Source organism: Balearica regulorum, chromosome Z (genome assembly GCF_011004875.1).
Source record: "Balearica regulorum gibbericeps isolate bBalReg1 chromosome Z, bBalReg1.pri, whole genome shotgun sequence".
Taxonomy (NCBI): Eukaryota; Metazoa; Chordata; class Aves; order Gruiformes; family Gruidae; genus Balearica; species Balearica regulorum.
The window spans coordinates 52,305,595-52,377,683 of record NC_046220.1 but is presented as its reverse complement, the minus strand read 5'-3'; positions in this window follow the sequence as shown (position 1 = coordinate 52,377,683).

The following is a 72,089-nucleotide window of genomic DNA, read 5'->3' as shown; positions in this document are numbered from 1 at the left end:
AATGCAGAAGTTTTTCACCTGTTATAATTGTTTTATAAAGCCCTGTACAATGAATTCTTTGTCATCTTCCAAGAATGGGTCATTTGTGAATGGTAATGCTTACACAAGTGTGTTTTATGAATAGAAAGACCTGTGTAATTGGTGTGGTATTGCAAGTGAAACCCCATGGAGGTTGCACAAGATGTATTTAACTTTCTAATTCACCACTTGCAAGATTTTCAGATATCAGACGTTTAATTTATCCTTCATTGACATACTCCCTTCTAAATAGAAAGGGGTCCAAATTAGTACCATCCCACTGTAATTACTGAGAAATGAAAGCCAGTGTAAAGTATGGATTTTTCTTCCTTCCTCTTTTCATGCCTCATTTCTCACATTTCTCCCCACTCCCACTTCCTACCACCCCCACAAATTTCCCACTTTCAAAGTGCTCTATTTTAATACTCTTCCTCTCCGTCTTTCTCACAAATCTGACATTACCTTTTGTAAGCTCCCTTGGCTCTTGACTTTTTCTAACCCTGGCCAATCCCTCATACACAATGCACCTCTCCTAGAACTTTTTCTGCTGTCTTCAGTTGTTTCTTTCAAAGCCTCTCCTCTCTTTTTTTTTTCCTGTTCATTCTGCTCTGTCCTCATCCAACCAGCAGACCACATTTTCCAGTGCCTTTTCCTCTCTCTCTAACTTTCCTTTCAACTGAACCCTGGATTTGCTTTGATAATCCAGCCCTTCTTGATGACCTGTCCCCACCTCTCCTCCTCCAGCTGGCAGAAAGATACTTCTTTTGCATTCCTATGCTTGAATTTCCAGCTTTAGCTTCTCTAGAGCTATTGAGCCAATAACCGTCACAGAAGTAGCTGCTTAGTAGAACCACAAATGTGTCCAATAACAGATGTCTGTCCCTTGACTCTTGGAAAAACGAAAACCCTAAGGTCAGCAGACTCACAAACAATCTCTTAAGATCCTGTAAGGAAGACATCATAGAAGACTGAGGTTTGTAATTCTTCCAGTTAGGTAAGGAGGTTAGGTAGGACCTGAAGAAAGGAGAATTTGGGATATCCTTTGCCCTACCTAAATGCTAGGAACTATCCTTCTTCCAACCTGTGCTCCAAAGTTTACAACCTCTCTCTGGGGTTTGGATCAATCCTAACAATGTCCTAGCTAAAGGCATGTGCTTTGCCTCTTCTTAGGGAAGTATTTGTTGTCTCCTAGCCCAGCAGAGAGGGAAGAGTTACTAACTTACAGATTTGAGTTCACAGCCCCACCAAAACATGAGAGACTGTATCACAGTTTTCTTCCCCCAAGGCAGAACAACTCTCAAAGGTCTTTCCCTCTTAAGTGGAGAAGGTGTTGGGGAGTGGGAACAGATGGGGTGGTATTATTTTTCCACAGCAAGTAGGCAGTTCCTGTTCTTTTCTTTCCCCAAATACAACCTAGCTGGCTGGCAACTGGTCTGCTTGTGAACAAGCGTTTCTACCTAAGACATTTGCTTCCTGTACTGTGTCCCATCAGACAAGACAAAGTGATTTCACTTCACTCCATCATAAAATATCAACACTCGTGCTGCTAGGTAACCCCAGAAAGGACAAGTTCTCACTCTTATTTTGATCCCTTTTCCTCGCAGATTAAGTTAATACCTAGCACCCCACCCAGGCCCGGGAGAAAATACAATGCTCATGTGATTCTGTTAGCAATACTACTCATCGCAGTGTCTTTGTGATGGAAATTAATCCCTTTAAGAAAGTTCTTGACATTTTAAACATGATTTTACAGTTTTAGCACATAGCAATGAGTGTTCTAAATAGCAAATCTGATTAAAAATACTATCGTGAGAGACAAAAAGAGGTGAAGATGGAAAAATGCAAGGAAGTGTGTGTTAGCTGCTGAAAAGCAACAGGGCATGAAGCAGAGAGTGACAGAGGGGGCATTAAGCAGAGATTGGTTTTAGAAATTACATTACTTTTTGTATTTTAATAACATTCTTTGTTTAGTTTGAGAAGGAAACAATTTTATTCTTGTTTTTAAACCGTTCCAAAAGCAAAATGAAGTAGAAAGATCTGCCAATAAAAGTGTATGTAATGTAATCAGAGGGAAATTCCTCTGAAGCTGTATAATCCATCATGTAAAGAGATATTCTCCATCATTCTTGGGATGAAGAGACATCCCAAACACACAACTAGGTTTTAATTTGCTGATAAGCAGAGATAGCAGATGACTCTGGCAGCTGTATAGCAAGTAAATAAATATTTCAAGAGTTCTGTAAAGCAAGGAATTTTGCTTAATCAACTGGCAAGACTATTTTAGAAATGAATATAACCAGACAAAGCAGAACATGAGTTCTTTGGCACATGAACTATCTGATGTGACAGCAAAGAAGTCCTCATCAGGATTCAGCAACACATCACAGAAGATGTGTGAGGACAAAACAGTGGCCATGCTGAGAACTAAATATGACACTGCTGCATTCCATTTAGGGGGCGGGCAAGTCATGCAGGCATTAAACCCCAGGATGATAGAATCTGCTGTCTACTTTGAGCCTGACTCAGTGCTCCAGGAATTCTGGGCATCTTTCCTTCATGTCATTTTGCTTCAGGGCCAAGCCTTAATCCCTTTAGCATATGACCAACTATTCCTCTTTCATCTGATAAAGTATTCCTGATGATCAGCATTTTCCCAAATCCCTTGTACCTAAGATACTGCAGAAAGTTCACCGGCAATTTGTCTTTCAGGACTTGAGCTGGCTTGGCTTGATTTTCCCTTTTCCCTTGGCCCCTTCAGTGTGCCTCCACAGCCACTGGGACGTTTTTTATTGAATCATCAGTTATTGCTTCTTCTAAAAATAGAAGCTATTTGCTATATGTGGAGATCAAAATTATATTATGACCCTTCCTTTTGTAATATAAAAATCCTGGTGATATGGTTTAGGGCATAGTAAATCAAAACTACAAATGCTACAGTAAGTAGAATTTAGGCAGAGATATTCTGGCTATAATTAAGTGCTACTAGCACTAACACTTGAGTCTGGTTACATTAAAATTTGAAAATAGAAATTACTATTTCTCTAAATGCTAATGTTGCTGAGGCAGGAATACTTTTTTAATTTTTGACAAAACCATTTTTAATAGGAAGAGCTAATTCAAAAAAGCAAAAAACTTTTCCACAAGAATTTGCTTGTCTCAGTGAAACTACAAACATGGGGTGGTATTTGTTCTTCAAATTACAGGAAGGGTAACTCAAATACACCTAATGAGAAATTAGTTAGATTAGATTGGCTAGTAATTTACCTGACAAAGGGAGATGTGGGAATTCAAATCATGTCCACCTCTTAAACAACCCAGGTGCATGTCTGGATCACAAGTAGTGGACAATTTCCAAACCATTTCTACTAGGATGTGAAGTCTGGAAAATAGTGAGAGAATCAGCAGATAAATTTAGTTGCTGGGAAAGAGGCAAGGGAGTTGGTTTGTTGTTTTTTAATGATCATATTTCAAAGATATTGCTGACTGAGTTATCAAAATAAGGTGTCATTTTATCAGTCTAAACATATAAATATATTAATATGGAAAAATTACAAACCACCAACATGCTGATATTTGTTCCTATTGAAATATTGGACAGAACTCCAATACGCAAAAACTATTCTAACATTTTGCCAAGCAATTCTTCATCAAAATTAATATGAAAAGCACATTCTATTGCATTAGTATAAACTGTAACCACAAATTGGAAGTACTGATACATTCTTAAGGCCATGACCTAACAGCTTTATTTAGGTGCGATATTTTATTAAGCATTATATACATTACCCAGTCTTGTAAGCTCTATAATAACTTCAAAAAACTTTGCAGACAATGGTTTCCAAGCCCTAGCTGAATCACTCTTTGCATTACAAAAGTCACCATGATACTTCTAAGGGTTTATAGTGGAGTAAAATCTTTGCAGACACTTCAGCTGAGGAGAAAAGCTGACCTTCCTACAGAATGTCATCCTGCAAGTCCTTGGTGTCCAGAGTCAACAGCTGCTGCTTTCTTCCATGGGCTTGCCTTCGCCCAGGACTTCATGGTTCCCATCCCAGACAACACATGCAACATGAAAATCAGTTACCAAGAAAGAATCAAGCAAACTTTTGAAGCTATACATAGGCATATACACACTGACATATACATACTGACATATCTATATATCTGTATCTACATCTATAACCACACACGTATATGTCACACACACGCACACACACACACGTGCACACAGAGAAGTACAGCTTGTGCTTTGGAAAATGTCCTAGGGCTTTTAGGTTTTGCATATGATTCCACAACAATAGTAGGTTCTGGAATTGCAAGGAGTAACAGGTTACAGTCTACTGAAGGTAAGAATCACACTGTTAAGTCATACTTGTAAAACTTCCCATGCAAACAGTTATGAAATCATCTTTAATCACCTTTTCTATACTTTACAATGGATTGCAATGAAAAGGTATTTTATACCACATTATTTATATGCTACTTCTCATGCGAATCTGCAAAAATCTTTGAGCTTTATAAATGTTGACCAAACAGGGAGTAGAAAACTTAGGAGACTAGTAATAGAAAAATTAGCACTGGTAGCCTTAATTGTTGAAATTATTCCCCCTGCGGTGATTTGCAAGTAGTAACTCCTAGTACTATAAAAAGCAAAATGTGAAACTAATTTTACTGCTATGTTTGAATAATTAGATAAGTGTGAAACACTATGAGTGCAAGAGTGTGTGGCAAATAAGTGTTCAGATAAGTTAACCTAAAATTCCTGTTTCAAGATATACTGTGCATTACCTTACGCCCCTGCTGGTGCAAGGTGATTTGATTTCCCCTCATCTGCTCCAACACCAACTTAATCACTGCAACAACAACAAAAAGGCACAAACAGGAATCCTAAATATCCACAAGTGCATCTCAATGAACTTTTATAAAGATGTCAGATGTCTTTGAGGAAATTGTGGGTTTAGACCTGAACACAAAAGAGCAGGATACACATCAGCCACACTACTGTGGAGTCACAAAATGAATCTCTATACTTACAAGTGTTGAAATGAGACCAAACATGAAGCATAAAAACTATTATTTCGCAGTAAGCATGATGTGTCCTTCATTAACAGCAAAATAGTTAGGCTAATATAATATTCTATGTAAGTTCAGTCAGAAACTGGTGGAAAACAGAGTAGATGATAATCCAGTTTGCTCCATATTCCTGAACCAGTTCCCTACAGAGTACTTCCTTTAGCTGAGAACATTTTAAAATTATATCTTCAAGACAAGATTATATCTGCCAGACTTTTGTAAGCACCACACACTACATCTTCTTTAAATTGTACTACAGATGAGGGATAGAACCATATGGATACATGAGAGCAGGTCTGTAGTAAAAAAAAAAAAAAAAAAAAAAGCCCACAGCTTAGTCTACAGCTCGTAGATTAAGGACTAACAACAGAAGGGGTCTACAGGCAAAGATGATGATTTCAGCCCAGAGTGAAGTTTCAGCTGAGCATAAAGTTTCAGCCAGTGATCTGGAATAAGAGCTGGATCCAGGCTGGAGCACCAAGCTTAGAATAGGCTAAGTCACAACAGGAACTAGATCAGACAGAGGATGGCAGGCTACAGTTAACAGGGAGACCTCAGAAACAGGTGTGATTCAGGTGTGGGTTTATTAGATATGGATTCGTGGTTAAGTTTGAGACCAGATGGACCGACAAGAGGGGATTTTTGGATGTGAAGCTAAGAGTCAATACTGGATTTGCCTTATCACAAAGGAGTTAGTATCTGGAGTTCACTTGCTCTGGTAGTGCAAGAATTGAAATTGAAACTGCTATGGTCCACCTGTTACTGATCTGGCAGGAGCTAGGCTTGCATTAGTCTGGTACTAGCTGGATCCCTGGCCAGATTTTACAGGCTTCATCAAAAGGGCTATTGCTATACCTTCAGCATTCACGATGTTTTTGACGGCGTGCAGAAAGTGTGAAACAACTGCAGATCAGTCTCTGTGCATCAGAGGATTCTGATCACTGGTGTTAAACTGATACATAGGCCATGCTTACCTTAACCCTGTAAAGATTTATTCCAATTTCTAACTTTTTTGGTTTTTTTTGTAAATGGAAGGAAGTTGACATGAAAAATTAGATATGTTAGCTATGTGAGGCAACCAAATAGCCAAAATAACAAAATTCACAACTACTGCTGGTTTTATTATTGTTTTTTTGTCCTTGTCTGTCTGGGTGCATTAGCTATCCTACTTGGCTAACAGTAGACATGTAATATGTAGCTTGGGGAACAGCCATCTAAGTGTCACTTATGAACACTCTGCAAATAGGAAAAACACAGAAGTGGAAGGTCCTTTGAGTCTTTCTCCATGAGTTCCTGGCAGTTCTCTTTCTCATCCCTTACCTTTCATGATGTACCTTGGAGACCTTGCCATCTCTGTGTCTCCTGGAGGACACATTTTTGCACGGCTTCAATTTTTTCTCCTCTCCTGCCCTGCATTTCATTGTTTTAAAAAATAGCAAAATATTTGTGATGTGCCATGAAGCTCTGCTTGCATCCAATTCCCATTTCTCCAAAGCAGAACTCCCTTTTCATAGGAAAATAAACATACCATTTAAATTAGGGCACCATTTTGTTGAGGGCATGGAAAGGGAAGGTGGGGTCAAAAGGAAAAAGTGCCAAAAGCTGTTTTTCTGTGTTGAGCAAACATGTGGGAAATCAGCATTTGCTTCAGGGCAGAATTTGTTTCAAAAGAAGAGCACTGAGTTTGTCATGAAAGACTGGGGGATTTGCAACCCTAACCACATCTTCGAAGTCTTATGGAGCCTGACAATAATAAAAAGAAGTGTGGACAGCTAGAGACAGAGAAAGTCCTTATAGACATACAGTTAGTAAGTGTGAGTGAAACGCAGGAAACACAAAGCAGGCAGAAAGTGACAGAACAGATTTCACTGAGGAGCACACAGCTCTACTCTCTCTACAGAGCTGCAGCCATGTGGGTTGGGAGGGAGAATGATAACATACTAATGAGGCTGATCTAGGGTGATGCCAATTCAACAGGACAGGTATTTTTATTTCTGAAGTAGTTGTAAGCTACTAGTTTACTTATTTGGGCAGTAAGAGCTGTGGAGAAGCTTCACGAAGGGCACCATCAGGTAGATTAATGCAAAATCTTAGGTCGTCCTGAAATTACTAGAAGTTTTCTTTATTCTTTTCCACAAGACCAAAATTTCATTCTTGTGTAATGAAGGAGTCCTCTTCCAGTCTAACATCTATGATTTTTTTCTATTCCAGTTGTGGGTTTAGTACAATTCTTCCTTTGTGTTTTGGCTGGAAATGACTTTTCATTCACCAGCTGCACTGCAGCTATTGCTACTGTAGCTATACACCTTTGCTGCTGCTCTGGTGTGATGATCTTTTTTCTATCAAAACTTTTCACTGGACTCACCTATTGACTGTCTCTCATCCAGGCATCTAGAACCATGTTTTCCTAGTGGATTGTTTTCTTAATAACTTGGATCTCATTGTCAAGAACTCTGTGTGTTTATCTTGCCTCTGGTGGGAAGGTGAATAGAAGATAAGTCTACACCCATCCCAGCCTTCTCAGATGGAGCTGGCTCCAGGCTATATAACTTCACTATGTAATTTAGCTTTTAGCAATAATTTCAATTTGGATGAAGTTCATATTTTTCATGGGTTATTAGCTAACTTCAAAAGCAATAGCTCACAGTCCCATCAAGACACAAGGACTGCTACACAATTACAGAAGCTATCACAGAGGAGACAAGGTATTTAACAACTGGCATCTCCTAAGTTTTTGTTTGGGTTTTTTTTTACACCATTTTTCTTCAGTGAGGATAGATCTTGACACTGAGTGAGTAGTTCACAGTCAATATGTCCTTAGGAACAAATAGTCATCATTTTCTATAAGCAGGGTAGCCTATGGAAGGGGTTAACAATAAACAGCACAGAATTGTTCCATTAGGGAATGACTATAAACATTGAGGAGTTCTTCCATTTCTTTCCCTCCTATAGTTACTGTATTTTTCAAGTGAGCAGTTTGGCAACCCTGAAACTTTAGCCTTTATTTCTAGATATAAATCAAGGAACCGTCCCCTTATGTTGACAGTTGCTATATAAAATCTGATTCTTTCAAGTTTTTAAGTGGTCCAGTGTATGAAATTTAAGAAATTGCAGAACGTATAAATCTAAGGTTTTTATATTCAAGTCAATGACTTGCTTTTAACATAATGCAGACAGGATACTGAGGTGCCAAGGTTGAGGGTGAAGGTAACAGAGCTATAGTAAAAATTATTGCCATTTTTCCCTTCAGCTTCTTCGGCCTAAGACAGTAATGCAGAGACTATACAGCTAGTGTGATAGAAACACCTTTAGAAACCTAATTAACGGATCAGAAATCATTCAGACATAAATAATATTTGTGCATGGATTTGCAAATGGAATATCAGTGATCTGATGCAGTTTTATTAAAGAAGCTACAGAGTTTGCCTGTTGCAAATAAACAGTTTACTTCCAACAGTGATGGTGGAGTTTGAGGGGATGTAATTCCTCATAGGCAGTGAGCATTTTATCACTAATATCTCACTTTTCATTGCTCCTGAACTTCTGACTATCTATTAACAGTTGGATATTCATTACATAAATATGAATGGTGGCTCTGTTCTCTTTATTTCCCTTTGTTCTAACTGATTGAAATCTGGCAACACAGTCTTGGATCAATCTAACAACACTTCGGTGGCTTTTGGATTTTTTTGGTTTTCTAAGGTAAGAAAAAAGTGATTTCACAACCACCTCACATGCTGTAATAATATCCAAACAAAAAAAATCTCATCGCCTGAGGATAATGCGGAAACATGGAAACCTTGCTGGAATAATCCACCCATGCAAATAAACAGGATTTTTTTCTCTGTGTGTCCTTTCCTCAATGTCTGCTGGATTTCATCCATACATGTCAATATGGCTGCCAGCCTGGGCCTGGAGCTGCCGGGGTCCATTCAAGCCCCTCCCTACCTCCTGTTGATGGTTCTGGGCCAAACCCTGACAGGACCTGCGCTGCAGGTAGGGGATGGGTTCCACGGCTGTGTCAAGGGCTGCCCCCACAGCCAGGTACCATGGGTCCTGGCCCCACAGCCACGCCAGGGCCTGCACCCACAGCTGTGCCCCAATGGAGCTCGTCTGCCAGGGGCTTTGCCCAAAATGGGACCAGAACACAGCAGCAGGTCACAGCCCTAACGGCTTCCCTAACCCACTGCACCCAGGGCAACCCCGGCCTCCCATTTGCCCAAGCACTTTAATGAGGATAGGGTGAAAGGTACAGGACTTTATTAGTCAGGTGAGTCTAATCTTCAATGTTGTGTAACGTCCGGCCTGCAGGACAGGGATTAGCCCATCCTCACCAGTGATTTCATGCCCCCAGGATGGCCTAGCTGGATGTCCCCCCAGCTAGAGGCCACGGGCTCCAGTTCCCTGATCTGGAGCAGAATTTTGGAAACAGCAATCCCACAGCCATGGCAGAAGCTACCTTGTTGGATGGAACTCCAGCAGAGCAGCCACTCAGCTACTGATGGCACCATCCATTTCATGGAGCTGGCTGTTGGAACTGGCTAGAAGGGAGTAAGTCCTTCTAGCCCACTATACTTTAGTGCTGACTGAGGTCCTCAATGATGAGATGTCCAGGGTGGAGCCATGTAGATCCTAGGACAGCTCTTGGACCTGGCTATCACTTTGGAGAGGTGCCTGATGGAAATGCAAGAGAGAGCACCAGAGCCCTTGGGGGAGCTCAGCCACACTTTATTTACCACCCACAGAGAGGAAAGCCATGGAGGTGGGCACCACCCAAGAGTGAGGATGCAGGTGTGAGAAAGGATCATGCTTTTGCTGTGGTGAGAAAGGCCACTGGCTTAAACAACCTCCATGCCCAGACCATTGCAAAGGGAGTGCAGTCAGGAGGCATCTGCATGAGCACCCTGCCACACAATACTCCTTGTCATCATGCTCTTGGAATGGGTGCACTGTTCAATCCACTCATAGTTTTGTGGCCTCCGAGGTCGTCCAGAATGCCCAGATGCCTACCTGGCCCCAACCCACCTCAGCCATGTTCATTGCTATGGATGGGAGCTGTGGAGTTGTTCACCTTAAGGCAAACCATGGCACCTGGACAGTCAGACTCCTGTGTACCCCCCTCAATCCTGTCATGCACAGGCTCTCTTGGATGCAGAAACACAACCCTGTCACTGACTGCTGGTTGGGATCGTTGTGCCGATGTGTTGTGACTCTCGGCTCCCAGTTCGTTTTCCCTTATGGTGCCACCCCAGTCTTGCTGCTTCCTGGCTCAGAAGGGTTTCTTTGTCTTCTGAGCTTTGGATTTAAAATTCATTCAGTGGAAAGAGCAACTAAAATTAGATTATTGTCCCCTCAATATCATTTATTAAATAAGCTAGTGGTTTCTGTCCTCTTCCCAAAAGATAACTGTCTTGTCACAAAAATCACAACTTCAAATGTCAGTCGTCTTAAACAGTTTTCTCATTAAGAGACCTTAGAGAGTGAAATGCCATTTCACTGTAAGTAGTCCATAAAAACTGAGATCCATAAAAGACATGACAATATTCTGGCATTGTAGTACCCCTGCTATACCCAGTCTTTGAGTATGTGAGACATTGACAGTGCTTCATTTTCTGACTTCTTCAAAGAATGAGAGATATTTTTAAACTTGTGGTGGTGTAAACTTACATCTATTTCTCTCCACCCAGTAGCTTTGTGGGTTATCATTGACATCACAGAGCTTATGTACCTTTTATCTCCCTCCATGCAAAGGTCAATGGATAGTACTGCATGATGACCACAGCACAGCCCAGCCTTTGCCCAGTATCTGTGTACTATCTGGATTTAGCACTTCATTGCCTTGGCACGCCACTCCTACAGACTGGACCAGTTTTATGAACCCTAGATAGAGGACGTTTACAGAACTGTTGCCTCTGAAGTTTCCAAAATTTAAGGGGCCTGTAGGAGGAAGAAACAGAAAATTCCTAGAGTAGTTTGCAAAAGAATGAAAATGCAGAATATTTGAGTTGAGTATTAATATGAACCTGTATGTACTTTTAACCTGATAGAAGCATCTCAGCATGTTTCAGTGTTTTTTCCACCTAGCACTAATATTCATTCAAATGAGAACTTAGTGGTCATCCTGCCTGAATTTCACCAGTTCAATGAGGTAAGTCTTCAGATGATATGAGACGGATTTGTTCACCTGTTCCCATGAATTTATATATTTCCTCGCTTTCTGTTATTAACATATCCTCTCTGGAAGTAATATTCCTTTCAAAACTACTAGCACCATTTCTATATGATGCATCCTTCATGGCATGCCCAGAACTGCAAGATGTTATACTGCACTCACCTAGAAGGAAACTTGCACATGATATACACATAGCTGGCATTGCTTGCTATGTAAACACTAGACCGCAGATAGTAAGGATGGCCAACTGTCTGTGACATACAAAATAGGTAGGAAAATGATAGCACAGATCTTCAGCTGTCATATATGTCTATGGAAACTCCAGCTGAAAATCTGACCCAGCTTATGTAATTAATAGTACCTAGAATATTATGATTAATATTCCTATACATATACATACACAGAAATTATTCTATTTTTTCTATTATTAAATCCTGAGTGAAAGAGCTTAATAATTGGGCTCTAGTCTCACTGCTATTTAAATTGTGGTCAAATAGAATTTATTTTCAGTTACTTGTGTGCTATTTGGTTTCTGTTAAATAAAATGTGATTGAAATTTATTTTGACCGCTTTCTTGGCTACAGAAAAGCCAAAAACATTTTATTCTGGACAGATTTTTGATATGGTGCTATTATTTCTTCCGTCTGGCTAGAAAAAAGCTTCATTAAGAAGTGAGAATTGTTACAGGATCTTAACAAAGAGCACAGTCAATTCCTTTATAGCTGAAGTTAAATGATTGAAGTATCTATTATAAAGAATAGATTCATATAATGACCATGCAAATTAACTTTTTTTTTTTTTCTTTTCACATTTTTGTTTTATACTCAGCTGGTGTATCAAGCAGAGCAAGTCCAAATACTTCCATTTCTTTGATGATTGCTATTTTCTAGTTGCCTTGGTGGTAACAGTTATAAACAACTCTTCAGCTGGAAATATGATTACACTGTAAGCTAAGAATCAATGCTAAGAATTTTTGCCTTACAAAATGCTACAGTTCATGCTCTCATAATAAAGAAATTTATGGTACTGTCCATTTACATTACATTTTGAGAGCCTGATCCAACTCCTGTGTAACCCTACAAGAATGTCTCCATTGACTGCACTGAAGTACAAAACTACCACAATATCAGATCCAAACACCCTTTAGCTTTGAAAAAGGTTGGAACTTTATCCAAACTTTTGACTCAAATCCATCTGCAGTTAAACTACAAAGTACAGTCTTGGTTTCATCTTAGACCACAATGTGTAATCTAATTATGCAAAATTTTAGCAAAGAAAATTAGGGTCATAATGACATATAAGGAGCTGTTAGTATGCCAATGAAAATACTGCATTATTTTCTTTGGCAACTTGTTTTAAAAAGTGTATTGTTATGTTTTGACATCAGTGGATGTTTCATTCCAAATTTATTTTATTATTTATACTGCTATTAAAATACATATTGGCCATTTTAGGGGGGTTTATTGGAAAAAAAACCCACCTCAAAAAACTAATGGCGGTATACTAGTACTATGAAAAATAACTGTGAAATCTGTGATTTTTTTTCTCAATAATTAGGTTCCTTTGGCACATTCAGGTTCACATTTGCCTACATTAGTGACAACAAACAATGTTTCTATGTTTTTTGTCTTCCACCAGCCATGTAGAATCGTGAAACTTTGATCTGGATTCTCTCCTTTCCTATTCTGAAGAGCAGAAAAAGATATATCTGGTTTAATTCCTCTGGGTCTCATATCCACGCTGTACACAAAGGCTGCCAGCCTGTAGTGCCTGGCACTCCCTATTGCCTTTCCTCCCACCTTAACTCAGAACAGACCATGAATGCATATCATTGCTTTTGGTGCTCCATCCAGTTCTCAGACTACAGACAACATTGTCTAGCGTACTTCCTGAAAGCTTGCTCAAGGAGAAGCAGAGTACTTCTTGCTGCAATTATGTGTCAGCCTGGCCTATGTTGTACATGAAAAGACAGAGGACAGCTTCTCTTTGGTTCCCAATGAGATCTGTTGACTTCTCAAAACTACTCATGCGTATCTAAAACAAGGCCATAAGGCTTGAGAAAGTCCTATGTGTAAAGAAAGCAGATAGATACACATGACTGCAAATTTCCTGTGGAAGCACTTTCAAAGGTAGAAATCATAACAGAATTTGTTTTGCAGACCGTTAATGACAGGTGAGAAACTGATCAGCTTATTTCTCAGATCACTGTTTGGGGAGAGAATTGCCATTGCTGTTGTTTCAGTTTCTATCTTTTTTTTCTTGAAAACTCAGAACACATTTAAGATGAAGTCCCCACCTTGCCATTAGTTTTCTGAGCAGAATCACTTCTTAATTGCTCTGAGTTTGAACTAATTGTATTTACATAACGAAGATACATTAGATCTATCTTTATTCACACAAAAATTCTACTGCATGGAATTTCATACTCTGGACTAAACTAATATTTTATATGAGAAGGTAAAACCTCTTTGAAATGTCATATTCCTTGACCAGTTTGATACTTTCTTCTGAAAGTATGAATTCATTGAAACAACCAGACATTAAATGAATATTTACAAGACAAACTGAGTGTAGATGTCATGTTTTTTAAAATCCTTACTTTTGCCAACAAACACAAATCTTGTACATAGATAATAAACATGTGGAGTGAGTAGGAGTATTTTTCAGCCTGTTTTTGTTCTCATTTTTTCTTTAAGCACTTGCAAATGACCATCAGTTTTGTTTCCAAAATGAACCTGTGGTTCATGCTAAAATAGCCCTTTATGACCATAATTTCACCCATGCATATGGTTTATATGTCTGAAAATAAAGGAGTTCCAGTGATTTATGATACTGTACTTATTTAAAAAAAAATCAATCCTGCACAATTCCTTATTAAAGAGCCTTCTTTTATTTTCTCCCCCGCCCCCGCCCAGTCATTCTTTGCAGTGCATATTATCACCCTAAGTAGAGGCTTGTCTTTCATTTTCATCACCCATCAAGAGTCTCACCTGGATAGCCATTTTAGTCATACTGAAATGAAAAATGTCTGTTTGGCATGGAGTTATTGAATAAAAATTAAAAGCATTACCCTTGTCCTATCAACTTGCTGTTAGCATAAGTCTGTGCTCTTGCAGGTATGGCACGTAAAGTAAATTATCTGTGACTGTTCTCATTTTCATTTAAGGATTACTGTATCCACACAAAAATAACTCCTCTTTAGTTTAAGAGAGTGTCATTGCAATCCCCAAAATGTTTAACGTGGTAGTTGATTTGAAACCATTACCAGTTTGAATTACTATACTTTTACTATACAACCCAAACGCAGTTTAAATGCTGTGAAAACTCATTTGCAAAACAGCATTTCTTAGAAATGCATGCAATAATATAGAATACATGGAGTAATATTGTTGGATGCCTCAAGAGAAGTGTTTTCTGAAGGAAAGAAATGCTTGTTTGCTTTCATTGCAATGGTAAATTTAGAACGGTCAGGAAAAATTGGAGGAATGTTGCTGAGAAATGAAAATATTCAGGTTAGAAACACACCAGTAGAAATGGAGAAATTCTTTGCCTCAGGAAAATTTTTATTTTAGGCAAAATTTCAATGTGCAGAATATGTATCAAGCAAAACCTGATTAAATACATGAATTTTACAATGCCTCTGTTTTACCTTACGACTCAATGTTCCACTTTCCCTCAGACGACAGGCGAGTTTTTTCAATGTTTTAGCATCAAAAGATTAGGTTTATTCAGATTAGTCTTCAAAGTTTGAGGGTTTTATTCAAACAAGACAGCTGAACTCATGGAGTTTTACATATCAATAATGATAGTTGGTTTGTCCTGATACTCAGGTAATCAGAATTGTTCTCCCAGAACTGACACTGAGTGTCTTTCAGACCTCAGACCTGACATTGTATCCCTGTTTCTTATTTTCCTACCCATAAAATTAGGATAATGACTCCTTTATAAAAACATTTGACTTACTGATGAAATGTGCTTTATACGAATTATTCATTTAAAGAATAAACAGAACCAAAATCAAACACCTCCTGGACTCTGAGGGAAGACTAGAACCATATCTGAAATTGTGGTTTCTGACTCAGCTGTAATTTATCAATTATAATTAGCACTGAGTAAAAAAATTACGCAGTACAATGATATATTCCACATTCCATCCAAAGTTGAAATATAAATGTTTTTCTTTCCTTTGAGTTGGACAACTCTTCTACCTAAAATAGAAAAAAATAATGGGTTTAGATAGTCTTTTGTTTTCCTCAGATAAATTAAAAGACAATGACCTGTTGAAATAACAAAGTGTGCAATCATATATGTTCTCTCTGTGGGCCAGTGCCCCTCTGAAATTTCAAAATAATTTGAAAAACTTGAGAAACAGTGGTTCAAATTATAACTACTGAACAGAATAACTAAGCAGGAGTTTTCTAGTGAATGACAAAAGGGATCCAGGCAGTCAACTTACTAACTGTTGTGGAAGCCAGTGTTTAAAACCTCCCGCAGCTTTAAAAATCTCTCCATAAGTGTATCCATATTTTATTCTATGCCAGTTTTAATCCTACTAATGACAGTTGTTTGACCCACAGGTCATGAGAACTATGAAGCAGATTTGCAACTGCTGAGTGCCCTCACTTCCAATTGACTTGTGTAAATTGCACAGTCCACATTAGATGGTGCTCTGACAAGTCAGAGTGACCAGAGAAGCTTTAAAGAACACCAGTAATGCTCAGAAACAGATCCCCAGTGATGCTAGGAAACAAACTTGTCATTTGCCTGTTTCTACGGAAGGCAAAAGTAGTCTTTGCCAAACTCCCACTGAAATAATTCATTGTTGCTGATGGTTGATCAGTTTTATTGGAAAGCAATTATTGTTGACAAGTAACAAAGGTGTGTAATTTCTTCATGTTTGCCTTTGGCTGACCTTTGTTTCTAGTGAGTGTGAGACCCCAGCTAGCCTCCATTTCAAGAAAGTCCTGGTGAGCACTCATTTCCATCTCAAAAAAAAAAAAAAAAGTGCTAGAAGTTAGGGGCTAGACATCTTTTTGCTATGAAAATCCATGAAAATAATAAATCCATAGCCTTAATATAATATGTAAGGCAATAAGATATATTAGCTATTTTTTCTGGTTCAGTCAGGAAAAAAGGATTTAAGTCTATAAAGTGGTTGGACACAAAACCTACAAATAGTTTTAAGTCTCATTTGGCAGCAAGAGGGAGTTCAATAGTATCTTCATTTTCAGGATCTTTCTGCAGATGCCATCTTCACTCTGCAATGTGTCCACTTCTCTGCTATAGGATATCACCTACCATTAACATTCCAGTCATTTTTATAATTGCTCCTGATATTCTGGGTCTTCTGTATGTAGAAGCTTTTTTTTTTTTTTTCTCTCTACTCATTAATCAGCCAGAAAAAATATATTCATATCATAGCTGAGAAGAGTTGTTTTCTGTGTCTTAAGCAGTTCGCTTAAATTCAGTCCAAAGTTTTGGGAAAAGAAGCTGTGCAACAAGCTGAAACACTGTTGTGTTACCAAGTGAGCATATTTGGGTGCACATGGGTAGTGAAGAAAGAAGGAGGAGGTGAAGGGGAAACAGAGCATGAAGAGAGTACAGTATCTGGGGCAAAAAAAATGGGTTCCAAATGAAAGAATTTACTTTGGGATAGAGGACCAGTAGCCAACTTGAACATAATTGTGGCCTGCTTGAGCCCTTCTTCAAGAGTTTATAGCAGAGAAGGTGTGTGTGTGTGTTTGAACAAGGACAAACTTTTTTCTTTAAGCATCTACATTTCATTCCTCTTGGCTACAACACCTAGAGGACAAAATTGCCAAAACCCATCTATGCCTGAGAACACAATCACCTCCAAATACCAAGGCAAATGCATGCAGTATTAATGCACATTACCTTTCAGATTTTATTTATGCACAGTGACGAGTTATAAAAACTTTTAATTTCAGTTGCAACTTTCATTAAAATAATAATTTGGAGTAGTATTATTTACTTCATTTTGGCTTCCTCCCAGTTGAAACCACAACTCACATTCTATGTATCTTGGCTCACAGAGATTCTGGCTTTGAAATTCTTGTGTTCTTTTGTTTAGCTGCCAGACTTCCTATTTGCTTATATGGGACGCTCTCCTCCATCCCACTTCTCATCACTATATGAAATGGGACTATTACTAGGTGCTGATGAAATGCCATAGGCTCAGAGAAACAAATACTAAATTTTAATATCATAAAATTAACACAAATAACAGTAAGAGAATATACAACTAATAAGTCAGAGAGGTCATGCTGCCCAAAATGTACAGTATCAGAATGACATTTTTGACAGAAAATGCACTGTACTGTAGAAGTATACTAATGAGGACAATAATTATGAATCTTTTCTTTCATGCCATGGTCGATAGTGAATAAATACTTTGCAAGCCATTTAGATGGCAATACTTGTTTCCCCACTGAAGAAATCACAATAAAAAAGATACTTGCTGGAAAAAGTACTGAAAAGGGAAATGAAACAAGTGCTTTGTTAATGGAAGTAGAGTCATTTTTATGCTACAGAGGAACAGACCTGTTGCAACTTATCCGAATATAAAACAAGAAAACTTCAAGTAAGACTTTCATTTCATATATTCAAAACACACCAGAAAATAATAATGACCTAATAATGCATTTTATTGTAGAAATTGGGCCCCAAATACTTGAGGATCCCATCCAGAAACGTGCTGAGTGTTTCTGGGGTATTGCTGGCACTCAACCAGCACAATATATCAAGCAGCAAACATGCTCGTTTCTATTGAGAGTGATTTTTCCTTATGCTGAGTTATTTAGTCTTGTTATTGGTATAGTCAATCTAGCCTGACCTTCAGCTATATATTTTCTTTGTTATTATTGTATTTTTAGACACACAGTGTTTACAGCCCATCCAAGCAGCACATTATAAATGTAAATATCATTAAGTGCAGCACCACACTAAACAAAAATAGTGTAGTTCAGAGACTAAGCAGCCACAGGCATACATATAGCCACATGATCCTCAAGGTGCATTGAATTTCATTATTTGTATATACAGATCATGGTGAATATGGAAATAGAAAATAACTTATTTTAGATCAGAAAGAACATTATTTCCCATAGAGTAAAATGGAAAGGAACAATTAAAGCCTTGACTTTGCCAAACTCTAATCTTCAGCAAACGGGTTAGAAAATTAAAAGAAAAAAAGTCATTTTCCATAAGCAACATGATACAGTATGTGGTATATTTACAGTAGGATATGAATGTTTAAGGCTATAAGTTTGTAACAGGGAGATCACTTCTCCTTCACCACTGATATAATATTTCAAACAGTGTATTATAATTTTTTGGATAGTGTTCAAAATGCACAAAATTCAAAGACTGATGACATAAGTTCACTTCATCTATGGTTTCATTTAACTGCATTTTTTTATATATATATATAACTATAAGCTAGTTCAGTTTATAGAAAATGTACTCCATTAGCAGTTTCATGATTGTATAAATGAGCTATTGTGCTTTTGTTAGAGTGCACGCATGTCTGTGTGTGTGTACCTATCTATTTATACACACAAATATATATATATATTTATCTTAGAACACTCATTATTTTAAACTTTAATCATGCACAAAAATTGCAAAATGCTTGGACTTTCAAATGTTCTCCTGAGTGCTGCAGGAATAAAATCAGAGAAGTTATGGCAGCGTTTAGCAGGTATCAAGTGCTTAAAGGTACAGTGTTCCATTTTACTGTGTTAATCCTTTGAAACAGCTTCTCTTCCAACCAATTTAAATGGTCCTAAAAACATTTAGGTGGATGTTAAAGGGTTAAAATGAAGAGCACAAAAAAAGATGCCTCTGCATTGATTCCTCTGGGTCTTATTTCCATCACCTAGACAGAGATGACCAGCCTCTAGCACTTACTTCCCACTGTACATCAGAACATACCATTAATGCATCTCTTTTGGTGCTCCATCCAGTTCTCACAGACTCTGGAAAACTTCATCCAGGGTACTTCCTGGAAGCTTGCTCAAAGACTTCTGCACTTATGTTTCAGCGTGGCCTATGTTGCACATGAACAGACATGGGATTTTCATGGGGAACCAACATCAGTTTAGTTCCTAATGAGAACTGTTGACCTGTGAAAACTATCCATGCATATTTAACACAAGGCTACAGGGCTTTGTCATGGTTTCAGCTGAGGCAGAGTTTATTTTCTTTCTAGTAGCCATTATAGTACTGTGGTTTGGATTTAGTATGAGAATGATATTCATAACACACTGATGGTTTAGTTGTTGTTAGGTAGTTGTTGTGTCTACACTAAGTCAAGGACTTTTCAGCTTCTCACACCCTGCCAGGTGCACAAGAAGCTGGGAGTGCACAGCCAGGACAGCTGAGCCAGACTGGCCAAAGGAACATTCCCTGCCATATAACGTCAGGCTCCATATAGAACTGGGGAAGCTAGCTGGGAGGTGAGAACACTGCTCAGAAACAGACTGGGCATTGGGTTGTTGTTTTTCCTTTTCACAAGTGGTGAGCAATTGCATTTGTGCATCACTTGTATTACTGTTATTACTTTTATTAATTATTATTATTGTTGTTATTATTGCTGTTATTGCTGTTATTATTATTGTTATTGTTATTCTTATTATTACTATTCTCTTCCTTTGTGATCCTATTAAACTGCCTTTACCTTAACCCACCAGTATTTTTTCCATTCTCCTCCCCCTCTCCTTGGTGGGTGAGGGGTGAGCAAGCAGCTGCATGGCGCTCAGTTACCAGCTGGGGATAAACCACAGCAATCCCTTTTGGTGCCCAGTGTGGGGCACGAAGGTTGACATAACGACAGATCTGAGCAGAGCGTGTTTGATATAAGCATTCGTTATAGCAGTTTAATCGTCACTGGTCCACTGGTCACAGCGTTGTTTTATTTGTTCGCAGAGTTGTGTCATGTAACACCTTACTTGCCACGTACACTGGTTATCAGTGTTTATGTGTGGTTTGTCACCTCTAGGCATTGAATTAAAGTTATCGATCTGCTGCTCGGTGTACTGCTGGCTTCTGGTATGATAAAATCATTGATAGTCAGACCGGTTTTGTATTTATATTCAGTGGCAGCTGAATCTGTGTTCGGCGGCAGCGGAGAGACAGTGATGGCTTCATCTCCGTACTTCAGGAGCCATCGGTTGGAAGCTATCAATAATTCTACTCTTCATTTTGCTCCTTGGAGTACCAGTATGTGGGGGAGACACCTTCCTTCACCTTCCCCTTCTTCTCCAGGCTAATTACAATTACTCTTGAGACTGCTGAATATCCTTGGGATGCTCAGGCCAGCATGTTTCTATTGCTAGGTCTCCTGAATGTGGTTCAGGTCTTGTTCAGGGTTAAACAACTATTTAAGAATACTACCCGGAGATCAACCCCTGCAACAGGCACTGAGGCTACTCCAACCCCTGTGACAGGCATTGTGGCCACTCAAACTCCAGCGACAGCCACTGCGGCTACTCAGACCTCCGCAACAAGCCCTCAGCCTCTGCAGGCGATTCTTGTCAGGCATGAGGGAAAGGTATCCCTTCAGAGAAGATGTTCTATGTCAGCCAGGCAAGTGGACCACCATGGAGAGAGGTATACAGCACCTGAGGGAATTAGCCATGCGGAAGATGGTTTATTATGACCCGGGCAATCTGCAGTTACCCACAGATCCAGATGGAGTCCGAGGTACCTGACCCGTGTGGTGGAGGTTTGCACAGAGCGCACCACTGTCATGTGCCCAATCACTGGCAGTACTGGCCTGCAAAGATGAAGAGGTACCAACAGGGAATGAAGTGGGTGGCCAACCCCAGCAACATGAAGAAAATCTCTCTTCCTCCCTACGGGCCTGTGTCTCAGCCGTGGGAAGACTGTCTGAAAAATCCAAAAACTTGTTTGAGAAACTTTCCCAGGAGATCTGGCAACAGAAAGAGGATATGTCCAATTCCCTGCTTGTACAGACCAGTATCTCATCTGTTAGCAGTAAGCAATCCTCTGCTCAAGAGAGAGGATACAGAGGGTACACACCACGAGGCACCCTGTGGTTTTACCTGTGTGACCACAAAGAGGACATGAGGAAGGTGGATGGAAAACCTACCTCGGCCCTAGAGGCATGGGTATGTGAATTGCAAGGAGAAACAGTCTCAAATGAGGGTTCTTCCCAGAAAATTGCTGCTCCAGTCTCCACTGGGCAGTTCCCCAGAGTAGGAGGACTGATCTTATTTCTGATCTTGTGGAAGGAGCTTCTGATTTGTGTTCACAAGGAGTGAGTAACAAGGATGAGATTCAAACCCATGTGTGCCACATGAATCCATTTGTCAGTAACAAATACGATGACTTCCTGGAAGTTCCTGGGATGTATTGATGATAACTTCCTCCTCCAAGTGATAGAGTAGCCAATGAGGAGAGGTGCCATGCTGGACCTTGTTCTCACCAACAAGGAGGGGCTGGTAGGGCATGTGAAGCTTAAGGGCAGCCGTGGCCACAGTGACCATGAAATGGTGGAGTTCAAGATCCTTAGGGCAGCGAGGAGGGCGCACAGCAAGCTCACTGCCCCGGACTTCAGGAGAGCAGACTTTGGTCTCTTCAGGGACCTGCTTGGTAGAATATCATGTGACAAAGCCCTGGAGGGAAGAGGGGCCCAAGACAGCTGGCTAATATTCAAGGGTCACCTCCTCCAAGGTCAGAAGAAATGCATCCCAACAAAGTCAGGCAAAAAAACCAAGAGGCCATGGATGACCAAGGAGCTCCTGGACAAAGTCAAACAAAAAAAAGAAGCCCACAGAGAGTGCAAACAAGGACAGGTAGCCTGGAAGGAATACAGAGAAACTGTCCTAGCAGCCAGGGATCAGGTTAGGAAAATCAAAGCCCTGATAGAATTAAATCTGGTCAAAGATGTTAAGGACAACAGGACAAGATTCTATAGGTATGTCAGTGATAAAAGGAAAACTAGGGAACATGCGGGTCCCCCTGGGAAGGAAACAGGCAGCTTGGTTACCCAGGATATGGAGAAGATTGAGGTACTCAATGACTTTTTTTGCCTCAGCCTTCACCGACAAGTGCTCGAGCTACACTGCCCAGGTCACAGAAGGCAAAGGCAGGGACTGGGAGAATGAAGAACCACCCACTGTAGGAGAAGATCAGGTTCAAGACCATCTAAGGAACCTGAAGGTGCACAAGTCAATGGAACCTGATGAGATGCATCCACGGGTCCTGAGGGAACTGGCAGATGAAGTGACCAAGCCACTCTCCATCATATTTAAGAAGTCCTGGCAGTCCAGTGAAGTTCCCACTGACTGGAAAAGGGGAAACAGAACCCCCGTTTTTAAGAAGGGAAAGAAGGAAGACTCAGGGAACTACAGGCCAGTCAGTCTCACCTCTGTGTCTGGCGAGATCCTGGAGCAGATCCTCCTGGAAAATATGCTCAAGCACATGGAAAATAAGGAGGTGACTGACGACAGTCAACATGTCTTTGCTTGAGGGCAAATCGTGCCTGACAAATTTGGTGACCTTCTATGATGGGGTTACAGCGTCAGTGGATAAGGGAAGGGCAACTGATGTCATCTACCTGGACTTGTGCAAAGCATTTGACACTGTCCTGCGTGACATCCTTATCTCTAAATTGGAGAGACATGGATTCGATGGATGGACCACTTGGTGGACAAGGAATTGGCTGGATGGTCACACTCAAAGATTTGCAGTCAACTGCTCAATGTCCAAGTGGAGAACAGTGACGAGTGGCATTCCTCAGGGGTCGGTACTGGGACCGGCACTGTTCAACATCTTTGTCAGCAACATGGACAGTGGGATCGAGTGCACCCTCAGCAAGTTTGCCAATGACACCAAGCTGTGTGGTGTGGTCGACACGCTGGAGGGAAGGGATGCCATCCAGAGGGACCTTGACAGGCTGGAGAGGTGGGCCCGTGCGAACCGCATGAAGTTCAACAAGGCCAAGTGCAAGGTCCTGCACGTGGGTCAGCGCAATCCCAAGCACAACTACAGGCTGGGCGGAGAATGGGTTGAGAGTAGCCCTGAGGAGAAGGACTTGAGGGTATTGATTGATGAGAAGCTCAACATGAGCCGGCAGTGTGTGCTTGCAGCCCAGAAAGCCAACCGTGTCCTGGGCTGCATCAAAAGAGGTGTGACCAGCAGGTCGAGGGAGGGGATCCTGCCCCTCTACTCTGCTCTTGTGAGACCCCACCTGGAGTACTGCGTCCAGCTCTGGGGGCCCCAGTACAGGAGAGACATGGAGCTGTTGGAGCAAGTCCAGAGGAGGGCCACGAAGCTGATCGGAGGGCTGGAGCACGTCTCCTGTGAGGACAGGCTGAGAGAGTTGGGGTTGTTCAGCATGGAGAAGGCTCTGGGGAGATCTAATTGCAGCCTTCCAGTACCTGAAGGGGCCTACAAGAAAGATGGAGGGTGACTGTTTATCCGGGAGTGTAGTGACAGGACAGGGGTAATGGGTTTAAATTACCCTTTATTAATTTACCTTCTTTTAGGAGGGTAGATTTAGATTAGATATTAAAAAGAACTTCTTTACTGTTAGAGTGGTGAGGCACTGGAACAGGTTGTCCAGAGAGGTTGTGGATGCCCCATCCTGGAAGTGTTTAAGGCCAGGTTGGATGAGGCTTTGGGCAACCTAGTCTAGTGGAGGGTGTCCCGGCCCACGGCAGGGGGGTTGGATCTAGATGATCTTTAAAGGTACCTTCCAACCCAAACCATTCTATGATTCTATGACTCTATGATTCTATGACTCTATGATTCTATGATCAGCACTAGAGGGACCCTGCCTCCTGCCAGGTGGAAGAAAGGGACAATCAGGTTTACTGGACTGTGTGGATCCAATGGCCTGGCACATCAGACCCCCAGGAGTATAAGGCTCTATTGGACACTGGTGCAGTGTACCCTAATGCCATCAAGCTGTGAAGGGGCAGAACCCATCTGTATTTCTAGAGTGACAGGGGGATCCCCACAGCTGACTGTACTGGAAGCTGAAGTCAGTCTAACCGGGAATGAGTGGGAAAACCACCCCATTGTGCCTGGCCCAGAGGGTCTGTGCATCCTTAGCATAGACTGCCTTAGGAGAGGGTATTTCAAGGACCCAAAAGGGTACTGGTGGGCTTTTGGCATAGCTGTGACCTGGTTTAGCCCCAGCCGGTAGCTAAAAGTGCCATGCGCCGCTCACTCACCCCTCCCCTGGCGGGATGGGGAGGAGAACAGAAAAACAACGGCAAAGCCGCGAGGGTTGGGATAAGGGCAGTTTACTGGGACAGCAAGGGAGAGGGAAAACAATCAACAACAGTGCTGATAACAGATAGTAACAATGGGTGATAACAGAGAACGATTTACCAATCCGAAGACTGACCGGACGCTCGACCCGTCCCGGAGCCACGCCGACACGCCGAACCCACCCCTGCCTGACTAGCCCCCTTTTATGGTGAGCATGATGTCACATGGTATGGAATAGCCCCTGGCCAGCTTGGCTCACCTGTCCTGGCTCCTTGTGAAATTAACTCTATCCTTGCCAGAACCAGGACAAGCTGCCTTGAAGACAGGAAATTAAACAGCTGTCTACCTTGCCTCGTCTCTCAGAGGACCCTTCTGTTGTGGGGTTGCTCAGAGTTGAAGAACAACAGGTGCCGATCACTACCACAATGGTGCACTGGTGGCAATATTGCACCAGCCAAGACTCCCTGATTCCCATCCATAAGCTGATTCATCACCTGGAGAGCCAAGGAGTGATCAGCAGAACCTGCTCACCCTTTAACAGTTCCATATGGCCTGTGCAAAACTCCAGTGGAGAATGGAGACTGACAGCAGACTATCATGGCCTGAATGAAGTCACGCCGCTCGTGGGTCCTGCCGTGCCAGATATGCTAGAACGTCAATACGAACTGGAGTCAAAGGCAGCCAAGTGGTACACGACAAGTGATGGATACCATTAGATCCCAATGGATGTGATCAACAAAACAGCAGGCATGTCTCCACCAACTAACAAAAAGGAAACACAGTCTTTCTTAGGCATTGTGGGTTTCTAGTGAATGCACATTCCAAATTACAGTCTGATTGTAAACTCAGGTGACCCAGAAGAAGAACAGTTTCAAATGGGGCCCTGAGCAACAACAAGCCTTTGAACAAATTAAACAGGAAATTGTTCATGCAATAGTCCTTGGGCCAGTCTGGGCAGGACCAGGTGCAAAAATGTGCTCAGCACCGCAGCCGGGGAGAATGGCCCCACCTAGAGTCTCTGGCAGAAAGCACCAGTGGAGACTGGAGGTCGACCCCTGGGGTTTTGGAGTCGGGGATACAGACGATCTAAGGCTGCTACACACTGACTGAAAAAGTGATACTGGTAGCATATGAAGGGGTTAGAGCTGCTTTGGAGGTGGTTGGTACTGAAGCACAGCTCCTCCTGGCACCCTGGCTGCTGGTGCTGGGTTGGATGTTCAAAGGAGGGTCCCCCCCCGATGCAACTGATGCTACGTGGAGTAAGTGGGTCGCACTGATCACACAGTGGGCTCAAATAGGAAACCCCAGTCGCCCAGGGATTCTGGAAGTGATCCTGGACTGGCCAGAAGGCAAAGATTTCAGAAGATCACCGGAAGAGGAGGTGACGCGTGCTGAAGAGGCCCCACCATATGATGAACTACCAGAAAATGAGAAGCAATATGCCCTCTTCACTGATGGGTCCTGTCACATTGTGGGAAAGCATCGGAGGTGGAAGGCTGCTGTATAGAGTCCTGCACAATGAGTCACAGAAGCTGCTGAAGGAGAAGGTGAATTGAGCCAGTTTGCAGAGTTGAGCCCCTGAGGAACATCAAAACAACCATCAGGTGGATCAGGCTGCTAAGATTGAAGTGGCTCAGGTAGATCTGGACTGGCAACATAAGGCTGAATTATTTATAGCTTTGTGAGTCCATGACACTTCAGGCCATCAAGGAAGGGATGCAACAAATAGATGGTCTCGTGATTGAGGTATGGAGGATGATGGCTAAAATAGAAAAATGGGGGGCCTTGTAAGCCATGTGCTTACAATGGTGGAAGCAACCACTGAATGGTTGGAAACATATCCCATGCCCCATGCCAGTGCCTGGAACACTGTCCTGGGCCTTGAAAAACAAGTCCTATGGCGATATGGCACACCAGAAAGAATTGAATCAGACAATGGGACTCATTTCTGGAACAACCTCATAGACACCTGGGCCGAAAAGCATGGCATTGAGTGGGTGTATCACATCCCCTGTCACATACCAGCCTCCGGGAAAATCGAACACTACAACTGACTGTTAAAGACTACACGGAGAGCAATGGGTGGTGGGACCTTCAAACATTGGGATATACATTTAGCAAAGGCTTAGTCAACACTAGGGGATCTACCAACAGAGCTGGCTCCGCCCAGTCAAAACTTCCATGTACTGTAGAAGAAGGTAAAGTAGTGCACATGAAGAATATGTTAGGGAAGACAGTCTGGGTTACTCCTGCCTTGGGCAAAGGCAAACCCATCCGTGGGATTGCTTTTGTTCAAGGAACTGGGTGCATTTTGGTGGGTAATGCAGAAGTATGGGGAAGTCTGATGTGTACCTCAAGGGGATTTGATTTTGGATGAGAATAGCCAATGATTTAAATTGTATGATGTTGATTGCTACATAATATTGCATGTCATCACTACTATGATTGCTATATGCCATAACAATGGTATTACAGTAAGAGTCACTCAGACGAATGAAGAATGAACTTGGATGAAACCGAGCAAGGTGCAGAGGTGATGAAACCAGAACTGACTTCAGCAATGAGCACCCAGGAACTTTCTCGAGATTGACATCTTCAACCCACAGATCATGAGCGTGGACCATGCCAGATACATTAGCTGTGAGCTGTGAATGCAGCATGCAACAATCCAGCATCATGCTCCCTCCTGCCCTGAGAGACTGTTATGACAGAGGGAGCCCAAAAGTCATAGACTAAATGAACTCAATGGACATTTTAAAGGGATGGCCCACGGACTAAAGGAATGATATCTCTGTGTACATGTCAAAAGACCGGAAAAGTGATGGTGATTAATTGGAATGTATTGAGAAGTATAGGACCTGGGCATGACGTAGATGGTATGAATAAGGGGTGCATACTGTCCTGGTTTTAGCTGGGTTAGAGTTAATTTTCTTTCTAGTAGCCATTATAGTACTGTGGTTTGGATTTAGTATGAGAATGATATTCATAACACACTGATGGTTTAGTTGTTGTTAAGTAGTTGTAGTGTCTACACTAAGTCAAGGACTTTTCAGCTTCTCATGCCCTGCCAGGTGCACAAGAAGCTGGGAGAGCACAGCCAGGACAGCTGAGCCAGACTGGCCAAAGGAACATTCCCTGCCATATAACGTCAGGCTCCGTATAGAACTGGGGAAGCTAGCTGGGAGGTGGGAATGCTGCTTGGAAACAGACTGGGCATTGGGTTGGTGTTTTTCCCTTTTGCAAGTGGTGAGCAATTGCAGTTATGTATCACTTGTATTATTATTGTTATTGTTGACATTATTGTTATTATTGTTATTACTATTGTTGTTATTCTCTTCCTTTGTTATCCTATTAAACTGACTTTATCTCAATTCGCCAGGTTTTTTTCCATTTTCTTTGGTGGGTGAGGAGTGAGCAAGCGGCTGCTTGGTGTTTAGCTACCAGCTGGGGTTAGACCACGACAAGCTTGAGAAAGTCCTGTGTGTTATGGAAGCCTCAATATGCTAACACATGTGGGTGTCATCATATGTAATGGTGTCTCTTAGAGAACGGAATAGATTTACTTACTTTTATTCTCCCTTTTTGAAAAGATCACAGACTTAACTTCCATTCTATTCTTATCCAAACCTTTTGGTGCCTTTCTAACAAACTGTCACTACTGGTCTCATTCTATTGAGGATCTCAGCTTTCATTAGAATACAGAGTTTGTCTCCACAGGGTGGAAGGAAACTGCTTGAAAGCCTAGGATAGATATTTTGAAAGTCCTACAATGTCGACATCAATTTTGTTAATTGAAAGATGGCTCACACTCACTGAGCAACGCTCAGGCTGAGTTCACGATGATTTGTAAATTCTCTTTTACACCACACTGCATGCTCTACACCTTTTATCCCGAGGCAGACTGTTGACTCAGGGGAATAATATAATTATAAAGCAGTCCCTTAGTGCCTTCCAAACAAGACACCATTATAAAGAAAAGATGAGTGACGGATGGAAATACAGACAAATCTAGATCTCAGTGCATAATTTCCTGGACATTTTCAAAAGTGGGAGAGTGAGAAGTAGTTGGATATTAAGGAAAAGTTAAAGAGAAGAAAATTCACTGTCATTATAAACGCAAAAGTTGTTTAATATGCTGTATAAACTGAAAAAGTGAAATGGTTTTCCTTCATAATAAACAGTCTGTATAAACTGGAAAAACAAGGCATTGTTGAGACTGTGCTACTGCAAAACAGTTAGACACTGACCAAATTAGTTTCAACAATTTCTTCTGAGACATACAAGAGGAGAAACAAACAAAAAAATACAATCTGCTTTAAAGCAGTTTGTGATTTAAAATCATAGTATTTAGAACATGGGAAGGGAATGATTTTAAAACACAAGGCACAGAGAAGTGCTCATGTATGTTGATTTATTTCACTCTGCCCCGTGTGGATTTATTTTTATTTCACTGTGCCCCGTGTGGCTTTAGTTATTGCCTTTTCTTTATAGGAAAACCAAGCAGAAAGGAACATCTTTTAACTGAGAATAGCAGAAATTTCTTAAAGGGTAGAGCACAATAAGAAAGACCAAATTCAGGGCTCTGACTAGGTGACACATCTTTTCTCTAATCTGTGGGAACAGTAACTGCTAAATGGTTAAAAATCAAGGTTCTTAGCAAAGAATTGAAGAAAACCTTCCTACCTTCTGCCACGTGCATTTTAAAGTTTTGGGGTTCTGCCATCATAAAAAGATTTCTTTTCTTCTTTTGGCCCTGTTTTCCTTATGATTGAGGGATTTATTTCCTCTTTGAAGTATCCCAGATCTAACCAAGACCTATCACAAAGTCGCTTGCAGAACTTACCATTACTCTACAGTGCAGCCTGTACCTGTCTTTCCCTGCTTTTTATATCTGATCTTAAAAAAGGAACAGAAGCCATTTCACAAAATCATGATTGACACATTGCATTAGTGTATTTAAGAATGTAAATTCTTAGCACCTAGTGTTTCCTGCTATGCATCTTATCAGACAGCAGTGTACTAAGGTCCTGAACTGGTGACATGGCACAGTGAAGACAGAGACTTGAGCTGGGGAAACAGCTCTGTTCCCAGGCCCTGGACTAATGGGGGTGGGAGTGTGTAAAAAGCAGTTTGCTTGGGGGGTGGAACAAGGGGCATTAAGAAGCAGATGCTCTCAATCTCCAAAGGAAAGCTGCTGTAATGAGTATACAGCATTCTCTCAGACAATCCAAGGCTTTAAATGGGAAAAAAAAAAATAAAAAAAAAATCTTTTAGCTCAGTGCATAAATGTAAGACGATTGTCAAACTGGATAGGCAGGAGCCAATCACACTAAAATTTATTATTCACGTTTAAAGTAAATCTTTGTTTAGGTTTTAATGAAAGCAACAGAATTTTAACAACAGAAGTTCTGTTCTTTTTCTTTTTTTTTCTCCCTTTCCACATTCAGTTCCTCTGCCCCTGCACCTGCTTCCAGTTTTGGCTTCTTGGCAGTGATGCTTAAAGAGACATCAGCTGGCAGTGGCAAACTGTTAAAAGCTCCCCTGCAATGCAGCTTTGCAAATGCCAGCCATTTATTCACTGGTGCATGCCAGCTTAACACAAGGTTTCTTTCCCTCTCTCTTCTCTGCTCTCAGGTTTCACTTCCAAACAACAGTAAGGAATCTGAGTAATGGCCTACTCTTTGAGTATCCATTAAATGTGGTCACTTCTATTTGTTGTTGTCGTGATATTTTGATCCAAAGGGTGCTGCACAGAATTTCAACTATAGCACTGTTTCTTTGCAGACATAGCTGTTGGGCCACAAGTTTTTTTCTGAATGTGTTTTGTCCTTTTAAATAGGTGATAGGATAGCTAAGCTGCTGAGATCTTGGAGTTATTTTGTTGCCTTTGTATTTTTCCACTTCTGTTTTTCCAAGTCCAGAATACTACCCTAGAAAAAAGAAATATAGAAGAAGAAGACAAAGAGGGTGGCAAGCAGCTTAAGTGTTCAACACAAGTGGGCTGTTCCCATGCTGCCTCAGAGATCACAGTTCAGTCTGATCTCCAGTGCCCCAGTGTAAATTTAGAGCTATTAACAACTTCAGATTCATTAGACTGACTCCAGAATTATATGTGTGGTAGGATGAAAAATTGGCCCCAGTAAGACATTTTTCAATTCACTGCATCATTTCAGCAGAGAGTGAGAAAGTGCCACAGATGTGCGAGAATTCCACAGTATATTTTCCTTGGAAATTTAAAGCTTATCTTTAATGTGTGTTTTCTGAAGGTTCTTTCTAGGCCATCTGGGGAGATGACAAGTAATGTGATTTTCACAGTCTGAACTACTGAAGCTTTTGCCTGTATTCCAAACTCTTTCTACAGATAGTTCTGGGTGGGAAAGAATTGACCTACTGCTCTTAATATGGATAGGTTAAAAAAAAAATTTTTTTTAAAAAATGTTTTGCTGCAGCAGCATTTTGGCATGGGGCAGGAACCAGAAGCAGTAAGGACCTGTTGACCTCATGTTCTCTTTCAATAAGGTGTGAGCCTATTCCCATTTATTGAAATATTTCTATTGACTTTCACCAAGGTTGAACCAAGTCCTTCTGCAAAGGAATTAGCAAGAGCAGTGTACACTGACTTTTGTAGTAAAGAAAATGGATGTTGCAAAAGAGTTACAATAAAGATATGAGGGATAAAAATGGTTTTGAGTATGGGGAAATAAACAGCTCAGGTAGAGCCAGTGTGAGCAGTCAACTTCTTCCAGATATTTAGCTGGATTCATATTTCTTCACTAAGCTATGAAAAAGCTTAGGTGAAATCAGTACGATGTGGGTGAAGAACATACACATTATTAGTCAATGGAAGAGTAAAACAACCCCAACCTAATACCTACTAATCCACATTAGTGTTTAAGGAACTGTGACTCTAAGACTGATGCCTAGAAGCCAGGTGTGCTGAAAAAACTTAACAACACACACGTCTTTCTATGTTTTAACTGTGGACATTAATGTTTATACACCCACTGCAACAGTTTACAAGATTTTTCTCTCTATTTTATGTAAACATCAGTCATTCAGCTAGAAGTCAATGACAGGGCTTGGGTTACACTACCAGGATAAAGGTCCATGAATATAACAACCAGCTTACAGGCAAAGAAACCATTGAGAGCTGATATGTACATTTACAGCTGAAACAAACATGGCTCTTGCATCAATGTAAGCACTCCACTGCCCAAAGCAATAGCACAAAGTGATTTGGTGGGAGTTCTTTCTCTGAAGGATCAATTGGCTCAGAGTGAAAGAACAGAAAATAGAAAAGCTTGGAAGAGAAGGCACGCATGAAGCCTGAGCCACAGAGAATGGAAATAAGAACAAGTTTAAACAGCTTATAGTATGAGGTGAAAAAGGGTTGAAGTTGTGAATAAACAGCTACCTTCTGCTTGATTTCTCCATATTCGGGGGGGGGGGGGGGGGGGGGGGGGGGGGGGGGGGGGGGGGGGGTGTGGGGGAGGAAAAAAAGAAAAAAAAGAATGTCTATCTTCTTTGTAAATAAGAAAGATATCTGGCTCCATACCATGGAACAACCTCCAATAACCCAATTTTTGACTAAGTGCTTGGGTCACTAGAGGGGAGAGGTAGGATGAGATCATTAAGCACATTTCTGCTTGCAGCTCTGAATCTGAACCCAAATCCATGGTCCATTAACCCTAAGATATGAGGTGACGAAGAAAAAAGAGGCAGAAAACATACCTAACTGCAAATGTTGGCAAACAAGATATGATCCTTTAACTAAATGAGATGGAACAGAAGTGCTCTAGCACCATTTTCACTTACATGTGTTTCAGAGCTGTAGCTGCCCCAGAAGAGTGCAGTAGTAAGTATGACATACTCCTGGTTTTGGAAAGTTGTTTTTGTCAGATAGATGAAGCAGTTAATTCTCTTGCTGTCTCTGAAAAGAAAGAATGGATTTCATAACAAAATATGGGCTTGGCTTAAGCTTGGCTTGGTATCAGAAGTGCTTGGTCACATGTTGGGTGCCCTAGATAAACCCCAAATAGAGTTTTTTAAAGCATAAAAACCTTTGCAAACTCAGACGCATCACAACAACAAAAAAGAACCCCACACAAAATATACACACACACACACACACAAACCAGTAAAAGTTACTGATTTTGTTATGAAATGTTGTCTTTACCCTAGCTCAGAACAGCCTCAAATGTTGAGTGGAAATTACTTTTAAAAGTCTTTCAAAAAAAAAAAAAAAAATCTTATCTCTCTCTTCTTACTCAGGGTATCACTGCATTGGGTGAGTCGGTTATCCAGGGCTTCCTGTTTATTCACTTCATTTAACACACAAAAAATATAAATCAAATTAATTGCCATGGGTTTGAATGCAATGAAAAATTTGGAAGACATGTTCAGTCTTTAATCCTGATGTGTTACATTTGGCTGCAGAGAAAGACAGAGGAGCTTTAGCCAGAGCAGCTTCTAGAGGAAGACAGAGCTCCCAAAATGCTTTGGAAGAGAGGGAATCTGTAATAGCAGTTACCACTACTAGATAGTAACACTTTATATCTGATAAGCAGTTTGCATGAAGAATGGAATTCAAAGGAATCAGCACATATAGAATTAATATTAATTTGTCACTTTTTGCTCGAAATCACGTGCCTTCATGCAGGTAAAACCCAAGAATATTGGGAAGGGACAATGAAGGCTCAAACAATCTTTCAGAAAAGCAGCATCAAGTTAAGAGATTAGTAAAATCTAAAACCAGATCTGTAACACTACCATATTTTGTAAAAGAAAACACTGTTTGGAAAACAAAATTTTCATAAGGAAGGAAAGACTTAACCAACAGTTTTTATGTCCTCAGTGAAGTTACTTAACCCTGAAGTAATACCTACATTTCAGTGAAAATCAGTAGAATCAGGGTTCCTTTCTAATTCCTTGATCAAATTCCAACATAAATAGCAATATTTCACCTAAGATCCTCCTATGGTTTCAATTTATATGTTGTGTTATTCGTTTCTATCAAAATGAAAGGCAGGGTTAACTGGGCGCTGCTAAACAGCTGGCACATTTCAGCCCAGAGGTGGTTACACTTCAAAACTGGCTTAAACATGGAACATGATGCATTCTGCAATGTTTATTTTTAAAACTGTGCTCTTAAGAAGGCTCATGAGAATATACAATAGTAAGGTGCCTTTCCAGGGACCTAGCTGGATACCTTACATGGGTACTAAATTGCTCAGAAAGATAGTTTGGCAATAGATATATCACTACTATTTGCAAAGAAGTCGTTCAGAGCATGGTGATTAAACATGTTCCAAATTTGCAAGCAAGAACATGTTGATTTCATTCCAAACACATTCATAGTATTTAATTTGCATGTGCATTCAGCCTACATTGATAACTGTCCCACATTTACATAGTCCTTCATCTTGAAGAGCTTTGAAGCGCTTTACAACTCTAGAACAAGTCGGTCTGAGGGGAGTCACACAAACAGATCTCCCCTTTTCCATATGCCGACAAGGAGGGGGAAGGGTGTCAGCCAGCTGTAAAGCCTTGTTTTTCGTCTCTGAGACTCTGAAGAAGCCTATACTCTGATGTGATGGCCATGCATGGGCAGAGTGTAATGAGAACCCACGTTCCTTTCCTACAGTGTCTGCAAGGAATTCACTGTAGCTCAGGCTGCCTGGAGCTCCAGATGCAGCCCTGCTCTGATTTTTACCATATGTCCCTTTTCCCCACCACTCAGAGCTGCTTTTGCAGTTGTGCTTCCGACTAGAAGAGCAGACCAGAACAGCAGGTCTCCTTCACACTGCCACCAGCATGGTGCAGCACATGCACCAGCTGTGGTCCTACCCTTCCAGAGACATGGGGCTGCCTGAGCAGAGACTGGGCCATTTCCACCCTCTCATTCTTTTTGGGAATAAACCTAGAGATATGAAAAGCAGGGCAAAAAGCTTTCAGTAGCTCCTTCCTATATCCCCTGCTCACATACCTGCTCAGGCTGGATGTTATTAGTTTTCCAGATCAATGACTGTAACCCTTAAAAAAATATGGAGTCCATATCTGGCATTTTAAGAGCTTTCAGACTAAACAGCATATCATAGTGTTCTATGGCTGCTGTAAAACCTCACTTCACACATGGTTGTACTTTCAAGGCATTTTGCATTCCCTTTGGTTTCTCCTCCTCCAGGAAGTAACAGAGGTTGAAAAAAGCTAACAATACTGCATTTTCATGTGGTATTTTAAAAGAAAAATGTGTCACTTTTTTTTTACTAGGGTCCAAGGATAATCTTTGAATAGGTGTTTTATGCAGATTTCTGAATTGCTGTATTTCTGTGTCAGGCACCAACCATCCCACATCTTTTTCTTTTAGATTTAACTTTCAAGCACAGTTGAAAGTTCAGCTCAGTTCAGTTATAAACAAACAATCCATCATTTTTTCATGTAACTAAAACAAATGCTTACTGACCAAATGCTCCTTTAATCAAAATCTCTTTTCTTTCTCGTGGGTTGTCTTTTCTGTGTTTATTACATGCAGTTAAAAGACACTTTTATTTCTTCTAAACTCTTTTTCATCTGAGCACTTCAGAGAAGTTGAATTCTAGTGTCTTGTTTGCAGTTGATACTTTCTGATGCAGTACTGTCCACTGAAGGAGGAACACCTTTGCTTTCTTCTTAAAAAAAAGTTTTTTATATATATAAAAATCATATATGTATATATACACACAGAATCATAAACTGACCTATAGGAAAGCTTCACTTCTATGACATATGGAAAACATAAGTTCACAAGGAGGTAGAAATATAAGCAAAGTCTGATTCTACCACCATTAAAATGGCTTGCCTCGATCTTTACTGCAGCTTAACAGCTAAAATAACACTGAAATGCTGGACTACACTCATAAATACAACATTTTGAAAGGACAGCCAACAAAAGGTATTACTGGTAAATAACCATGGACTGGTTTCCACCTAGTTACTCTACTGTAAGTTTGGAGTGACATGAAGAGAGGCTTACAAAGCATCAGATCAGAACGTGGCTTAGAATCTGGTAGTTTTAGCTTTTTTGATAACATCCTAGAAATAATATCTATTTTGGTTACACCAGAAAATACTTCCAATGTCTACAGATCTTGTTTTTTCCCTTCCCTTCCCTTCCCTTCCCTTCCCTTCCCTTCCCTTCCCTTCCCTTCCCTTCCCTTCCCTTCCCTTCCCTTCCCTTCCCTTCCCGCCCTTTCCCAGATCAATGGGTATCACCTCCAAAAGCCCCAACATCTTTCAGTTCACGTTCCCAGCGCTGCCTGGATCGTGCTGTAGATAGAGTTCTGCACACTCAGGACACCCACCATCTATAGCTACTCCCGATCTCCCCTCAGCAAGGGCAGTGCCACTGTTCTCCGAGTGCTTTGCTTGTGGTAGATTTGGCAGGGCAATGTGGGTCTCAGACACCTGTAAATGGGGGAGGTAAACATGGTAGGCACAAGCCAGCACATAGGGAAGGAGATGGACAGTTCCCCCAAGAATTCTCCTTTATTTTCCTTGCTTTGATATCTCGATTGAATTTCTTTCTTTCATTGCATGTAATCATGGTTTGCATATTGGTTCGTCTCTTGCATACACTCCTTAAAGGTGAAGTTTTGGTTCTAGAGGGAGAGGAGTAAAACACTCAGCTTTATTCCCTGACTATATAAAGCCTGATCAGAAATCCACTGACACCCGTGGAAAGACTCCCACTGACTTCAGCCAGCTCTGCTCTTTTGACAAGTCAGTTCACATTTGCCATCACGCCTAGGATCATATGTTCATTCCCTCATCACTTTGTTTGGATTGTCTGTGTATCACTTCAACAGAGCACAATAGAGGACATTTAAAAAAACCCACAGCCATCCGCTAGTAAAAACATGTCCCGGTGTGAGGCCCCCCAGGTCAGCATAGGTTTCTGACTGAAGAAGTGAGGCATTATGCACTGATTTTAGCTGGAACAGAGCATATGCCACCTCTTTTAAAGTTATTCTTCCAAAGATGTTACTGACATGAACTCTAAGCTCAGAATCTGAATAAACTGATGAAAATATGCTGTATTTTACATTTATGGTAGTTTTAAATTATCCACAGAGTGCTTTATCTATAAACATGTCCACAGATACAGTAATGCAGTGTATCCAGAAGGAAAGCTAGACTCAGCCTTAAAACAAAACAAAGGCAAGTAAAGGGATATCTAACATATGGGACCTGAACAAACCATTACCTTGCATAAACATGGATAATCTTCCATCAAAATTACTGATATCTGAGCAGGAGAAACTTGGCTTTTTTAGCCTCATCTCACAAGTAGACTGTGCAACTCTACAAAGACGAAACCAGTCATGAGAACAACTGAAATTCATTATATTTGCGTCATCTGAACTCTCATTGTAAGCTATTTAGTATTGTTACCTGCAGAAAACTCTCTCTTGCACCCTTCACTGGTTACAGGAAACTATGTGCATGGAAAAAAACAACTGGACAGAGGGGACAGAAGAGCAAAGTGCTTTTTTTCCGTTGCAGGCTGGGAAATACTCCTGATACCTGCTGCATCCAAGAACCGGGGAGTGGTTAAAGTCTCTACCCCCTTTGCATCTCTACTTCCTCCTATCTCACCATTTATAGTGCAGGTTCCAGGTGCTTGTTAACTTTATCAGTTCAAACCTTTAAACACTTTTTTTCTATTATCTAATATCCTGGTTGATGGGAGCCTTCATCCTTCCAGTGACAAGAGACACAGGTAGAGCAGAGAAACAAGTCTCTGAACAGCCACACTTTGGCATATGCAGAAATGAGGACTCATCTGTGCATTCACTACCAGTTCCTATACACATATTTCTTTTATTTACATTTAAACTGTTGTTTGTATGTACATTGGATAGTGCTGCAGCCATGCAAACAATCATTTTAGATGTTGTGAGAAGATGATGTGAAAAATGACTGAAAGGGATTGTAAAAGGACTGGTGGGAGAAAGAGGACAAGGCGAAGAGGGAACAGTCTTGAAGGAGACAGGGGGATGTCCAGGAGAGGTGTGGCAAGGACAGTAAGTCTGCATGGAGCCGACTACTTCATTAACAGAAGCTGTAGAAATGCCATGGCATCCCAGAGCAACATGTTGCCTTGAGAACTTCTTGGTTATGAAGGTTTACTTTTTTTTTTACTTTATCCTGCCCTCCCACATCTATCTCCTTCTGGATAGTTTCTTTTAGCAAAGGAGCAGGCATATAATGTCAATTTTCACACCACTTCCTAGCTCTTTTTCTAAAGGTAGGGTTCCTCTCAGAAATGAAATCTTATATCTGTATGTGCACACACAAACACAAATACATCTTCCCTAGCTGGATACGAAGGGATAACTTCAGTCTCCAGCTTTATACACCCCATCCACATCTCCACGACCCGTGACTGAGTTCTGCCATTTCCATAGTTACTTTATTTTGGTTTCCACCAGAGATATCATGAAATGTAAGACAGTCAGTAAGTAAAATCAAAATAATGCTTGTTCTTTTCTCTCTCCTAAGGGCAGCTCGCTCAGGGTGTTCCTGTGGACAGCCTGTGCATCTTGTTTATGCACTTCCTGTTTTGCAGCAAGCTAGCACTGCTGCTCAACTAAGCTGAATGAATATTGATTGTCTTCTCTCTTTGTCTCTCCCCCCTCCCTCTTTTGCCATCTCCTCCTCATTTTCCCCTTTTCCCTCCTCTTGTGCACTCGCCATAGGAAAAAAGAAAAAAAAAAGAAAAAAAAAAAAGATGCCTTCGGGATTCCTTAAGTCTATGCTGGCAGGACTCCTTGTTTGTGGTGCAGGTGTGCAGGAGACCTCCTCCGTGTTGTCGCCACAGCAACCTGCCTGTCTAATCTGCTGAATATGAAAAAAGAAACAGAGAGAGAAAAGCCATCCACCCCCTTCTATTCCATCCATGAGCCCAAAAGAAGGATATCGTTTCCAAGCATTCCTCATAATTCCCCAGCCATTGCCCAGGCAACAGCCACAAGGAGCTGGCGGGCCCTGTGGAGAGAAAGCAGTCCCTGTCTGGAGTTCATCGCACCACCAGCACCAAACACCTCCCTCCCCCGCCTCCTGATTCTCCATTCTCCTTCTTTCCCCTTCACAAATGTTGCATGCACGTGGATGCACACACACACTTGCACATGCAGAGCGTGGACCCTTGCATGTCGCTCATGCCTTCCCCCTCCCCTTGCAGCAGGTCAGACCATGAGCACATGCATTTCATCACCCTTGACTTCGTGTGACCTCCTGTTCCCAGAATACACACCAGGAGAGGCCGACAGAACATTTCAAAACTGTCGTCACCAGAATATTTATTCTAAAATGACCCCATGTCCCTTCTATTGTATCTCTTTTAATGATTCACTGTTGCCAATAACAGGGTATATGTTAGATCTAACTTTGTAAAGTTCAGCCTCCCATAGGAAAAATCTAAGAAGTTTTATATTACGCGGTAATTGTTGACCTCATATGGCTCAGCAGCCAGATAATATAGTGATAGATAGTTCAGAAATGCCAGCTGGGAACTCGGCATAAGCGTTTGGGAGAGGTTATTAGAAGAGGGGTTTGGAAACCTTTGAAGATATTTAAATCTCCAGTCACCTTTCAGATGGGCTGTGTTGCTAGAAGTGTGTTTATCGGCTAGAGAAAGGACTGGTGAGAGAATTCTCCTTATCAAAGCTTGTGGTTTAAAAAGCAGTCCCTTGCAGTTTCAGTTATGACAGCTGTTTCTGGGATATGAAGAGGTTTTTCAGAGCTGTGGGCTCTCTATCCCCTGTATCCAGCAGTGAAAGCTCTCATTTGTCTTCCCACCGTCATGTTGATGCAGCTGGGTTTGACACTGCTTACCTCAGCACTTTTTTTTTTTTTTTTTTTTTTGTTAAAAGACAGAAGGCTTACTTGTGATCCCAGCCTTTTCCTATCAAATGACACTCAGCTAGTGGTTTTGATGACTTATTTACTGGCACTAACCCAGTAAAAACAAAAATGAACGTTCACAACTAATAAATCCTTGAGCCCAGATAGCTTCAGCTACATTGGTAGGATTACATCAAACTGTCCAGACTGATACCAGCACTCCCTGGGAACCTGAATCCTAGCAAGTACAGAGGGGATGCCTATCGCATCCTCTATGCATTCACATGAGCAGTACTTTGATCATGTAGTGTACAGGAGAGTTACAGGCACAGTGCTAGAGAGGGGTTGTGTATTAAAAAAGAAGTTATCTTCTTCCTTCTTTCTTGTTGGATTTATTTGGACACTTTTAGCATAGACTAAATAGCACAAGAGTATAAATAGCCTGCATAGCATAACACCATAAACTGCCAGAAAGACTAGGCAGATGGGAAGAGAATTTCCATCTTTCTCAGCTGCAGTGAAGGACACCATTTTACTGCAGACAAAAGGTCAAAAAAGTTTAGCTAATGCAACTCTGTGCTGTGTACTACTGCATACAGGCTGAGGTCACACACACACACACCCCGCCCCGTATCATTATAGGAAGTGAAAGCATTCCTTCAGCACACTGATGATAACATTGTTTAGCATTGCATTCCTCTTTCCGATCAGTCTAACTTCCTTATAGAGCTAAAGTATAATATTTCCATCAGTCACAGGGCTCTGCTCTCTAAACCTTTGACGTAGCTCCCTGTAAAATCTTTTCACATTGCAGCTCAGGAGGAATAGTGTTGAACAATTTTGCTTACGGCAAAGACTATTTCTACTAATTTGCAGGCACGATTCATTTGACAATGCATTGAACAGCCCAGAGTTTGGTAGACTAGGATGTAGGACTCCATCAGGCATTCTTTGGTTTCGACAGGGAACTGATTGCATTTCTTAAGAAGGTAACTACCTGGAACACATCGAACACAGGCTGGTTTTTTTGCTCTCCAGCAGGATTTACCACTTCCTTCTGCTTCTTGTGGAAGAAAACCCAAGATTACTCTGTGTACCAATTAAGTACTGGCACAGAGGTTTCCTGTTCTCTATGCTTTATAAGGACAAACCAAAAGCCCCACTGCTGCACAGAGGAGCCCTTCCTTACAGTCCTAACATCTGCCTAGCAATGGACAAATTCTGAACATTAGTGCTGCTACCGCAGAAAGGAAAACATATGTGCCTAGCAAAATGGTGGGGAGAAGAAATGAGGGGGCTGTTTGGTGCTAAACTGCGTCTTCTAGAACAGCTGTGGGGGAGGTATGTAGATGAGGTTTCATTGAAGGGGAAAGTACAGGAAGTACTCTAGCTCGGACACATGTTCTTAATGAAAAGTGCTTGATAAAGCAGGCATTCTGCCACCCTGTGACATCCACTTACCAGATCAAAACATGAAAGAGTTAAGAAGAGAGATGGTATCATGAAAGAAAGATGGTTCTGCCATTAAGCTTGGCAGTCAGGAGGCAGCAATTCAATGCCAATAGCTGCCACAGGTTGTCTGCATGACCCTGGTCACGTCAAATCACTTAATCTTGCATTGACTCCATTTCCCATCTGCAACGTCGGAACAATTCTTTGTCAGACATTATTTATTTTCTCTTTAATTTAGCCCATAAATTTAGCCTTTTGTTTATTTAGACTTTGGGACAATGATTCATGCTTAAGTGTCTGCACAGTGCATTACAGATTGGAATTCTAATTTCCTATGGGGTATTTACATAGGACAGATATTTCAAAATTTAAAAGTAGAAAATCTGTTATTAGTGCAGCAGAAAATAGATACTGTCCTGTAATTAAAAATATAACAAGTTGAGGAAGACATTTTTTTTATATATGGTACAGCTAAAATGCTAACAAGTTGTGTGATTTCCAGAAATTTAGAAAATTGAAGAAAAGGTATGAGTTAAGTTACTGCAAAAGCAGAACTCCAACAATCTAAAACAAATCTATAGTAAATGATTCAGAATTATTTCTTAAGAAAGCTTTTTCTTAAGCTTCTTAGACTGACTTTATTTTGCCTGCTATAGTTTCACTCAACATTTCAACTGCCTTTAGGAATCAGCTTCCTGTAGGTAAGTCAGAGTTTTGTTTTAAGCAGAGGAAAAGTAGTGATGTTTTAATAATCAAAGGAATAGAAAGATGTACGTTCGTCTCTGGAGATGAGCTGTGTACAGGATGTTACCAAGGTGCCTCTACACTCCTCAGGTGCTCAAAACTGCATGCTGTTCAAAGGAGAGGTGTTTGTACTCTGGGGACCACAGCCACCTCATAGTTTTGCAGACAAGAGGTACAGATTTCTAACGCTAGAGATTCAGTCCTGCTAAAAGAATTTGTGGAAAAAAACTAACCCTAGGTTCTCTTTAACATTTATGGTATTGTGGAAATGTCAGCATGTTTGCTGACCACTGCAGATGCCACTGCCTATCTGAGAAAAGGGTCTCATACTTTCAACATCTGCCTCTGTTGTACAAATATTGATTTACATCTTTATTTCACTGAGTATAGCAGATTTATACAGCTGTCACAAAAAAAGAGACCTGTTTTTACCTTCCTACTGCTTTATTAATCATTACATGAAAGAGCACAGATTCAAATCCTGCTTGCCTGTTACGAGATAAAGGAAATGATGGTTTCTATTACACTGACAGCACTCCATCCAGAAAATGTTATATTTTTCTTTCATCCAGTGTTCACTTATTTTCAATTACATTCAATTAGACTTCTATATAAATTAATGAGGAGCCAGCCACATCCCTATTCAGCAATGAATCCACAGGCTGTAAGGTCAGGAGGGATCATTGTGTTCATCCAGGCTGACCTCCAGCTCAACGCACACCATTAGACTTCCTTAGACATCCTTGGTTAATTGCAACAGGTCATGCAGTTTGGCTGAGGATAGATGATAATGCTGAACATTAACTCCTCCCTGGAAGACACATCATCACAATCTTTAGCTGGAAAACTAGCTCTAACCAGTACTTCAGACAAGGGAAGGATAGAATCTCACAGTGCACTGGCATTAAATGCAACTCCAATAACTCTTCCAAAGTATATCTGCCTTTCAAAATTTCCCCAAAAGTGGAATGTCAGTTTTACAAATGTTTTGTTCTCCTTCTTATTGCTCTCCCCTGCTGAGTGACAGTGCCCTTCGCTCCTTGTGTCTCCTCAGTGTTTTGACTGTAGATTTAGTTGGGAACCTGGATGCAATATTTCTTAACCGATATGGGATTTAATCATGAGAGAGTCCACTCAAGGCCAAGTTCAGCCATACATCAGACTGCCACCTGGACCCTCTGAAGCAGCCCATGTGTAATACTCTTGGGAAGAAGCTGCTCCAGACTCACATCAGGCTATCTGATATTTCCTGGGCTGAATCAAACCAGAAGGAATCTGACTTACAGTGAAATTTGGAGGTAGTTCCCTGGAGTTGGAGAAATATTTACAATATCCCAGGTAAGCAGAAATTAAGTGACACACACACAAAAAAATAGTAGTGCATTAAACTTTTCTGCTCTTACTTTTTGTGCATTATGCTATGAGGAAATATGATTTAGATCTAGGTGTCCTAAAATCACCAGTCATTGAATCTCTGCATCTAAATAAGTCACTGCACCTAAATAAACACTGACAGTGTACTCAAACGAGAACTATAATTCTGCACCTGCAGTCATTGGAGGTCAATGAAATGTCTGCATTGCCTGGAAGCTTTGTTTTCTATCAATCATAGGCAGACAGTGCTGCATTTTTGTCCTTAAGAGCTTATTCAGCAAAAACATAGGTACAGACAGCAAGAGAAGCATTTAGAGAGATTGGCAAAATGAAAAATATAAGCAGGAATAAACAAGAAAACACAACATTACTTTATATATGCAAATTCCCAAGCAATTTATTCAGAAAAAAATTTATATACATAAGGGGAAAAGTCACGATATTAAATATGCATTAATGCATAGCTAGTAACTATAAATGAAGAAATACTGACATGGGTAGTTTCCCAAAAGCAAAATCCTTCTCCAGTGTGCAAAGTACAAATAATGTTTATCCAATTTGATAAGGAAAAAGTAGGAATTTCTTTCTCATGTCAAATAAATAGATAAATCAAGAAAAAAAATATCAGTGCTTTGGCTTTCTTTTTTATTTTATTTTGTACTTTTAAGTCTACAGAGATGGGTTGGTCCAACTATAGAGTCAAAACTCTGTAGCTAATGTCTAAGAGACACAGAAGAGTTCCTTACCATCTCTTCCACAACAATCCTCTGCTAAGATGTATCTATCTGCATTATGTTTCTGTTACTTTTTGCAGTGGGATACAGAGCATACTTGTAGTCAAGGAATAATTCAGACTTAAGGAGACTCAAATGAAGTTCTCGGTCCAATGCCACAGAACTCCTGTGTGGTCTTGGATGCTTTTCTTGATTTCTTTGCATCCCAGCTGTCCATTTGTACCACAGAGGGGATAACACACTTGGTCTCCCCCTCTGACTCTGTTTTTCCTAGTTAGACTATAAAGTCATCAGGAAAAGCATTTCACTGTTTGTTTGGATGACTAATAAAATAGGGTCTTGATTTTACTCAGCATTGCTAGACAATATGGCAGTTCATGTTATTATTACTATTATTAATATCATCATTATTGCTATTACTAGTGTGGCTACATGGTTGTTCATTTGGACACCACTGAGTTGTTGCTCTGCATGTGGAGACAAGTGCTTCTTCTCCCAGAGCAAAGCCTCTGAATTAGAACAGGTCTTAAACTCACTTGACCCTGTCTGGGAAACCTATGAAGCTTGTTTGACATTTGCCAAGATAGACAGTAAAAACGATCATAGGCAATCCCTAAAAAGTTTCCCAAGTCTTTTAACAGGCAATACAAATAGATATGAGCTACATTTCCTGTTGAAAGCTGCATTAAATATGTTACCCCACATTTTACCATTTCTTTTTCTTGCCAGTCTCACCAATGGAGAGGAAATGGATTGCAGAGCATGGAAGTTCTGCTTTTGAACCTGATCTATGAAAGTCAGTGTGGATTTTCCAAGGGAGCAGATCAAAAGAAAATGATAGGCTGGCAAGATGGTGCAAAGTTAGCAATCCATTCAACCTCCGGACTAAAAACAGCCGTAGGGGAAACCTCTGTATGGTTAACAGACAACATAAGGTATAGCATGTGCTACTCCTGATGTTTATATCTATGAAGTCAACAGACTTTGGACATGCCTCTCAAAGGACTTGAAAACTAGAGATCATATAGTAGTAACAGTTGGCTTTTCGTCTGAACAGTCATTTTCGTTCTCAGAAGACAACAGAGGAAAGCTGAGAGAAGGATACTGAAATCTTATTGTGTCAAGGCAAAAGGAAATCTTTCTTAAACAAAACTGCAATAGCTTATGCAAGCAGTCTAACAGTATAAATAGTGTCCTGGCATAAGCAAGCTGCCATATTCCCAAGGTTTATCAACATTTAGAGCTGAAAGATAAAGATAACTCAAGTGTATGAGCTTTCCCCCCCCAAAAAAATACCTTTTTCATGAAATATAAAGACATTATTGTTCTCCATTGTTCATCTTTCTGTCACCAAAAACACTTGTTAAGGCACACCAAACCTGTCATTTTCAAGGTGTATCCCCTCACCTAAAGAAGTCATGAAAAGACACCGTGCAGCCATTTTCTCAAGGATTAGATTACAAATATTAAATGTTAAAATCTACCTTTAAAGTATTAGGTCAAACTATCTACCTAAAGACTTTTATGTTTAGTGATTTTTGACCACCATCCCATTCAGCAATTATATGACAAAAGCTGACATATGCAAGACATTAACTTTTCTTAAGTTGAATGTCCCAGTGCTATTGGTATCACCAAATGGTCAATTTTCTGTATATTTTTCAGCAATGAAAGAGTACAAAAAAACTTAAAGAGCTGAACTATTCTCCTTTATGCCCCTTACTGCAAAAGAGAAACTGGTATGGCTGAAAAAATAATATGAAGCTCTAATTTAACCATTTCACAAGCCCTGTAGGGGATACATTGCCTATCTGTTGAGATATCTACCCGAACAAGCATTTCTTCCTAGTACAACCACCAGTGTGTGGAAAATATAAGGTGATATAGGCACAGAGAGGTTTTACTGAGAAGAATTTCCTTTCAGCTTCTCTGGGGAGTGGAGAATCTTTCATTTCTATGGCTTTATTATTATTATTTGAGCTAGTGAAAATTTCTTTCTGAGTGGACTACATATACCTGCATGTGCTTTTGGAAGGAGTTTCACAAAAGATTGATCTAGGATAAAGGAATGTTTTATTCAAAACTAAATATGAAATCAGTATGTCTCTCAGAGCTTCTCCTGTGCTTCACCTTCCCATGCTTTTGTGTAGTAATGAGGCCACTATATAGGGCCACAGAGATGACTATGTTGACAAAGCTTGTGGGCAGCCTGGGCCCTGAAAGAGTTGATGGGTACTACAGTCACACCAAAGCACTGAGTTGCTCAGCCTTTCAGGAAAAAAGTATGCTTCCTCCTGCTTACTGTAACGCAGTACACTTTCTTAGTTTTCACTATATCTAACCATGGCAAGTTACTGGCACAGGTGCTGGCCTAGCATTCATTGTCATTTGGTATTCCAAATATCCTACAACAGTCTGCCAAAAGGGATTCTTTTTTGATTCCAGTTTCTGTTGTATTTGAATGGCAGCAAGGAGTAACCTGCTTTTTCAGTAACTAGAAGCATGGTAAGAAATATGATGGAGTTAATATATTTACACCTCTAGTTAGAGCTTCTTTGCACCATAAATGTCACTCTAAAACACCAGCAGAGTTTAGGCAGCATAGCTTACCTTGTTTTCAACAGCTGCATCCTGGAATCCTTGTATCATCTTGTCCATTAATAGAAGAAAAGAAGAGCCCTTTATTTCTACTCATACATTGCCTCCTTCACTCCAGCAAAATGTCTTTTGATTAAACAAAACATGCTAAGACATGAAATCTGTCACTTGCTTCAAAGTCCCCAAGTGCACGTTCAGCTAGTCTTCATTAAAAATGAAAAGGGATATACACACACACACACATAAGCCCTCATTTAGCTAACAATTGCAATCATTTAAGGACAAGCACCTAATTTCCAAAATGCATGTTGTAAGTTTTTCTGTATCATGAAAATTTTATTAGCAACAGCATTGGATTGTGTTCATAGCAGTTTCCTTAGGCACTGTGGAATGGAGGATAGTTCTCTCTACCGTGAACTGAATATGTTTCAAACCCGTGTTCTCAGAGAGAAAATCTTCATATCTTAACCAGGGAAACCAGATTTGCACTGTTCGTTAGAAAGAGGAGGTGAAAACATTGCTCAGTTATATTGACCAGAGGATCAGATCAAAGAAGGGAGGCTAAGTGAATATTTGAATTCAGGCTAATACATAAGAGCACTAAAGTTTCCCAGTTTTTCAAATATATGAGCCACATCCATCACAGAATCTTCAGAATCTGGAGCTGAGCAAAGCCCAAAGCTGATGCCAACTTTTGAATGCAGGTCTCAAATCTAACATCTCACCCAGGCTTGGTATGGAAAATTTAGTTTGAAAAGGTTTGCCTGAATTTGTTATAAGGATGATTTTTTTATTTTTTTTTTTTTTTACTGTTATGCAGATGGCGTTTTTGTTCATACTCAAGAAGAAAGCTTGTGCTAAGGTTTCTTTTCATTACTACTCTTGCCCTTGGCTCTCTTTGCTTTCTTTGTGCTGAGTTATGCTCCCCCCCACAGTCACCAGAAGCAATACTAAAATAATAAATCTTTACAAATAAATCAGATAAAATAACAAAACGTGCTCTATTAAAATAACCCACACCAGCAGGAGTGTTCATTAATTAGAAGTAAACATGAACACTAGTAAATCACAGCAGAGAAAGACAGGGAGAAAAAAATTGAATAATCTCACCTGCACTTTGTAATATTATACACTATTAAAATGGAAGGAGATGTTCCACAGGCAAGTTTATACATTTCTGATTTGTTTCATATACTTTCTTGAATTATTACTGTGCTATATATCTGTTCTTCTCGTGTGGGTAAGAGGAAGAGGAGAAAAAAAAAAAAAAAGGCTGCAGTGATCTTATTCTTCCTTTAAAACACTTTACAAGTGAAATGGGAACATGTTTTCTTCCAAAAGGTTAGTGACATAATACAACAGTTTCATCATATATTCCTTAAAATTGTTCTTCTTCTGAAAAACTGTAGTAGCAGATTGCTAAAATCTCCCATGCAGGACAATTCACAGCCCATGCTCCCCTCTGAGAGTATGACAACATTTGGAAAGCGTCTCAGCTTACTAAATTTAAAGTTAACATTTGGCAGGTTTTACGGGACTCAAGTTTGGCAAGCCGAGTATAATAAACAAAGTGGCATTATTTTTCATCATATTTAAAAATGCAATTCCCTGAAGATTAAAGGGTATTGTGGGGAAAGAGGCCCTGTATTAGTTCTTCCCTTTTTGCAGGACGAGGCCCAGTTTATACAAATGAGTTCTGGTTTAATTAGTGTGGCAGTGGCCCCTGTTTTGACTCTGTTTTTTCAATTGTTTGCAATTCCCTTTGCTAAAACTGTCCCTAAAAAGAAAATTCCAAATTAACTCAAAGTAAAGGAACCAGTCAGTTGCTTTTCTTTGAAGATGAGCTTTTCCAGACAGACTCTGAAGGGCTGTCCACAGGGGACAGTTGTTGAGCTATTATTACTTGAATGGTTTTCACCTCCACTGATGTCCCCCAAGGTTAACAAGAAAGTTCAGTTAAAAACAACCTTAAATACAAAGGGTGAGTGTGGGGAATCTTATGTTTTTTAAAAAGTGTCAAGAACTGCCTTGCACTGGGAAAGTCTAGAACATCCAAAGTTAAGGCTAGAGCTCCATCTCTGAAATCAAACTGTTACAGAGGACAAATAAAAGCACACAATAGGAAATGTAAAGGACAAAGTAAAACAACCTTATTTTTTATTTTTGGACTATGCAATACCCTTAATGCTCATAAACAGTTGAACCATTAATGTCATTGAATAGAAAGGAATGGATACATTATTTATGTACAAAGATTTCACTTTACAGCAAACAGCTCCAAAAACCCATGAAAAAAAAACCAAACCCAAAAAAACCCTTTATTGTCCATTATTCTGCAAAGTCCAGATACAACAAGATAAATGGGACAGATGAGCCTTTTACAGTCCATATAACTGCTATGTTAAGTCAATGGCACATTGCACAGTGCTCCAGTTTGAAGAGACACCTACGGGTACATCTACATATTCTAGGAGTGAAAGTGCCCAGTGAGTCTCAACTCTATATATGGCACACACAGGACTCTCCACATAAATGTGCACCAGACCAAACTCTTCAGATGTAGTTCACATGTACTCACTTCTGCTAGGATATATTCCTCCATAAATCTTACATCCTCACTAGCAGTATACTATACTCACCTATAAAACTTACAATATCTTAGCCTTAGGGAAAGCTAATAACAGTTCTCCTGCACACATATATTTTCTGTGGTTTCTGTTATTATTTGTTAAATATGCTCTCATGAAGGTTTTTGCAAAATTCCCTTAACTGAAAAAGAAAAAAAAGAAAAAAGAAAAAAAAAAAAGAAAAAAAAAAAAAAGAGGCAAGAGGCAACTTCTTATAAAGCTTCTTAATCACAGATATACAAAAGTTGACATTAGTTAAATATGAATACTGGTTTCACAAATGGCAGCATATGACCTTGAACAAATCTGACAACATAGCTCAGGCAAGGATGAAGGGCAAGAGCCTGCACACCAATGCAGCTCCTGAGCTCATGGTGAGAGTTGTCAGATGGTGCTTCTTACTGTGTAGATGCAAACTCTTTGATAAAAGCTGGTTCATTTCAATGGTTTGCTTTGCAGCACATGATGAAATTACTTTGCACACACTCCTGTAAAACCAGTATGTATATCCTTCCCCATGGACTCTGCAGTTATAAACTTTATACTGCCTGTTTACTGCAGGCGGTAGCCACTTCCATTTACTAAGCCAACAGAAGGTCCAAGAAGCCTATAGTAAGTCTCTGTATTGAAAAATAACAACAGTCTCTTATTTCAAGTGCCACAAATAAGCAGCACTATAAATTTTGGTAGATAAAACCATGAATCCAGCAGCCCGCAGTTTTCTGGGTATGCAGGGTGCATCAGCTGGAAGGATGAAGCCTGGTTTCATCAGGTATAGTGTTAGGCATAACCATGCCACATCAGAGCTTCCTCTGCAGCAATTACTTATCAAGTTCAAGGTTGTTCTACCCCAGTCTTTTTCTCTATTTAACTATGTCATAAAGCTTCCTGTTCAAGGGCCACCCAATCTTGTACTCTAATGTTAGCCCCTGTACACTGCTTCCCAGCTTGTATCCAAGCCCTTCTTTCAGCCATGCACATGCTACTTTGCCCGCTCCAGAGCAAACTCCCAGTATACTACCTCAGTCCTGCTGCTGGGATTTTTAGAGAGGGCTTTCTCCCAGAGTCATGGCTCCTGCTCTCCTCTACTAGTACCTCTCCTTTTACTGTTCTAAGGGGATTTTAGAGCCCTCTACCAGCTAAGATTTGTACAAGGAGTTATCACAGAATCCAGGATGGGGCCCATAAGTCTGCTGGAGCTGTGTACACATGGGGAGAAACAGGAGCAAGAAAGGCAATAAGCCATGGGACTGGCTCTGCTTTCATTTTACTCCACTATGGATCAAGAGTATTTCCACTAAAATCACTCAAATGACTAAGTAAATCATACTTAACTCATACCATAGTGAGATTTGGGAGAGGTCAGTCTCTTATTTCTGCACTCCTGTTTAGTGTGCATGACAGAATGTTCTTGCAGGCTGCATTGGACGTTGTTGAATAAGTAGCTTTCTCTGTCTGAAAGCTTTCTGTCATTAATATTATCAATGTCCTTCTTTCTGCTCTTGATCCTATGACAAAAGTTGGTAGTGTCCTGGATGAAATGTATACTAATTCCCCTACAGATGATAAGAAAAGGGCAGTAAGGGATAATCTATCACAGCAGATTAAGGCGTAAGTATCAACTGACAGTTCCTTCAGACAGCATATATTCTTTTTCCCTTTTCTAGACTTCATCGCATAAGTTCTTAGCTAAAGTCCCTTCCAGAGATTTGTTAAGGATTCAAGCACATACAATAAATGTACATAACAGGAAAATAGTGCTAAACACACTGGATGATTTCATTTGTTCCAACAAACTATTCATTTCATCCTCCACAGTCTCATTGATAAAATCCTTTTCTTCTACTTTATGAATCTACTCATCCTCACAATTCATGTTCTCCCTGATTCCAGTAATGATATTTCTGCTTTAAATTACTAAGTACAGTCAAAATGCAAAGCATAGCTTCCCTGATTCACCAGCTGTTTGATAAACTTTATAGGATCTCTTCAAATAGAAGCATGCTACAAGGACATCAGTGTTTCAAGGATGAGCAAATACAACAAAACTTTGTCTCTAGAATAACCAGTACATTGGTTGTAGAACATAAAAATAGACTATTTGGGGATTTTTTACTAGGATATGCCACTAGGCTGGCCATATGCTCGGAATGGCCTTTATTATCAACAAGTGTGCAGTGCTTTTGTTATGAATTTGCTGCATATGTACAAACCACAATTTTTACTGGGTAATAATTCATTCAAATCAAACACATTTTCCAGCAGAACACTCAGAAGATAGTAATTTATTAAAACAATTGTGATTCTGAATTTTCTTCTTTTTTTTTTTTTTTTTTTAAATTACATACAGGCACTAGTGCTCTTGAAAAGGAACACTGCAAAAACTTGGTGCCTAAATAAAGAAAATGAGTGCTGTTTCTTTTATATTCTGTTCTACTTAAGTAAAACTAATTTGGTTGAACTCAAGTATTCATTAAAAAAATCTCCTTCAAGCAGAAAGATGGTAAAGAAAATTTCAGCCACTGTCTCAATTTATGTTAAGAGTACTTTGAGGTCAACTTTGTAGTGATGCTTTCATACAAAGTTTTCTCACCTCCACCCAGAGAATTTTTTTTCCACAATATGCTCATACCTACCATTATAGTCTACTCATTCTTAAGCTTTTTATACCCCCCCAATCCCAAAAGTGTCCATGTATTTAAAACATTAAAAAAAAAAAAAAAAAAAAGCTTTCTAAGCTACCTGAGTGGACTCTAACCAAATCGGAAATCATTATGGTCCTTAGTACTAGAGACCTGAACATCTTTCGGTCTAATGCACCTCATGATCTAGTACAGGTTAATGATTTGCCAAAGTGTGCTGTTACTGATTTATAAATGGGGGCATTGTAGCTCTACAGACTAAGCTACCTGTCCAAGCTCACAAAGGATGTTTGCAGTAGTATGAAGAATTGAACCCAAATTCTTGCAGTTTTGCAAACTGCAGAACAAGGTTGTAACTGCCAGGACCATCCTTACCTATGCTCTGATTAAAGTCAAAGGATCTATATACAAACAAGCTTGTTGTGCTCTTAGACACCACAAAATGTCTTCAGTAGTCTTTCCTCCACATAAAAATATCTATATGTCTTTTAAATCTTGACTAACACTCAAGACTTGTCATTCTACATAGGGTTGGATTGCCTTGCAAAATAACAGGGATGCAAGACCAGAATGAGAGCACCTTTTAATATTGCTTTGTTCATGTAGAAGTCAGTCAAGCAGCCATCTGCTACAAGCAGCAATTTCAAGTACATGCATATGGGACCTATAGCTGCCCCTCCTGCCCCAGTATCAGTGTAAGCAGTGGATTTGGACAAGTTTCTAAACTAGGCACATCAAATTAATTCATGGTTATTTTTAAGCAGTTGAAGTCCCAGACCTTCGTTCTCAAATTTGGAAGTTAAAGTGAGACATCAACCCTGACACACACACTCCAATATCTAAAACACAATGTCTTTGAGAAACAGGTTCCTTCCATGTGCAGGGTTTTTGCAGCACGAAAAGTGAAGAACAAGGTAGGAATTATAGAACAGTTTATTTCCCATGATCAGGCCACAAGAAAAAAATTACAAGAGAGGCAGTATGGCATGCTGTGTCTCAATACTTACACCATCTGTGTCCCTCAGAGGAAATCAGTTTGTTTTCCAGCATGCTAAAGAACATCTTTCTTCTGTTTTGGGTAACCATCTCAGCCACTGACATAGATTTCCAAGGAAAAGGTTGCATCTATTTTTTTAGACATCTCACTTCTGAAATATTTTGTGTAATTATGCGTAGAAATAGAATTAGCATTTCTAAACACATTGCTTCTGGAAACCATCTTGCTGAAAACTGACCTTGGTATCATTTATTCTGGATAGTTTAATTTAGTCAGCTGCATAATAAAAGCACAGAGACATTTTCAGTGAAAAGCTCAGATTTTGCTCCTCTTTGACATGATGGATAGCACTTTTCTCCACAACCGGCTCCATTAATACTGGGACTTAAAAACTGTTCAACACTAACAGAAAGTTGGATCACGGCATAGCAAAAAGAGGCATGGCAAACATATGGGACAAGTGAAAGGCAGAACCTGAACTGCAGGGAAAAAAAATGGGATTTTTCCTTGAATTACAAGCAGTACTCTCTTTAAGCTGTCATTTAGTCAAAGTAAACTGCCAGGTATACTAAGCATTAGTACTGCATAGGAGTTCAGGACAGGACAGTTGCTTAACATGGTTAGCAGAGAGTTTTAAAAGTAGTTTAACAGTCTCATTTAAGGACAGCCAAATAGGTATCTTTATCCCCAAACTTGCACATCTACTTCAGCGAGTATTACATCTGGACTCTGTTGTGAAGGGAATACATTCTGAAACCATATACCCAGACTGCATCCTGGAAACAAGCTATGAGTACAAGCATACAAGCACAAGGCAGTAGTGAAGGTAATTTCCAGATGGATCTGCATGTGTCCTCCAAGGGTTTACTGTTCAGATTGGAAAAGGGTATTGATGCAGCACCACTTATATTGACACAAGCTGCAAGTGGCACACTTTTTTAAATGTAATGACAGCAAGCACTATTCAAAGAGCTGCTTTTACTTCTCCATGTATACAGTCATTGCAGAAGAGCATCAGCTAAAGTGCAGGTACAATTGTTCTTGTGCACACAGAAGTATTATTCAAATAAAAAAAAAAAAAATGGGAACTTACATCTTGTGTGGAAACCAAAATCACAGTGGGTTTCCTTGGCCTCCATGTCATCTTCCTGGAGTACTGTAAATACTCCGTTTTCTTCCAGATTACAGACATCATAGATTGTGCAGTTAGGTAAACATGCTATCTGTGGTTAACCTTAAGGAATGTGTTATTAAATCCATCCAGTAACAAATTCCCTGGCTGGTTGCTGAAACAGGCATTACAACTGGAAAGAAGGTCCTCTATTGATGCAGGTCTTCCACGTCAATACTGCTGAACAGAGATGCAGTTACTGGTACAAGCATGTACACTTTAGTTTCTTTCATTGACTTGATTCAAACAACTTTTGCTTTAGATGGCTTTTCTATTTTAGAGGTAAATCAAGAGGCTATTAGAAAACTGTTCATCAGGAAGACTGATAGCTCCTTAGATCCATAACAGCTTCACCTGTTACAACAAATAGTAAATAAGACAGTAAATATCTTAAAATATGCTAGGAAAATACATGTTAGGAATAGTTCAATTATCAGGCCCAGGATAATTATCAGATTAGAGAGTTGGGCAGAGAGGAACCAAATGAAATTCCACAAAGGCAAGGGTAGGGTCCTGCACCTAGGGAGGAATAACCCCAGGCACCAGCACAGATTCAGGATTGACCTGCTGGGAAGCAGCGCTGCAGAGAAGGACTTGGGATTGGTGGACAACAAGCTCTCCATGAGCCAGCAATGTGTCCTTGTGGCCAAGAAGGCCAATGGTGTCCTGGGCTGCATTAAGGAGAGGATGGCCAGCAAGTCGAGGGAGGTTCTTCTCCCCCTCTACTCTGCCCTGGTAAGGCCACATCTGGAGTTGTGTGTCCAGTTCTGTTGTCCCCAGTTCAAGACAGACAGGGAACTCCTGGAGAGAGTCCAGCAGAGGGCTACAAGGATGATTAGGGGCCTGGAGCATCTCTTGTGTGAGGAAAGGCTGAGAGAGCTGGGTCTGTTTAGCCTGGAGAAGACTGAGAGAGGATCTCATCAATGCTTATAAATATCTAGAGGGTGGGCGCCAAGAGGAAGGGGCCAGACTCTTTTCAGTGGTGCCCAGTGACAGGACAAGGGGCAATGGGCACAAACTGGAACACAGGAAGTTCTGTCTGAACATGAGGAAAACCTTCTTCACTTTGAGGGTGACAGAGCACTGGAACAGGCTGCCCAGAGACACTGTGGAGTCTCCTTCTCTGGAGATACTCAAAACCTGCCTGGACAAGATCCTGTGCAACATGGTCTAGGTGATCGTGCTTTAGCAGGGGAGTTGGACTAGATGATCTCCAGAGGTACCTTCCAACCCCTACCATTCTGTGATATGGATAAACACAGACATCCCATCCACAGCAGAGCCTGGATGGGATCATGCCTAGATGTTGATGCAATCAGGATTGACCATAAGCTGATGTAAATATGCAGACCACCAGCAGCTGTTTAGCACCTCACCCATATCTTGCCTTGCAAGCTTGAAGAAAATAACAAATATCACAATTCTTATTCTAAATATCAGATTAAATGACTGCATTAAAATTGAACTTACAAGAGATATTAACAGTATTAAATCATCACACAGCACAGTGTCAGTAACAACCCTGTAACTTTTCCAAAATTTACTATAAAAGCCTATTATGACTTCAGAGGTCTATAAAGAACAAACAGGTTTTACTTATGTTTCATAGATTTAATGTAGAGGAAAGATGTGGATTGCACTCTGCTATAGGGAAAATTCAGGTTTCAAGGGTGAATATTTTTTTTCTTTTTTTCTTTCTTTCCATTTCCCAAATTCTTTTGCCACAGAAATGCTTCCAGCTCTCTGTCACTCCTGAGTTTTGCTATGTGCAAGAAACATGGTGAAACTTGTGTAGTTAATTAATAGAGAAAAACCTCTTCCGATGACAGTTCTGAAATGACACCCAGCTATATTTCTCAGCAAAATCATATCTACAATCTTCAACTCATTCCAAAAGGAGCTGAAATCAGTACTTATTCTAAGCTCTAAAATAACAATATTCAGGATGCCCTTCCTCTGTCATACCAGCACTGTCATACCTGTGGAGGATCACTGATCTATTTAGGCACTCACTGAAAAATAGTTTCAAAGCAAGAAAGTGAGGGGCATAGTCCCAAATCCGGGGTTCACTCCACTCCTGTTGTGGTAGCCAGCTGTAATACCAACTCCCATCAAAGCTTCTGTCTGGATGCTATTGCAGGAAGGGGAGAGCAGCTCAATGAGGCTGATGACTCCTTGGGAGGCATTAGCAGCTGACAGCACTTAGGGTGGCCTTGAGATTGCTCTAAACCCAGCCAAACTGACAGGACATCAGCTGAGGGTTTGGGCAATCATAGCAAGCCTGACAGTCCCCTTATTCTCATCTGTTCATGGTCAACGCAGACTGACTCCAGCAGACTAACTGGCTCACATTATGTAAACTCTAAAGCTAAGGATGTTAGAAATTCCAGAGGATTTGTGCATGGTGGAGGAAGAGGAGGGTTAAAAAGAGGATACTTTCAACCTTTTCTTTTTTTTTTTTCTTTCTTTTTCAGTAAAAAAAAACTCTTGCACCTTTACTGAGAAGAGACTTTGTTTAAAGAAAAATGAGTCATCTCCATCTGACCCGGCACAGCCTGCACATGTGAGTCTATTGTATTGCGTTCTGCTGACAAAGGATTTGATAGCTGCTGATATGAATGTAACATCCATTGTCCTACAATACAGCAGGAACTAGGAAAAGAAGATATATAAAAAAAAAAAAGCTGTTGCCCACCAATTTGCTATCTTACTCCAATTATTTACTACACATTTTTTCTTCTTCAAGGTATAAAACATAATTCCATACATAGAAAATATTGGTCATGACTATGTGGGACCAGCTGCCTGGACCCAGCAGCCTGGGTTCATAGCTTAATAACATCTCTGAACAGTGTTTTCCTTAGAGGAATAAATATGGTACATGAGAGAAGAAAAAGGTGAAGAAGTAGCAGTCATGGTCATCAAAGTAGCTCAAATCAGCTAGTTTTTTGCATTACTGTATGACATCTAGCTGCAAAGTGCCAGAGGATGAAGGCATAGCCAGAATGTTACAGAGGGAAGGGAGGAGAAGTTAGGAAAAATATTTGGGTGGAAAAATATTGAGAACCCAACTTCTTACAATTCTGGTGAGCTTTCTCAGCTTCCTTTATTTCTTGTCTAGCATCATAAGCAGACATGAGAAAATACCATGTAAAAGACTGAAATTTCACCTTAAGTAAAAGAAAAAATGCCAAGAAAACCATCAAGCAGAGCCTGCCATAGCAATACTGGGAGAACAATTCTGAGGAATTGAGAGGTTTGGGTAAATTTCAGGAGAGCTTCTCAAATTTCAAGTGCTTGTCTGAACAAAATCTGGTCTCCAGAACTCAAAGTACACACCTTGCAACCTCCATTTATGTGCTAAACTGTATTGTATGGTTAAGAGGGAATCAAAGCTTGCAAAGTTAGCATTCTGCACATATTCTTGAATAACTGTCAATTGTTTTTCCTCCTCAGTACAAATAAATTTTATAGCTGAAAGCAGAATAAATTTCTCTACCATTACTACCATTGTTCAGCTTGTAGACTAAGTGAATCCACACAAGAAAAGGGGTCCAGAATAGAGGAATTTTTTCCAGCAAAGCACATTCAAACTGTATCCGGAGTTCAGAGAGGGGTGAAAGGGGAGGAAAACAGACATACTTCCAAACATTCAAACAGGAAGACCCAAATCCCGGTCCCCTATGGGAAGCCCAACAGTTTAAAAAAAGACCAAGTAAACTTAATTTAAGCACTGCATTTAAAGGTAAGCACTGAGTTTCAAAATGTGCTTCCACTGACATAATGGCTTAATTTTCCTATTCAACACTGGAGTTTCTCAGTCTGGCAATTTTGTTATGGTACTCTTTTAATTTCTCCAGAGCCAGTTAAATCTAGCATAACGTAGCTGGTAATTTTCAGGACAGAATCAACTATAAACATAGCTGCCTGTCTAAATGGAGCCCAAAGAATCAGGATTTCTGAGGAAAGTGTGGTATGTGCATGCACAGACATGGTGTAAAATTGCTTCGTTTCACACTGACAGCTATTTTATTTTTGATTCTCAGCTGCTCAAGAAGCTTTGTTTGCAACCTATCATATCCCAGTCATGCAACAGCAACATTTTATGGAAAAATACCAAACTGAGAGTAAACCTAAGTGCAGATCACCAGCTCCTGTAATTTGTAATATCAAACCTTTCATCTTCTTTCAAAGTCTGCAGCTCCCAGAATCAAGCAGCTGTTCAGGAATCTCAGCTTTCAGATGTATAAAAGTGAGTCTCTAACCTTTATAACTGCAGAAAGAAGCTGAAAATATATGACAAGTTTACTTCAGCTTCTCAAAGACACCAAAACAAATTTTAAAACCTTAAGATGCACTCATCATATGTTTTTTGGGGAGGTCAGGGGAGTCTATCGCCCATTTGGGGCTTTTTTATTTGATGTTGGCAGTACTGCAAGCGTCTCACCATCTCCTGCAATTGCAGTGTCATAAGTAAAAAGCCAAGTATAAAAGAAGTCAGCAACGAGTCCTAAGCTGCTAATCCCATACTGAGTCAAACACACCTGCACGTACCTTCTGAATCAGGGTTGCCTAATGGCTAAGGTGAAGGACTAGAGGCACGTCTTTACAACAGAATTTGGCATCCTGCTGAAGACCCCAGGTTAGCTCTGAGCATGCTGGCACAATTGTCAGGGAGGCTAGCTAGCTGGGGTATGGTGCGGGCTGATGCAGCTGCCCAGCTGGCGGGACCTTGACTGGAGTCAGGTAGCACTTACACGAGTGGCTCTTGTCAGAGAATTCCACACAGAAGGGTTATTTTTTGTGGTTCTCAGCTGTACCTCCAATATCACAGCAGCCACAAAGTAGAGCAATTCTCACTTTTTTTTTTTTCTCAGTCTCAGAAAAAGAACTCTGGACTCTTTTTTCCTCAAAAAGGCTACAGGAAAATTTTTAGCCTAAAAGATCTTTCACCTGATCAGTAAAGCATAGGCAGTGCTCCACACGGTATACAGAGAACAACAGGATACAGAAGTGCCTGTCTTTTGAAAAACAGTCAGTGCAGAAGACAAGTAAAAGCAAGCTGTTGCACACAGACCAGGGTCTGCACTCACTGAACAACTGCCAAAATAATTTATGCTGCCATGTGATCCATCCTTGTAATCAACAGTAAAGAAATGGGAGTAGGGGAACAGATGAAAAGTTTTTAATATGGCAAGGGTTTTTAACAGAAAAAATAATCAAGCAATCTAATGACAAATCATAACTGTAATAAGGAGAGGACATTATCCTCCAAACAAGAAAACGATTCTGGAAAACAAATAGGTCACAGAGATGTTTTTTCCAGAAACTCTCACTTCATTATCCTCATAAAAAAAAAAAAAAAAAAAAAAACCAAAAAAAAAACCCAACACACCAACCTTAAAATTGCTGAATTACCTTCAGCCATTGTAAGTCTATTTCCAGCTGCAAGCTGTATAGAAGTGCACAGTGTTCAAAACTTGGAATGTATTAAAAAGTGGTTAACAACAATGTGAATTCCAGCCAGCTGAAAAGAAAAAGGGAGACTATTAAACTTAAAAATATTGTTATTCTGACCTCTCTCAGCACCATAATTTCAGTCTGTTTATTTACAGAGACCTTAAAGGGACATGAACTAAAAAAGATTGTGCTGTGGTACTCCTGTCAACTATGCTTATATGGATAACATAATTTTATTGGGGAATATACATCTTTCTTGATTGTCACATAGTGTTGAACACTCACCTCCTCCCCAAACTTTTTTTTTTTTTTTTTTTTTTTTTTTTTTGAAGGAATAGTGGAGAGGAATAAGGAGGAGAAAGAAGAAGAAAACAGGAAGGGGGGAGGGAGAGGAAGTTTAGACATTAAATCACTTACCCTTTTGTTTAAATATACAGTGTATGTATTTCCCAAGGGTAATGAGTTTACTAAGGCAGCTTCAGTACAAGAATTACAAGCCAGTTATATAGATTCAAAACTGGTATCATATAAATTTCCAGTTTGGCAGTATCTTCTTGGAACAGGCTTTACATTAGAAATGTGGCAGTAAAGTCAAGACATTGTGGAGATCTTACTACCTAAAATGCTCATTATGTTTATTAATGGGCCTGATCCTGCAGACTAATGGGCACTTTCAATCCTACATAAATCCTTTTTTTTTTTTTCTTCTTTTCTGAGATTTTACTTGAAAGCAATATAGTTTCTCAAATTTATCCTAGTCCTATAATTGCTTAAAACATTATTTCTTCGTTTCAGAGATAAGCTAATGCTGTAATTAATTACATTCTATACACAACAACTGACTTAGATGTATCTTCAAAAGCCAGGTGGAGATTAAAACTAAGATCTAAGATTGCCTAAACTGCAGGTCTTCCCCAAAGACATTCACGTGTACACACGATTTTTCCTTAGTATGGTTAATATCCTGTGAACTGTAGACTATATAATAAATGAGAGAAAGTGTAATTAATGTTACTCTTGGAATCATAACTTCAGCATTTTTTCACCATGTGACTTAACCCATTAGCTGGGGTTATGGCAGTTTTTGTAACCTACTTACTTTTTTGTATGTATCAGGAGGCATGCTTCTGTTGTAATGTTTTTAATCAATTTTTGCAGATAAAACCACAACATATTTCCAGCTGAAAATTCTCTCTTTCTTCTGTTCTTTCTTGTTCTTGCTATCTCATACCTTTACTCCATGAGCTTTTGTACCTCTTGTCCTGGAACTGCTCTTTTTTTTTTTTTTTTTTTTTTTAATTTTACTCTCAGCTTATCCTGCCTGTAATTACCCATATAATTCTAATTCTAATATCCTTTCTATCCTAATCCTTCCTCTCTACTCAGCACTAGTGAGGCTGCACCTGGAGTACTATTTTCAATGCTGGGCTTCCTAGTTAAACAGACATAGACATACCGGTCTGAGTCCAGCATAGGGCCACAGAGATGGTAAACAAACTGGAACATCTATCATATGAGGAGAGGCTGAGAGGGCTGGGACTGTTCAACCTGGAGAAGGGAATGCTCAGAGGGCCCTTATCCATCTGTATAAATACCCAATGGGAGAGAATGAAGAAGTGGGACAGGATAGGAGGTGACGGACATCAGTTAAAACACATTAAATCTCACCTGTACACAGAAAAGCACTTTTTTTACTGTGAGGACAGTCAGACACTACCACAGGTTGTCCAGAGAGGCCATGCAGTCCCTGTTCTCAAAGATATCCAAAACTTAACTGGACAAAGTCCTGGACAACCTGCTTTAACTGACCCTGCTCTAAGTAGGGGGTTAGACTAAATGAGCCCAAGAGGTCCCTTTCCAACTATCACCTGATTCTGTGATCCTATAACAAGTTCATTATACTAGTCCTTTCCTCTTCTGTCTTTTCCTCCTCCCCACCTAATCTCCATATCCCATCTTGATAGTCTTCTGCATTGCTCTTGGTTTCCTGCAGGCTCCTGTGACCTTTTTCCACAGGTTTTATGTGTGACTCTATATAAAGGCTGGCCCCCTTGAAAGACCCACATGTGGCCCATTGCTAAAATCTGAGGGGCAAATCCATAGATTTCTGACTCATTTGAGTCCTAGAGTGCATGCTCTAAGCTTGTAATGTTTAAACTGATTAAATATAAAATAAAACAGAAACCATCCCAAGCATAGAGACCTCTCAACTTGAGGGTTCAGAGTTCAGTCAGAGTTTAGAAACCAAGGATGGAAATCTAAGCTGAAATTATTTTAGAACTTGTACTTTGTGGAAAGAGAACCAGAAGTTTCTCCTTCAGAGCCAAGGTTGCAATCAGTATGTTTAATATTATATGCAGTCGATGTGGGCAGCAGCTGAAGCACTCAGCTCCTGCAGTAGGCTGTGATAGTGTTTCTCCCTCTTCATCCCTTTAACCATGCACAGAATCATTGACATGAGCTCTCTCTGCCACCCCCTCCAGAGTGAAGTGGGGAAGATCAGCTGTTCTGCTTTCATGTGTTTCAATAGCTCAGGTGTCTCAGCTCTTCTGAGCTGGAGCCAGAACACTCAAGAAAATTCATTCTTGCTATCAAGTGACCTGATCAAACAAGGAAGTTCTGGGACTCTCATAGGAGAACCCAAACCCCATGAAATTTCACACCTGCTTTCCAGACTGAAAAAGCTAGATGGGTTCAATTAACCTATCCCCTCCAAAATGAGCTTCTGCATTTTATTTCACTCAGCTTTATTACATAAGCAGCTGTCTACCAGAAACCCTTTAGCAGACCCCTTGAGCCATTCAACTCATATGTGACCTGAATCTGTTTATACTCATTGGCTTGTCTAGAGACAGCAAACTCACCTTATTTTGGGATGCATTGTATCACTACGATTCTTTGCCATAATATTTCCCTCCAGTTTTGTTCCTCCCTTACTCCTTTTTTCCCTCATCTCCACCTCATTCTTTTCTGGGCATACCATTCAAGACTCTGGGGGCATCTTCATCAACACTATCTTACTTTCTAACACCATGTCAGACAAATCACTCCTCTTTGACTCGAGCATGGTGCAGTTAGTCTGAACAAGAAAAGTAAGGACATGCAAGCTGGTGCAGAGCTGAAAATATTTACAGCAGCCTCCAAAAGATACGTAACATACAATCAATTTCATTAAAACTCTTAAAGAAGGTAAGTATTTGAAGCATCCTGATATTTTGGCACTTACCAAGAGAAAAGAAGCAGCTGTGTGTAAAAGCGCGTTTGTATGATTGTAGGTAGCTGCACATGTGTTGGGGGGTGTGTGTCTAGTTATAACAGAAACAAAAGAAGATCTCTTTGCCAACAGATTGACTTACAGTAGATCCCCCACAGTACACTTTTGACTAGATCTGCCAACAAACAAAAGATAATCTGTTAATCCTATCCTGATTTTTGTCCTTGTTTTGGAACATAGCAGTCCTTTTTACAAATTTTCACTCACAAATTATATAGACCTTATGAAGCACTGAAAACTGAGGATCCAAAGTAATCGATGAAAACAATTTCTAATCAATATATATGTTAAATGTAGTTCAGCTGCAGATATTTTACCCCAGCAGCTGCAGAGGAAGCACTATATGAAAAAGCTAGATCAATTTCCACTGGATCACCAAAATAAAAATAAAATAAAAATAAAACTGGAATGGCTGAGAAAAAAGTATATGTGGGTGAAAATCCATTTTGTTATGGAGGACAAGATGCTTTAAATGGAAATCATTTTATAGAGCACAATTTATAAATAAAAAAGCTAAGTATTTTCAGTGTTGTAATACAAGTAGTAAAACACTTCATTTCACATATGTGCAACATGGAAAATATAAGTAAGTGCTTAACTTCATGTAAAATATAGTCAAAGTCTTTTTGCTTTCACTGTAGAAGTATTATAAAACAAAGATTTAATTTAGTTTTAGATTGAATATGCACAACATATGTATGTATTTATATTTGCACACAATTTGCATTTCCCATCTAGTTTAAATATACAACGTACAGGAAAAGATACTTGGGTGTGTGTTTTGCAAGTATGCAGTTTTGCTCAAAGCTGTTAGTTGCAGCATCAGAAAATTGCATCCTCTGCTTTGTATCCACAGCTTCAGGTATGGTGCCGACAGCTGTAAAGTGACTTTTGTCACTTGGCCTTGTCAGTGACTCTAAGCTGTCAGTAGATCGTTGCCACATGGCCACGTCACTCTCTAGGGGAGCAGGAGACATTAACTGAGTCAGCTTTGTTGTGTGAGATTAAATAAGGCAGTTTTATAAAGCAGGTATCAGTCCACTAAGAAATGGAGTATAAAGCAGAAATTGTGTACTAACAAGCTTTGAAAAAGACCACTTCCTGTGTGGACTCCCCTTGTCTAAGAGATGATGGAGAAGGCAGCCATACAATAGCTGTGTCACACTGCACAGTTGCAAGCATAGTGGTTTTATGATATATAACGTTATTGGGGTTGGACTCCGATATGGTAAATTATGGGGAAAATCATGGATTAGTCACAGTAAAAACGTCAAAAGCAATAGGAATTCTAGTTAAAAAAAACACATAAAGTTCTAATGTCAAACATGTTTGAGGTCAAGTTACCATTTTAGACCACCTGTGGTTACAATTATTATTTATTTATACAGCATTCTTTATGGGACTACATTGATAAATAGAAGACGATATCCTATCCTGAAAATTTACAATGTCAAATGCCAGTCTTGTCACAGCACTCTGTTCAGCTATAAGAGGCCTAAGAGGCAGGAACATTCCTGCTAGATGTCTCTAACCCTTACATTTTTCCAAGCTGGATCTCCAAGCTCCTGCAGTTAGGGCCCTGGTGTTGTTCTAGGAGTGCAAAAAGGGCGGGAAAGTAGCACAAAACTGAGGAACTGCAACACAGGCAGGAATTAGGCTGGCTTCTCTACTGTCAGAACCAAAGCAGGAAGAGGAATAGCCAGTCAGGGATCGGTTGTATCTTGGCTCGTCCTGAGGCTCATCTGGGCTGCACATTAGGCCATGCTGATACCCAGGATCAAGGTGGTGCAAAAACACTTATACTACCATCTGTAGGGGCTCAGACACAGACAGCACTGAAAACAGCTAGAGATAGGCCACTCCTCTTTGGAAGATGAGCTACTTGTTAAGGGAGCCCATCAGTCATGCATGTCAGCTCCAACGGTGTTTTGCCGGGGGCGTTAACGGATAAACTAACAGTTGTTGCTGGAAGGAATCTATCTTCCTCATGTTTCCTAAGTCCTGCTTTACGATATCACTTAGCAAATAAAAAGCATCACTAATACAGCTTTTGGAGCAGGAAGGAGGAAGAACAGCTGAATAGGTGAATCTTTGCACAAGAGTTAGAGCTCCCAACTCTTTATACCTTTGCATTACACTGATCACTATGAAATCTGTGGGACTGGGAGAGTATGTGCTTTAAGAAGCATGTACTCTGTGAAATATCCATGTCATTGATAACTTGACAACTACAATTTGAGTGGCAGCATATGGCAAAGTCAATGTTATGACAAGCCATTCCTTGGGGTGGGAATACTAATGATAAAAGATTTTAAGTGGTAGCACTAGTAGTGTTGATAGTATTAGAATAAGCTTCGAGTATTTTTGTTGCTTGAGTCAAGTGAAAATGGGCAAACAAGGAACCTGGTACATTTAAATGTTTTTATTAAGTGTTAAATGTTTAATTATTTTTCCTTTATTGAAAAGGTATTCACTTCATTTAATCATCTGGACCATTGGGAGCTATCGGGAAGTTGAAAAAATGATTTTGAAAAGGAAAAGTAATAAAAGAAACTTGGAAATTAGGAGAATGCACTGGATCTGCAAGATCTTTAGACTATAATGTCTCTCTTGCTCATTAAAACACCTAAATTTTGGACTATTAGTAAAAATAAATTACTAATGCCTGAAACATAGCAATATCTGAATGGCTTAGAAAATGGCACCATTGCTTTAAGGTGTTTATAAAGACATGGTGGTCAGAGTGCCTTCAGGTCTGTGAAAACAACCTCTTGCATTGGTGCAACAAAAATAAAAGGAACTTTTTTCGATGCTCTGTGGGGCTGATACTCCAAAACTTTCAACAATTATGGATCTATTGCAGAGAAGCCATGAAAATTTCAAGAACAATAAATTTACAAGTCTCTCTCTTTCCTGGGTTTTAACCTTCTATTACTGACAATAGAACCATCCGCCAAGGGATTCATTCTCAAGTAGAAGATGGATTGTCACACCATTACAGAATATGCGACTACAGCCAAAACCATGCCAAAGTTACTGTGAGAGTCACAGTTCAAAAAAACAGGGTATGCATCTGAAAAGAGAAGGAGGAACCAAACAAATTTCCCTGTTGTTTCTGGGAAGAAAGTAGACCCTCTGTATCCTATTGTAGCATAGCCTCCAAGGTGCATGCCATTTTATGCTCAGAGTTAATACTGTGTCTTATTCAGTTTGCAATTGTTTTGTGCCTAACTGCATTTGTTTGTTCATTCTATCTTGTTAAAACACTGATTATTTGCTCAGAAGGGATCTTCTTCAGTATGCAGTGGCACCTTCCTCCCCATATTTATATGCAGACTTCCCACTCTCAGTCCTGCTCTGACCAAAGTTCAAGCAAGACCCTCAGTTTCTTCCCAACTTTCCCTCAAAAAACCTTGCTTTTCTTTCACCACACTTACCTGCAGAAGGTCTTTGCTTTAGCAAAGACAAAAGACTAAAATAGTAATTAAATATAATCAAATACTACTACAACTACCAACAGCAAAAAGCTAAAATGTTCCTTTCCACAAGAGCTAAGGTAACATTACTCTGTCAGCTGGACATCAAGAAACCTCTGAAGGTCAGAAATGTGCCATTGTCCACAACCCAGGCTCTCCAGTTTGTTATGTCTAGAAAGGTCCACTGAATCACACTGCAAGCAGAAAAGGAATTGAGAAAAATGCATGTACAGACTGGTTGGGAGAACATTTTTTAATTATAGGTGGGTTAGAGATAACACATGTGAGCGTATTATTCTTTCCTTCTGCTAGCCACTGGGAGCCACGCAGGCCACAGGAAGGCTTCACGTGGATTAAAATGAGAGAATCCCTGCATCGTTCTATATTCAGATACATACTTTAAAAAGTCTGGGTTTTTTTTTGTCTAAAGCCTGCATTTTGGCTTGGATTTGGAAGGTTTATGAAAGTTACCTGCAAGTATTTTCTGAGCTAGTTTACCTGTTTTGCTAGCCATTACCCTGTTTAAAAGAAAAAAAAGAAAAAAAGAAAAAAAGAAAAAAGAAAAAAGAAAAAAAGAAAAAAAAAGAAAAAAAGAAACAAAAATCTATGCTATTCCAGGAGTATAGACACACACATGAAAATGTCAGAAATGTGTGTTGTATATACGGTACAACATTTTTTTCTCAAAGCAAACCCCCTCCTTTTTTTTTTTTTTTTCCCCACATATCACCTACTCTCCGTTAACCCATATATCCATGCACTCCTCTTGAAGGAAGTTCTACCAAGTAAAGTCAGGATAAAACTGGAATACAGAGCCCAACATTTGCTTAAGGGGATTTAATGTCATATGAGAACAATCAGGGGTCAAAGAATAAAATTAGGTAGATACAGGGAAACATGCTGTGAGAGAAAAATAGAATCGAGGGGGACATCAATATAGCTGCAGTTGGTCAAGTAGCAGAATTCACAGAAATAAGAACTGGGAATCTTTCTCCACCCCCACCACCCACCTTCAAAATTTCATTCCAAACCAAACTGCTGTTTTAAATGAAAAGCATATTTTCTCATCAGGATTAATATATTACTATCAAGTTGTTTATCAAGTTCACTACTAATAAAAACATTTTGGAAACCTGCCGTGGTCCCTAGGGCTGCCTGAAGCATTCTATTCCAGGATGCTCCAGGAATGCTGGCCAGCTGCAAAACTGCGATGAGAGAGGAAACTTCTGGCATGCCCACATGTACCACAGGATTTTCTCCCTAGAGAAGCTGTTCAAGAACATGGTGTATTATAAAAGCAATGCCGCAAGTGCTGTGAAATCCAACTTTTCATTAAGGGCCTTTAGTGGGAGTTTTAGTTAAAAGTCATCATGTATGATTTCTAGATTGAAGACAATTGCGTCTGCTGGTTTTGATACAAAATCTGAAGTTATATTTAACAAGTGTCCTTACTGGCAGTCATAATGCTGTTTGGTAATTTAAGGGAGTATGTCTGAAACTATGAAACATCACATCAAAGTCCAAGGTACTAAAAAAACAAGTCAATAAGAAAGATGACTGCATTTATTCTTTATGGAACAATTGTTGGGAAGACTGTGATTCCATTTTTCTACGTCTAAATATACTGTAAATGTAATCTCTCTCAAAGACAAATGATATGGTTTTGATGTTTACCTCAATGCATCTCTACTAGCTAGGTTTCTAGACCCGAAAAAAATGAGCTGAGAAGTTTGAAAACAAGAAGTTGTTTGAGATTTTTGCTACTTCCTACATCTGAACAATCTGATAACATGAAGAGAGCCAACCTTTCCTCGAAGTATTTTGGCACTTGAAATCCAGATCCAAAGCAAATCAGAGAATAAAGAAGAGGACAGAACATTAAAGATATGTCTGTCTAAAGCTCTATGACTTCAGTCTCTGTTATTTTTCCAGCTGTGTAAAGGATATGTATGTAATACACAACAGGTTTCTAAGTTCTTTTCTCTTTACCATCAAGACAGATTTTGGCCCCTGATTCCTTGTTCTTTCTCATAAAGAACTTTCTGATTTATCATAAATGTATCTTACGGCTTTCACTTAAGAACCAATAATATTATCATCTGTATCTGGAAGGAACTGGCAAGGTATTACCTCAAGATAAGGAAAGCTAGAATGTCGGCCTGAGATAAGTACAACCAGCAAAATCCAACACCATTTTTAAGTTACCCCAAAATTCTTGCTCAAAACCCAGTTTCTCTTTCACCCTAACAGACGAATAGGAGGCAAGAAAAAAGTTCAGGCCTGCACATTCCCTAAAGGTCTTAATAGAGGCCTCTGTCCAATACTTTTCTCAGTAACAATTTACACCATATTAGGAACAGAGAAAGAGATCCTGTACTTACAGAGGTATGTGTGGCACTCAAGAGAGTACTGTGTCATGTGCATGATAAAGGAAGAAGCTGGAAGTTAAAATTACCCTCACAGTAAACACTGAAAACACCACCTTTGGGCTCTGATGGGGAAAGGAAAAATCATCGTTTACCAATTCAAAATTATAAGTCTACAGGAAGAATGTCATAACTTATTTTATGAATAGGGCTCCTTATGATGTCTGTCTCCATACAATAATGTATATAAGTTTCAGCATTAGTGCACTTCCAAGAACTTCATTCTCTAAGTATGAAAGTCTAAACAACGGTAGATTTAGTGTATGTTCATGCTTCAATCCATGATGAGAACCCAGATCTTATATTTCTCTAACAAATACCACTGTACCATATAGAATCATAGTTCATTCTCCTAGCTTTATCTCCAACCTAAATAGATGAATAAACAAAAAGCATCTGTCAGAGTGTCACTGGGGGAAAAAAAAAAAAAAAAAAAAAAAAGAAAAGAAAAAAAAAGGCAAGGAAACCAGCTCTTATAGACTCCAGGCAATGGAGAGTCCAGAGCCCTGACAAAGCCTCACTGTCCTGATCATTACAACATGGGTCTAACCTAAATCTTCTAGATTCACCCATGAGCTTTACTTTTCTCTGTTTCTGAGTGACAATAAAGGAGTTGATATAGAAGGTCTATAAAATGTCTATAAAAGGAAAGAAAAAATGGAGGAAAAGTACAAGGTCTCATTCGGTTTGATGTCATACAATTCCAACCTTTTGTGAGGCTATAAGGTTGTATATAAATTTAGACAATCTGTATTTCCTGGGCAATGTTTCAAAGATTTCTGAGCTCACCTTCCCTCAAGATCACTTTTTTTATGCATATCAACCCTACCTCTTGACAGATATTCTCTCCCCCCTTCTTCCTCCTCACTCACCAGCATGATACTTCTTATCTTGTTCTTTGCTTTTCTGTTAGCCAGTAGGAGTGTTGAATATTTTAGAAGGAAAACAAGAGAAAGAAATAAGAGTGGTTTTGGTTTTATGCCAACTAAAACTGAAAGCAGATTATCTTGTCCTATCAATCTGATGTCTGTGTTATGGTATTACATCATGACACCACACCAGAAGACTTTATAGGTGTCTGTCGAGTGGAAGGAGAGTGCTGAAAGCAGAGAGACTAAGCCAGAGCTGCTTTCCCTTGCAGCCTTTTCCTGGGACCTAGACTGAAGTGGCATTGGGACATCACATCATCTTCTCTCACAGCATGAGTCACTTCAGCCCATAGTTCTCACTCCTCTAAAATTTCATTCTTTTATTATTCTATCAGTTTAGATCACCACCTATGAAACTGGGACATAACAATTTCTGGCCTTTTTACAAAGGGCTATTTACTCATGTGTAGCTGTTCTGCAAGCAGTCATATATCTGTTCTATTTACTATATAAAAGAATGATATAACTTTGGAGCTGCTTCACTGAAACAAGAAAATACTGCAGAAAAAAAAGATAATTTTGTCTCCCTCACATGATATCCACTGGTAACTCCAGGTCATAATTACATAATATGGTGTCACAGCTCAGGAAAAAAAATTGTTTTCAGTGTGCAGGGGGAGAACAGTTTGCTGCTGCTTCGCTCCAAGAAGACTTTGTTCCTTATACCCTCCTCAGTCTGCAAAAATCTTTTGCAGCCTCCACCCACCAGCTTGCCAAGATTGCCTATGTAGACAGGTCCCAAGCTAAACAGGTGCTTATTAGTCAGGTGTGGTCTTACAGAGATAAAATGCAAAATACATTTCAGTTCTGCCTTTTTTCTATTCAGCAATGAAACCTGCAAGCCTGCTTTTTAATGTACTTTGTTAAGAGAACCCTAAAATATAGACTTTTAGGGTCCTTGACTATGAATAAGAATGTACACATTTTCAATTTTGAGTAGGATTTTACTGAGAAACTTATTTGAAACAGATTTGTATTAACAGCTTCAAAGTTAGAGTGTTTCCACTGATACTGACTGATCTGAGTCATTCTCTGATTGCCTTCTGATTTGAGTTTGCTGGTGGTTGTGTCTGAGACATCTCACACAGACATTTTACAATTTAGACTCAGGAAGACTCCTCCAACAAGGCTTTGCACTCCAGCAAATACTGCAGGAAAAAAGGACTCAAGAATTTAGGGTTCTCCTGCCACCTTTATCAGCAGCCTGATGGGTTAAGTCTAATCACGTTTCCTACCCATGGCTTCGCTTCTCTGTAATTTGAGGCTAATTATACTTTATAAAATACTTTGAGAGCTACTAATAAAAATTATCTACAAAAAACAGTCAGTGTTGTGCTTAGGGTAGAAGTTATTTGCATTAATAGCTCTTAATATTTGCTGCTTAAAATTATCTTATTTTTTACAGATCCCCCTTTGTCTGAACCTTTTTACCTCCTATTGTTCCAGGCAGGATCTTCGTGCCTTTTATTGTTCTAGTCATTATCACAGATTCCCACTTCCAGTCAACTTGCCCCATTGTTTATAGGAAAAATTCCTTTCACATGAAAAAGAAAAATCAGAATTTTTTTTAAAAAAAAGAAAATTTGACTGCAAGACTGCATTGATTGACATAAGACTTGGAAGTAAGTTTACTTGTTAAACTGAAACATTTCCCCTGGTTTTTCAGCTGATATGTCTAATTATATGTAAATTTTAAGTGGCTGTTTAGGCAGGCAACAAAATATTTAAGACTGTCCATATTGAAGTCACTAGGAGATTTGTGCTGATTTTACCAGTAACATGAATCTCACCCTGAAATTTTATCTGAAAATCTTGGGTATTCAGATTTCAGAGACATTAAATTTCCTTCTAATTTCTCATATTCACTTTTTCCATTCTTCTTGCTGCATCCTACTTTTTTCCACCCTGCACAACTCTGTAGGAGGGAAACAAGGAAAAGAATGATCTCTTTGTTTTCTAATTTTCAAAAGGCTTTTCTGCGAAGAAAATGACCAATATTCTGCTATAGTATCTTGATAGCCTTGTCTGTCTGTTGAGGTAAGGATCGTTCCTCAGGGGACATATATTTATATGTGCATGCTCACACTAGCAAGAGATGGTTGAGGGCGTTGCACTCACCAAAGTCACTAAGTGACTTCAAATGACCAACTGCCATGCACGATATTATCAGGACCACCTATTTTATTCAAGCAGAAACAATATGACTTTGGGGCACCACTGTAGTACAGTAAAAAAGAAAGATGGGGTACAGCTATAATCCCATAGCCCAGTGTTGTCACCCAAGCTGAGGTCAGCTCTGTGTTCTTACAATGCTAATAGATATTGATGAAGATACCATTTTGTTGCACAGAATCTCACACTGTGACTTGCTCCTCAAAAACTGGGGCATTATCTAATTGGCAAAGCATTACTAACATAGCAGAATTCTTTCACCTCAGAAGTTAATTCTTTCTGAACATCCCTAGTGTAATGACATCAATCAATGCTCACTAGTGATTAATTTGTTTCATTAATGTTAACAGCTCCAAGTACTCTATTGGCAGACTGTCCACCGTTCTGGTGATCTTCAGGAAAAGACTGCTCCTCTAGATATCTGGCTTTAATATGTGTCCTTTAGTTCTTACAGCCATGTAGCTTTTGGATGTTATGGGTTTGAATTTTTGTGTGTGTGTGTAACTATTACTTGCTAATAAATTACTACAACAAACATACACAGGACATCTGACAAAAACTACTAAGAACTGGCCAGCACCTACTTAAAATTCAAGCACAGCAG